The following is a 72,089-nucleotide window of genomic DNA, read 5'->3' on the forward strand; positions in this document are numbered from 1 at the left end:
TGGTATATATCCGGGTAAATACATAAGTCTGTGTTTTTGCTTCTTTTTGCCATCTTCCTCTATTTCTTTATAAACTACATACCTGTTTGAAAACATTGTAACATTGTGAGCTTTATAGTGTGTGTAGTTGTAGTGCATATAACAATTATAACACACAGGGCAGGGAAGATGCAGACCTACCCAGTAGTTAGATTTCCATATTTTACATAAAAATGTACATTGTGGCACTGAACTCGAGCTCAGAAAAATTAAGGATGTGTATTGTAATACTTAGAGTAAGCACCAAAAAAAAAATGCAAAGAAATATAACTGAAAAACCAACAAGAAAATTAACATGGGATTTTAAAAATTATTCAAATATTTTTAGAAGTAAAATAACACAAAGGAACAAAAAACAAAGGAGATAAGTATTCTCCTCCTTTGTCTACCATCTCATCTCTCTCATTGTAGCTAGGAAAGTTTCTCACTTTTAAGGGCAAATGTGATTAGATTTGGCCCACCCAAATAACCCAAGATAATCTCTTGATCTCAAGGTCCTTAACCTTAACCACATCAGCCAAGTCCCTTTTGCAGTACAAAATAACATCTTCACAGGTGCTGAGGATTAGAACATGGACTTCTTAGGTGGCTACAGTGCCCTGTAACCTTGAAATATTCATGTCCACCTGATGTGCAAAATACATTCACCTCATCCCAAGATCCCCCGAAGTCTGAACCCATTACAGCATCAACTAAAATCTAATATCTCATCTAAATCTCATTCACTTAAAAACCCCAAATATCATCATCTTAACTATCTAAATTACATATGAATGGGGCTCTGGGTGTAATCCACCCTAGGACAAAATTCCTTTCCCTATTTGGATCTTTGAAGCTAAAGAATAATTATCTGCTCCCAAAATATGGTGGTACGAAAGGCATAGGATAACAGCTCTGGAATTCCAGTTCGAAAGGGTATTGGAATTGGAAGGAAAAAGGAGTCAATTGTCCCAAGAAATGCAGAAATCTAACAAGGCAAAGTCCATTTGGTTTGAATACCTGGGAATAATCCTTTTTGGCACTAGGCTTTCCCCTCTGGATTTGAGCCTCTACTCTCAGAGCAATTCCTCCATTTTCAGGCAAAGTAACATTCATTTGTAGCTGAGTAGTTTTATCAGTCTGTTTCCAGGCTATGGAATTTCAGGGTCAGACAGCCTTCTTTCATTTTGTATTTTCTCTCCTTTTCACTTCAATCTAGCAGTGTTTCTGCTGGTATAAAATTCTCAAAAACCTTATGGATCTCCTGTGTATGTCACAGGGATTCAATCCATTAGAAAAGAGCCTTGTCCACAGCTTTTCCTAGATAATCCCATCTCTGTTTAGGCTTTTGCTAAAGTGGTGGGGACAAAACACTTAAGCTTCTAGAATGCTCTCTTGTTTGAGGGAATTTGTGAGTCAATCCTTAATCTCTTCAGAGAAAGTTTTAAATGATGGAATACTCTGAACTTTTGATCTTTCTGAGTTATTAGCACATAGCTGTACAGCCACAACCTCAGCTTTTTCATTAGAGAATGGTTTTCTGACAGTGAATCTCTTAATTTTGGCATTTTTTACAATCTAGACAGGCTGAGACCTTCCAAAATTATCAAGTCATAGTTCCATTTTGTTTAACAGTTCTTCTCTTGGCTTCTCTCCTTTCAGATTTTACTCTAAGCAGCAAGAAGAGACCAGACCACACATTCCACATTTTGCTTAAAAATCTCCTCAGCTAAATTCCAATTTCATTTTTTACAAGTTCTGCTTTCCATATAACTCTAGGACACAATTATACTAGTTTTCTATCACAATATAATAAAGATCTTTCCTTCAGTTTCAAATAATATGTTTCTCCTAATGCCAGCACCTTTAAAATCCATATTTCTGCTAACAGTCTTTTCAAGATAGTCTAGGCTTTTTTTTATCTTTTTTTATGGTATAGTTTTTAATCTATTATATCTGTCAAACATGAATCTCAGCTAAATACAAACAAAAATAGTTTTTATGCTTAAAGGTGATCTAGCTATGTTAGGTTACAAATCTTGATTTATCAGAATTTTAAAACAAGAAACTGATGTTTCCCTTTTTCTTTGTTCCACTCTATGATGCATACTGAAAATATCTGTGCTCAGTTTTTTGAAGTAGACTCTTTGAGACCAAGGAGCATCGACAAAGAACACAAGATCATGAAATGCTGTCTCCTATTTCTTTCATTTGAGAATACACACTGAATTTAGGCTTTTTCTAACATGCTTCTCAAAATTCACCAGCCTCCACTCAATGCCCAATTTCAAAGCAAATCCCACTTCCACATTTTTAGTCTGCATTAAACAGCATCTTACTTTCAGGCACCAAAATCTGTATTAATTTATTGCAGTCATAACAAAAAAATTTTGTGGCTTAAACAACATGTTTATTGTCTTAGAGTTATTTAGGTCAGAAATTTGGCACAGGTCCCAATGAACTAAAATCAAGGTGTCAACAGGCTGATTTCCTTTCTGAGGTTTCTGGAAGAGAATCTGTTTCCTGATCATATGAGTTAGTGGTAGAAATCAGTTCCTTAAGGTTGTAAGATTGAGATTCTTGTTTTCCTTCTGGCTGTAAACTGAGGACAGTTCCCAGAACTAGATAGTACCAGCTTTTTGCTCCTTTTCTTCATCTTCAAACTCAACAGTAGCCAGTTAATTCTTTCTCATGTCACATCTCTCTGAACTTTCATCCATTGTGGTCCCTGATCTCTCTCTCCCTGATCTCTCTCTGATCACATTTGAGAGAGATTCTCTGCTTTAAAGAATTTATGAGATTAGAATAGCCCTACCCAAATAATCCAGAATAATCTCCTAGTTTCAATGTCTTTAATCCTAATCACATATTCAAAGTCACTTTTGCCATGCAAGGTAATAAACATAGTCACAGGTTCCGAGGATTATGGAGTGGATATCTTTGGGGACCGTTTTTCTGCTACTACACCAACCATTTACATAATTACCTTAATCATGAATGACCAAAACACTCCAATTAAAAGAAAAAGATTTCTGAATCAATATAAAACGAGAACCAAGTACACACTGACTCCATGAGACATACTTTAAACATGAAAACACAGATATTTTGAAAGTAAAGGAATGAAAAAGATGTACCATAAAAACCTTGGGAATAAGAAGGCTGGAGAGGCTATAATAATGTCAGATAAAATAGATTCCAAACCAAAAATATTACCAGAGTTAAAGAAAAATCCTTCATGAAGATAAAATGGTCAATTTGTCAAGAAGATATAGTAATTATAAACAGAACGTCAAATTACATGAAGCAAAAATTTACATAATTAATAAATAGACAATTACACAATGCCCATTGGAGATTTTAATCCCCCTCTCTCAGCCTTTGATAGAACTAGACAAAAAAATCAATATAGACATAGAATATCTGAACAGTACTATCAACCAATTAGACTTAGTTGATATTTAATAGGTCGCTATATCAAACAAGTGCAGAATACACATTCTTTTTAAGTGCAATGATACTTTTAGCAGGATAGACCATATTCTGGGCCATAAAACAGTCTCAATAAAATTTTTAAACATTTGTACAGATTATTTCTAACAAAAGGTAACAAAGGGAAAATGAGGAAAACAATGGCACATGAGTCAGCAAGAAGAGCTACCAATGTCTTCTTTTCAATCAGAGAGTTTTTTGTGTTTCCACAAGAAGCACTGCACTTTTTAGCACCAAGAACTCTGCAATGAAGAAAGCTACAGGTGGATGACGTGAGGTGGGAGTATGGAGGGAGCAATGTATCTTACAAGCTACTGGATAATTTTGAACACATGGATTTACTTCTCTATGTCAAATATTGAAACTAATAAACACTAAAATATTCTATAAATGATTTTTTTTTAGGGAAAATGCCTTAGAATTTTTGCCTTTTTAGCTGTAATCACTCAAATAAAATTTGGCTTCCTAAGGGCTACCCCAATTAGGATCTCTCTACATCCATAAATTATTAGAAAGAGCACCCAGACACCATCTGTAAATACCAAATCAAGAGCTATATATTCCCATGATTTTTGTGGCCAGTTGAAAAGTTTATTTGCAATAAAAGATTTTTTAATGTAAATGTTTCTCAGTAATGAAACATCTCGTCAAAAACTGGTAGCCTAAAATAAGATAGTGTAGGTGAGAACGTTTTGTAAACTGTATAGTCCTGTGGACATAAAAACGTTATATATTCTATTGATATAATAGCAATATGCCATGTGAGACTTTAATTTTATAAATTCAATTTTAATATGGGCTTCTCTTTTAACCTAATATAATAAACACCTAATAATTTCCCCTAAAAATAGAAGAAAACATTGCATTTCTGAAGACACATATATATTATATACTTTAGTGGTGCAATTTACTTACGAGGAAGTAGTAATTTGATATTCTATTTATGATATACTATCCTTTAGTGTTCAGGCTAGGTTTCTCTTCCTCCAAAAATCTTTCTTCACCTAACCCACTGTAATGGACGATGGGGTGCCCAAATATGTGGTCAAACATAATTCTGGTTGTGTCTTTGAGGGTGTTTCTGGATGAGATTAACATTTGAATGTGTAGAGTAGAGTAAAGGAGACTGCCATCCAGAATGTAAGTGGGCCTCACTCAACCAATTGAAGAAGATCTGAATCAAACAAAAGACTGAGTAAGAGGGAAGTTCTTTGGCCTGACTGATTGAGCTGAGACATTGGTCTTTGCCTGCCCTTGGACGGAACTTACCATTGGCTCTCCTGCATTCTAGCTTGCCAACTGCAGATCTGGGGACGACTGAGCCTCTATAACTGTGTGACCCAATTCCTTATAATAAATCAATCTCTTTCTTTCTCTTTCTCTGTATCTATATACATATATCTATTTATCTACATCTATCTATCTATCTATCTATCTATCTATCTATCTATCTATCTATCCATCATCTATCTGTCTGTCTATCTATCTATCTATCTATCTATCTATCTATCTATCTATCTAATCTCCTGTTGGTTCTGTTTCTCTGGAGAACCCTGACTAATACACTCACTATTTCTAGGGAAGCTTCATATATGAATTTATGCCCTTGGCTCCCTCTACATTTCTCTATAGAGCATATTATATTATAATTGTCTCTCAGTTTTAAGTTCTGAGAAAGCAGGAATAATGCCTTTCTTCCACATCCTTTATCCAGAGTCCTTAGGATGGTACCTGACACCTACTATACACTGAATAATACATATTGAATAAATGAAAGAATAGATCAAGTTTCCAATCAGAGAAATATCTAGGTTGCTTTCATCATGTAAGCGATTTTTTAATGTATTTTAGTTGCAATTGGCCCGTAGCTAAGTTAAACCTAGGTAGACATTACTGAATGTGATTCTTAAGTCATTAAACCCTTCAGTCTATGTACGTAACAAATTACTGTTTTCTGTTTGCCTGTTCAGTTTATAAATTTCTGAAGGAAAATGGCCTTTTGATACCTATTACTCCTGAAAAAACTAGACATTTCAACAGATTTGGGCATTTCCATTCCCAGTTTGGATTAAAAGCAATCGGGGCCCAAGTATGGAGCAGAAACATCACCTGAAAGGGAAATACTCCTCTTTCCCTTTTGCTGGACCACTTGTTCCGAGTGAGACAATCATCTTCCTATAACAGTTAAAGGCAGAGATGGCTATAGGTAAATAATTATCGTGGTTGAAAATTCCTGATCTTAAATAATTCCAATTAGATCACTTTTATAAGAGATTCATGCATTGCCCTAGAGAAAGTAATGAGGCTTAAGTTAGGAAATGTTTTGGCATGCAGACATACATCAAGATTTTTTCTTTTGTTGGGGTATGTATATTAAGAACAGAATGGAGTTTTTAAAAAGTAGGTCAACGATGGTTAAAATTACTCTGTTTTCTTCTCTATTCTTTCTGTAAAAAAACAACACTTAAAGCCAAATGTCTAGGTTTTGTACACATCAATACAAAATACAAACAAGAAATAGACAGAACACAGAAACCACTATCGATCCCTCTTTATACAAAAGGAGTTATTTTCTGTGGTATTGGCTTTAAAAAGTGATGTTCCCTCCTCTCCCTCCTCTTCAATAAAGAAGTCAACAATTCATTGTGTGTGAGCTGGAGCTCCAAGGAATTATTGAGAAAGAACTAAAAAAAAAAGCATTATACCAGAGAGAGAAACAATTTCAAGTCAGACTTATCTATTCTCTTGGTTTCAGGCACATGCATCTTTTACTGTGTGTGGAAGAATGAGGGCGACTACAAGCCTGTGTTGATGGTGCCTTGTACCCAACCACATTACTAGAATCCGTTTTCTATAGAAATTGCCCAGTGTTCCATTCCTTTTATTTTCTACATTGTAGTACCATAAACACCTGGTTTAAACTGACACATAATGCCATTTTAGTAAGACTCTGGAGAGCCATTCATTTAAGTACATGTTATAGCAAGGAGAACAGCCTGGCATCCATTATGCTAGCATACTCCTTCATGTAAACAATGACATATTCCTGTCGAAAGCTGATATTTATGATTCTAAAATGTCAACCAAAGTTGTAAGAGATAAGCTGTCCTTTTCTCCAAAGACTAGTACAATGTCTCCAACTTGCATATAAAAGAAGCATTGATACATTTTTTTTAAGTTACTTATGGTACACATTTACCACAATGTAATACAGTTTTTTAAAAAGCTCAATACTCACAACTAGTACTTTTTTCTATTTTCCTTCATTGTCCATTTTAAATAGAGGCAGTTTTAAAGTTAGCTTTCTTCCCTTAATACAATATCATAAACATTTTACTCCACCGTTACATGCTTTTCTTAATGTTCCATTGCAAACGTGCATAATTATCATAATCATTCCAGCTATGTATGTTTTTTCTGTTATAAATTACATTTATGTATATAAGTTTTCATAATTTAAGTAAGAAGAAATTCTTAAGAATAGAATTTTTTAATGATCTTCTTTCTTGAATGTAAAAAATTGAATCAGTATCCCAATTTACTCCCTTCCTTTCTGGAATGGATAAGAATCTGAGCCTCATTTTACACAATTACAAAACGGGTTAACAACTCAGACTTGGGGTGACTGGCCCAGGTCTCAATTCTCTCTCCAATACCTGCACGATCTTTGAGAATTCACTTAATAATTCTTAGTCTGTTCTTAGTCTGTTCTTATAGTTCTTAGTCTGTTCATCTTAAAATGGGAAGAGTGACTTCTGGTTTCTGGTCTTGCGTGTAAGGAGTTTAGAAGTCGACACCTCACCCTAATAACAAGTGAAAAACTAAAGAAGCTGAAAAATCAACAACTCTTCTTAGATTCTTCAGAAAAGTGATGTCTCAGGGCAACTGCTGTTCCCAAAATTAGAGAGTCAGACAGGAGGATACAAAGAATCACCATTTACCAGAGCAGAAAACCACAAGCACGGTCGGAGCCAGGGCGGGGCTAGGAAAACCTGAACTATAATTGATGAATTGCTGGAAGCTCAGTGTGGACAACTCTGAGAACTAAAAACTCCCGAGGATGCCATCATTTTGGCAGGGCGAGGTTGGGCGCACTTGGGAGCTTTACCTTCAAGAGCTCAACTAGGTCCATATGGTAAATATCAGAGAAAAATCCCCTCAAGCTTCTGGCAGGAGAAGAGGAGAAGGAACAATTTTGAAATGCACCAGACCATTCTGTTCTTAACAAGGCCTGCCTTCAGGAGAAATTATTTTACCAGAGCCAAATCTGCTGGGGTTTTATCAGAGCCTAACCCACCTGGGGAAGAGAAGTACTCAACTCCATTTCCTCCTAGGCTTCCACGTGCGGGAAGGGAAGCACACAACTCCAGCCTCCACCAATCGTCTTGTACTGACTATAAGGGGAAAGAATCTGAGGAGCACTGGGGAAGTTCACAGTCCAGGGGCACAGGTTCACCAAAAGACAGACTCAATAATAGGACTACAGAATGCTTCCCCTCCCTTACACCTTACATTACTAAAGGCCTATTGACCACAGTTCTTTTTACCCAGTACATCATGTCTTCCTTTCAACAAAAAATTACAAGGCGTACTAAAAGGCAAAACACACAGTGTGAAGACACTGAACAAGCATCAGAACCAGAGTCATATATGGCAGAATATTGGAATCATCAGACCAGGGATTAAAAAAACACCTACGATTAATATGCTAAAGGCTTTGGTAAAGTAGACAACATGCAAGAACTAGGTGGATAATGTAAGCAGAGAGATGGAAAGCCGTGAAAAGACATGCATGTTACTAAGTGAAAGAAGTCAATCTGAAAAGGCTATATCCTGTACAATTCCAACTATGTGACATTCTGGAATAAGGCACAACTATGGAGACAGTAAAATTTTCAGTGTTTGCCGGGGGTTAGGGTTAGTGAACTGGAGTTTCACTGTCCTAAAAATCCTTTGTGTTTAGAGGATTTTTAGAGCAGTGAAAATACCCTGTTTAAAACTATAATAATAGATACATGTCATTATACACTTGTCAAAATCCATAGGGTGTACAATACAACAAATGAACCCTAGTGAAAACTATGGACTTTGGGTGATAATGATGTGTCAATGTAGGTTCACCTATTGTAACAAATGTACCATCTGGAGGGGGATGTTGATAACGCCCGAGGCTGTGCATGTGTTTGGGGGCAGGGGGTATATGGGAACTCTCTGCTCTGTACTTTCTGCTCAGTTTTGCTGTGAAGCTAAAACTTCTCTAAGAAATGAAGTTTATTAATTAGAAAAAGGTTGGGAATAGTAATCCTTATTTGCCCATACAGGCATATTAGAAAATGTGAGATCAATACAAATATAAATTATTATGTTGCTATATATTCAAGTTAATTGTAGTATTTGACAAATTAGTAGACATTTGGATAACATAAAAATAAAAAGAAATTCAAGACATAAGAGAATATTAATGCAACTGGATTTCATTTAAAATTAGCTAAAAATGAGATTATCGTTTGGTGATATGTGGTGATAGTCATAGAGCTGGTCTAGATGAAAAACAACTGGAGTTTTTATGAAATATTTATGAGTTTTGGAAAATTGAGTGCAACTAGAAAAAGATGTCAATAGAGAAATAGCTCACCAATCTTTAAATTGTGTTTTTGGCTACCCTCGGGCAAGTGTTTCGGGAACCTTGAGATCCCAGGTTTTTCTTTATGGATTCTGAATATCTCTAGCAGAACCGAGAAATCAGAAGCATTTTAGACAACTAAACGGTTGTAGTCTTTATTCTCAGGGTAGATGTCCCTTAATTACGCCCAACTTCCCCTTTCTTCTCTAGTTTGAAATGCGACCAGTTTCCAACACTTAAAATACGTATACAGTTCTATTTGCTCTAAGGCTATGCTAAACACAATGTTTCTTCAGTGAAGGCTTCTACTGGATCATCTTTTTTTTCACTTTTAATTGTTTAATTCTATTATTTCAGATGATTTCCACCTTGAGAATTAGCGATTAATGAACAATCATTTGGAATACGTTTTATGATATTTAAACATCCTACAGATACGACATGGTATTTGTATCAATGTACATTTCCACATGAAGTTTGTGTTTCTATTTTATTTCCAGAAATAACTGCTTATTTCAATTAAAATAAATTGACTCCATGACAGGTGGCCAAATGAGGTATTTCTAGAAACTTGAGGTGAGGGAGGAAGGGAGGTTGGGTGATAAGCACTTAATGGTCTGAAAATACTGCTTTGGTGGAATAAAAGCTATTTAACTTTGGTTTTTACTCTGGTAAACAATGCTAATTGAGTTCCCACTGTTAAAAGATAAACTGAACCATATCAAATATTTTAAGAGTTTATTTGAGCAAAAATCTATTTGAATTGAGCAGTACCAGACCAGAAGTGGTTGGGAGCGCTCCACCTACAAGAGCTGGGAAGAGACTTATATAGAGAAAAGGTGGAGAGAAAGCATGGATATTATTCATTGGCTGTAGCTTAAAGCCACGTTGGCTGTTTGTGATCAGTTGTCCTTAGATTTCCGTTTCTTAACCTTGAGACATTTTTAGGCTTAGCTTTTGATTTGCTTAAGGCCTCCGGGGCATTAGAGCTGCCTCAGTCTAACGGCCTCCTTGTTTCATTAATTTAGCAAACATATTATCAAAGTCATGTCAGATTGTTGGTTATATTCAATTTTAGGTTTTAAGTCTGGAGAATCAAGAGATAATTTTAGAGTTTAACAGAATCTCTCTTTTGTTTGCACGTAATCTGAAATTTAAAAAATCAGTGAAAAAATGAAAAGGAGTCTCTGAAATACAGAGTTGTATTTGTGACAACATACCATATGAATAAAAAGTGATTGTCAATTTTGGTTGAAAGAGTATGTAATGTTAGGATTTTGTGTCAAACAAAAGGCCATGTACATGAAATCAGAGAAGACTGCTTCTCTATTGGTTCTTTATTTCTCTGTTTAGGTAATCATACTTATGACTACCAAAGAGTTCTGGAGACTGAAATGAAGGCCATAGTGGGTTGTATGATATGCGCCCTTATGAATTCTGAGATGCTAACCGGGGTTCTGGAGCCCTATTTTCATGAGTACCTCATTGGCTTCCTGGGAACAAAGAAAGTAGATTTGGTGTCCAATATTCAGGCCCCACAGGACATCAGAGAAAGAAGAAATGACTGTGGGGAGGTTAGGTAAAATCACGTCCCGAGGTTGGGAGTAGCGTGGGGATTTTTTAGCCTGTTTTTGTCCTGAGACATGAGCCTTGGGATCAATAAGGAAAATATGCAGCATTGGGGTGTAGCCTTTAATTCTCTTTGAACTTATTTCTAGACAACTCTTTTTAACACTTAATAAGCTTGACTATAAAACTGAAACTTCAGACTGCAAATTGGAAACCTAAAGAGCTGGAAGGGCTGAAAGGGAAAAAAAGTTATCTCCCCACTTTGTGGCAGTAGCTCTACCCAAGGAATAAGGAGAGCGAGGTGGGGTAATAATCACATATTGAGAGCGGCAGGAGAACAGGATGATGGGCGCCTTGGATCCTGAGCCTGGGAAGCATGCGGAGGGGGAGAGCTAGAGCCAGTGGCCCTGTTATAATACTAAGGGGAGGGCCCAGAAGAAACAGCACCGTCCTAGGCAAAAACCAAGAAAACCAAACAAAACAGGCACTAGAAAACTATCAAACATTTGTTGAATTGAATTGCAATAAGCAGTTAGTATGATCACTATGAGGTTTAGAATTGGTTTTTTAACTTTAGATCAGGAATATTTAAGGATTTATTGTTACAAGTGCCTTGATTTATCCTTTACCTTTAGAAATAGACATTTAATACTTCAACAGGTCTAAAGCTTGTTAAGGATTAACAGAGCCTCAGCTGGTTGACCCCAGGTGTCCTCTTCTCAGTTAATAATGCCCTCAAATCATCCCAGAGGAATCCAGCTTATAGTCTCATAGCATAAGGGGAGAGAATTATCCATTCTACATAATATACTAATAAACCTCCTCAAACATATCATCTTTGCAATCCCTCTCCTCCCACCTGAAGGATGAAGAGGCTGAGGGTGTGAAGGGAAGTCGTTATTGTTTTGGAGAGGCCACTGTGACTGTTAAACCAGCAAAGATTTCCTTACATAATAATCACCCAAAGGCACAACGTTATGATCATATTATAGGCCTCATTTTGAAAATTCGTTAAAAAGAGACAAATATTTGAATATTATTCTTAGATGGTTTCTCACTAACCTGCATGGGGAATTTACAATTTTGAATTTTAATGTATCTACCCTGAAATTTCAGCAAATATTTTTCCCCAAGGACTGTTGACAAAAACCCCACCATTTCTACTAATACCTTCCACTTCTTACCAAGTTAACATTTATGATAAACCGTATCACATGCTGTATGCTTGGGATCATTTTGTTTTGATTTGTTTTGTTTGGTGAGGAAGATTGTCCCTGAGCTAACATCTGTGCCAGTCTTCCTCTATTTCGCATGTGGGATGCTGCCACATGACTGGATGAGCGGTATGTAGGTCCACTCCTGGGGTGAGAACCCTGGAGGCCTGGGCCGCTGAAGTGAGTGTGCAAACTTAACCACTACACCACTGCGCCGACCCCCTTGGGACTGTTTTTAACAAATCAATTTCCATTATAATATTCTCTAAATACAGGAATCCAAAGTGTTGCTGGCAAAGGTAGTCTGCTGATCATTAAAATTCGAAAGGGGCCTAAAGAGAAATGTCACCAGCTCATCAACATTTGAAGCTTTCTGTTTCTTCCACCCAGATTTACTTATTACACAAGACCAAAGGATTGGGTAGAAAGAGGAAAGTTTTATCTCAAGTTGCCAAAGTATGCATCATTTAGAAAGGCTCTGTAGACTTGAGCATATGAGGAGGTGAGGTAGGGAGGGTTGGGAGTGTGATGCTCTTTAAAACCAACTGTTTTATCTTTATTGCTACAAAGAGATAAAATAGGCTCTTGTCAGAGGGACGAGTCACCAGGAAGAGTTAAGTTGCAGACCTCTCACTTCAAGAAAACTCATCTAATCAGGGTTGCAACAAACCAGTCAAATCAGGTCTGAGGCTTGCCACACAGAGAGGATCTTCAAAGGCTTGCCTTCAACCACTGGGAATCCTCAGATCGTTTGCTCCCTGAGTGATGTCCCTGGCATCGATATTATGTCCTCTGTTCCTGCTGGGTGCCACACACAGCCCTGCAGTCCTGTGGTAACAACAGAAAAACAGACTCTCTGGAACAACCTCTTCATTCAACAAAGCAGAATCAAAATGCATATAAAACAGGCTTTTAACCTTTTTGTTTCAGCTTTATTGACATATAATTGACGTATAATACTGTGCAAGTTTAAAGTGTACAACCTGTTGATGTGACACATTTATATACTGTAAAATGATTACCACCATAACCTTAGCTAACACCTCCATTACGTCGCATGATTAACACTTGTTTTTGTGGTGAGAACATTTGAGATCTACTCTATTAGCAGCTTTCAAGTATATAAAACAGTATTATTAACTGTAGTCACAATGCTATACTACATTAGATCCCAGAACTTATTTATCTTATAGCTGGAAGTTTGTACTCTTTGACGGACATCTCCCCATTTCCCCCACCGCCCAGCCCCTGGTAACCACCATTCTAGTCTCTGTTTCTGTGAGTTCAGCTTTTTTAGATTCCATGTATAAGTGATATTATATGGTATTTGTCTTTCTCCTTCTGACTTATTTCACTTAGCATAAGGCCCTCAAGTACCATCCATGTTGTCACAAATGGTAGGATGTCTTTCTTACGGCTGAATAATATTCCATTGTATATATGTGCCACATCTTCTTTATCAATTCATCCATTGATGGGCACTTAGGTTGTTTCCCTATTGTGGCTGTTGTGAATAATGCTGCAGTGAATATGGGAGTGTAGATCTCTGTTCGATATCTTGTTTTCATTTCCTTTGGATATATCCCAGAAGTGGGATTGCTGGGTCATATGGTAGTTCTATTTTTAATTTGGGGGGTAACTTCCATACTGTTTTCATAGCAGCTGCACCAATTTACATTCCCATTAACAGCACACAAGGGTTCCCTTTTCTCTATGTCCTTGCCAACACTTATGTCTTATCTTTTTGATGATAGCCATTCTAACAGGTGTGAGTGTGAGGTGATATCTCATTGTGGTTTTGATTTGTATTTCCCTGATGATTGGTGATGTTGAGCACATTTTCATGTGCCTGTTGGCCATTTGCACATCTTCCTTGGAAAAATGACTATTCAGTTCCTTTGTTCATTTCTTAGTCAGATTTTTTTAATCAGATATATGATTTGCAAATATTTTCACCCATTCTGTAAGTTGTCTTTCATTTTGTTGATGGTGTTCTTTGCTTTTCAGAAACTCTTTAGTTTGATGTAGTCCTCCTTGTTTATTTTTTCTTTTATTGCCTTTGTTTTTGGTATCAAATCTAAAAAATCATTGCCAAAAGCAACATCAAGGAGCTTACCACCTATGTTTTCTTCTAGGAGTTTTACAGTTTCAGGTCTTATGTTTAAGTCTTTAATCCATTTTAAGTTGATTTTTATATGTGGCATAAGATAGGGGTCCAGTTTCATTCTTTCTCATATGGCTGTCCAGTTTTCCCACCACCATTTATTGAAGAGACTATCCTTTCCTCATTGTATGTTGTTGACTCCTTTGTCATAAATTAATTGACCATAAATGTGTGGGTTTATTTCTGGGCTCTGTATGCTCTTTCATTGATCTATGTGTTTGTTTTTATGCCAATATCATACAATTTTGATTGTTATAATTTTGTAATATAGTTTGAAATCAGGAAGCATGATATCTCCAGTTTTATTCTTCTTTCTCAAGATTGCTTTGGCTATTTGAGGTCTTTTGTGGTTCCATATAAATTTTAGTTTTTTTGTTTTCTATTTCTGTGAAAAATGCCACTGGAATTTTGATAGAGATTTTATTGAGTCTATATATCACTTTAGATCACGTGGACATTTTAACAGTATTTATTCTTCCAATCGATGAACACGAAATATCTTTCCATTTACTTGTGTCTTCTTGAATTTCTTTCATCAACGTCTTATAGTTTTCAGTGTACAGACCTTTCACCTTCTTGGTTACATTTATTCTAAATATTTCAGTCTTTTTGCTGCTGTATTAAATGGGATTATTTTATTAATTTCTCTTTCTGATAGCTTGTTGTTAGTGTATACAAATTCAACTTATTTTTGTATATTGATTTTTATCCTGCAACTTTACTGAATTCATTTAATAGTTCCAACAGTTGCTTTCTGATTTGGATTCCTTTTATTTATTTTTCCTGTCTAATTTCTCTGGCTAGGACTTTCAGTATTACGTTGAATAAAGATGACAAGAGTGGGCATCCTTGTCTTGTTCCTGATCTTAGAGGAAAAGCTTTTAGCTTTACACTATTGAGTATGATGTTAGCTGTAGGCTTGTCATATGACCTTTATTATGTTGAGGTATGTTCCTTCTATACCCACTTTGTTGAGAGTTTTTATCATGAATAGATGTTGAATATTGTCAAATACTTTTTCTGTATCTATTGAGATGATCATATGATTTTATCCTTCATTGTGTGAATGTGATGTATCACATCGATTGATCTGAAGATGTTGAACCATCCTTGCATCCCTGGAATAAATCCCATTTGATTGTGGTGTATGATCCTGTTAATGTACTGTTGAATTCAGTTTGCTGATATTTGTTGAAGATTTTTGTGTCTATGTTCATCAGCGATATTGCCTGTAATTTTCTTTTCTTGTTGTGTTCTCATCTGGTTAAGTTGTGTATTTAAGATCTTTCTTTTCTCTTAATATAAATGTTTACTGCACATTTTTAGCTTTGGAAGGGACCTTACAGATTATGTTTCAACTTCTTTCTAATAGGACACCTGCTACTTGATCATCCAGTGATGGGGAGCTTAAGAACTTGAAAGGAAACAAATTGTGATTTTGAATAATTACTAAATCTAAGAATGTGCTCCCTGATATTGAAATGAAGTTTCCTTCTATACTTCCATACATTGGTCTATGTTTTAAGGTTACCAATTATAAAGCACTTCTGTTACTACTTTTATAAGAGCTTTCTTCTACTATTTTAGGACAGCTCTCAGATCCCTACTAAGTATTTTCAATTCCAGGATTAACATCCTGATTCCTTTAGAGATTTCTTACATAACATGGCAAGGTCCATTTTGTATTCTAGCTACCATTCTCAAAATTTTCTACAGCTTTATCACAGTGCATTTTAAAACATGGTAATGAGATCTAAACATAATACACTACATGTGATCTGTCCAAGACAGTACAGTGGTCTAAGTATGGTCTTTCTTCTTTCTTAGTGTAGATTAAGATTTCATGAGTGTTTTTGGCAACTCGTAACACATGTTGGCTTATATGGAGTTTCAATGAACTAAAGTCCTTACTTCTTTTTCCAAGTGAACTGTTTAATTGACATGTATCGCAGAATTGAAGAGTATTGCAGAATTTTGGATTTATCCTTATGAAATTTTACCTTGTTAGTTTTGCCTTGATCATGAGTCTTATGATCCTGGATGATTCTTTATCATCTATGTATTTATATGGGAATAAAACAGGGTGAAGTAGTGAATCTTTTGTTCTCCCTTTAGAAAATGACCGATAGGTTGTTAATCATTTTTACACAAGATTATTCAACTGTCTACAAATGTATGTAACTGCATATGTTGTTCTAGCTTATCTTTAGGGGAAAATTCTCCAAATGGCTGTTGAAAAGATTGTCATGTCTTTAGTGAATCCATTCTGCTTCCTGGTGAGTACCAGCTTCCTTTGTTAAATATTAGTGTCATGTATTTAAAATTCTACTCTAAATATTTTCAGGTATGTATGTTATATTTCTGGAATCTTTAGTTAGAATTCAAATTTATCGCTAAGAAAATTAATGTTTTATCTTTTTCAAGGCCAACAAAATAAATTAAATAAATATCTTTCATCAAACTCTCATTAATGGCAAATTCCTCTCCATATCCTGGAATATAATTCGGCATAAGTTACACAAAGCTTCTAGATCTTGAATCTTTATATAGGAGTTTAAATTTGACTGGGTTCACTTAGAATGTGTGTGATCTTGCTTAAATGACATATTCTTGGAGCCTTGGTTTGTGAGGATGTGATAAATATGAAAGCACTGGGAGCAATATCCACTGACCTTCAATTTAAAAACCTGTTTACAATATATAATATACCCATATTCACACTTCTTCTTAAATTCTCCCAGATAATTAATTTTATGGATACTGCTGGTTAGCATATTTCTTCCATCTTCCAGTCCATGTACTCTTGGGAATATCTACTAATAGCCACTCAATTACAATATTTAATTAAAGGAAAACACTATCTAAATTGCAAAAAATTAACAGCACCCTCTACACAAAGACTCAAAATTCCTGGAAAAACTCAATAAACTTTACTGCAACCAATAATTTATACCTTTTCTCATGAAATTAAGTGAGCCTTGTTATACCTTTACTTCTTTGTTTACTCTCTCAGCATTTCCTAGAATTTTACCGCTTGTGCTAAACCCAGGAATTTGCTTTTGAATTCACCTCAGGTGAAGCCAGTTCTTTTCTCTTTTGGCATTGGCCTCAGATCATTGTTTTCTTAAATTGTCATCCCTTCCCTTGCCAAAGATCACCCATTTCTGCTTACTATCTATGCCAATTCCACACCTGCAATATTTTACGCAGACAAAAGTCCTTTCTAAATCACCAGAGAGAGTGGCCTTAACTTCTTTCAATGGCAACTGCCATCATCTTTCTGATATTCCCATATCCTTTTCTATTGGGAGCAGAAGAAATCAGTTCTTTAACAGACCTCTCTAGAGTTCAGTTACAAATCCATCTAACTGCCCACCATTTTAGACTTTAGTACTGTGTTTTGGTAGAGTTTCAACAGAAGGAAGCACAGCTGATGCTAAGATTGCTGAAGCTTTGGACAATGTAGCTATAAGTAATTCTTCCAAGAATGTTCTTTGTTACAAGGGTAACACCTCATGTCATTCTCTCCCAAGCCACCAGTTTCACAACTTTGGCAAATATCTTTCCCTTCCCTTTTGACATCTCCAGGCGCTCAATTGCAACACATAGAAGGCCGTGTTTTGAAGGACAAAAAGCCATATTCAGCCCACAATTTTGGCTTCCTTTCCCTAACGTTTTTCCTCAGAATTGTGCAATCTTTGGGTTGTTCCAGAAAATACAAAAGTGATCATCGTCAGTATAGGACTCTGTCCAACATGCTTCAAGATTTTGAATCACAATCTTGCTCTTATTTGAGTTTTGCATGCAACCTCTGCCAGGCTAGAAAGATGTAGTTAGTGAAGCAATGCCTTCTTATTTGACATCAGAAAGAAGAAAAGTTGTTTTGTTATTTTCCCCAAAGCGAAAATTCTGTAAATTAGTTGATTGAACTAGGGATTATTGGTATTACGAAGGACACCATAAAATGTGTGTCTTTGATATAAGCCTAAATCTTTTTAATAAAATATTATTTCAGCTGATTGAACTAGGGATTATTGGTTATATGAAGGGCACAATAATGTTGTGAATCTGTTACAAGCCTAAATCTTTTTTAATAAAATGTTTGGACCATTATGTTTTCACATTTGCTTTTGAATAGGTAATGACTACCAATCATGCTCTTTTATGATAAATTTTCAGTATGATCACTAAAAGCCCTTGCATTAAAATGTGAGAATGAGTGGGAGTGATCTGTACCTTTGACTATTATTATCATTAGCATTAGATGATTCCTCTTAATACTTTTCCCTTGAGTGGCTATTAAAAAATTATAATTTTTCAAATGGACCTTTAAAAAATCACAGAAAAAAGAAATGAGGTGTACAAAGGTGGAAACTACTCATGCAGGAAGTGCTTTTCCTGCCTGGAGAGCTCTATAATTTTCTGGGAAATATTGCCATAAAACACTTGATATTTTTAGAATATTTTCACCATCAAAAATCTGCTACATTTTAACGCCTCCTCTCTCTTCTATTATTGCAAAAAGAAAATCCTAAGCTTCATGTGTTTTGAATAAATGACTGCCTTCACCATCCCTTCTCCTACCTCCCGTTTGCCAAGCTTGATATTCCTTTGGTCTTTCTTTGGTTCCTTCTGGAGCGTGAAGTGGTGCCTGGCATTATCAAACATGTGCAGCAGGGCCATTAAGTCTTAGATACTGAATGGTGCTAAGCCAGCTGATGACACTGGTCAAGAAACCACATATAGTTGATCCTGGCTTTTGAATTCCATTAGGACATTCTAAATTTATATCTTTCCTGTGTATACGAAAAAAAATTTTTTTTAAAAAGACAATCAGACTTCAAAATAGTGGGCCTTATAAACACAGAAAATCAGGGTCATTATGACCATTACAAATTTCATTTTTTATAAAGGTGATAACAAGGTCAGAAGCAAACAGGGACTTTCTGATTCTGAGAATGGAAACCCATCTGGCAGGAGACAAGGCCTCTAGGGACAGCGTATGGAGATCAAAACAGTGAGAGTGGAATTTTCCCGAGGTTTACTTCTATAAATAATTAACTGCATGTCATTTTATAAATAAATATTTCCCTCTGGGAATTACAGCATCATTAGGAATTTCTGAGCACTAATTCTTTTGGCATCTATTCCCCATTCTCATTTTTAGCGTCTTTCTGTCTGCTTGTCTTTTGAGAAGAAATCTCCTATTTTCTGAAGGAAACAGAGGAATTGCATAATAGTCAAAACTGATGTGCATTATTAAGAGCAAAATGGGATTACTGTAAGGGGATGCATGACAAAAGGCCAGGGAAAAATAGTTTTTTACCATTAAAAATCTATAAACCTCCAGGGTTGCAATTCGTAAGGAGTCCCACTATCTATTTCTCATCTTGGGCCTTCATTCCATTTCTCTTTTCTTGGTAGAAGAATGTCACTGAACCCCTGGAGGGGGCTCACATTAGTCATATTCCCTTCATTTTTCAAATTAGTTCCTCTTATTTTTAACATTTGGGAGAAGACCATTGGGAGTTAACCTACAACTCAACTATCAAGAAGTTAAAGAAGACAGGTATTAAAATCTCTTATTTCTCAAGTCACGACAGCCCTCTTTCTCGTCTCAATATGATTCAACACGAAAGGAAAAAAAGATAAAAGATTGTTAGATACCTATTTCCATAAACAAGGCACTTGGCTAGTGCTAGTGAAAACAAAATAAGCAGGAAGACTATATTTTTAGGGGAGCAAGTCATCTAAAATAGGTAATAGTGATACAGTCACACGCGAGCAGTAGATTTCTGCCTATCAGTACTTTGTAACTGATATATACCAAATATAAATCAGTTTCATAACTTCATTAGGGGAGCTTTTTGTAAAGGAAATTGTGGGTAAATTCTTTCACAATGTGAGTAATCACCTCTTCATCAATCTGGAAGTCAGAATTTGGCAGGTCATATTTTATATCTTAAATCAAGGAATTACCCACATTATAAAAGAGCAACATTTCTCTGAAGAGCCCTCTTAGCTGGTGCTGGGGACCTAGTTTGGGAGGTGACGTAGATTGGTGGAAAGCAGTGTTTAATGGGACAGTTAACTTTTGTCCTTCCAGATCCACGATCTATACTTCCACACCCTGGTCTGCACAGGGAGGCTAGCCCCATGGACTTATCAAAGTCTTCCTGATCCCCTCGCTTCTTGTTGATGCTGATAGGAGATCAGCAGGTGGGAGGAGAGAAGGATACTTACTTTGTCAGGTCCCTCCGTCTCCTACCCTTGCTGTGTGTTTTCTGAGTGTGACCTCTATCACAGGTCCCAGTTCTTGTCAGGCTACACTCCTTCACAGCTGCCCTGGTGGGGATGCCCCTTCAGTCCTAGGTGATAATAACTCTGTATTGTTACTCATCCCTGAGTACTGTCTATCCATTGTTGGTTTCCTCAAAACTCTGCCTTTGCCAAACATCCTTTATTAAACTCATCAACTATTTGAGTGGACTTCCTTGGTTCTTAACCACATAGAAAGTTTTGTGGTGTAGTAAATAGTAGATTAATTTTCAGTAGAGACTATATACAGAGACTTTTCTTTCTAAAAAGCATTCTGCATCTCTCCTAAGCACCCCTGTCCTCTCAGTTTTATTGGACTGCAGGGGAAAATGTACCTGCTTGAGCTAAAGACTACTGACCCCTTTGTATAAACCAAGGCATCATAGGGAAGTTAAAGAGCTGTCTTCCCTGAGATTTTCTCAGAGCTTCAAGAATAAGAAGGAGAGACAGAGCTGCATCATTATATTGCCATTCTCAGGTTTAAAAGATAGGTAAAAATATGCTCTGATTGGTAATAAGACCAAAAAGGAGGAATGGACACATCAATAATAGACCCCAAAACGTCAGACACATGGACGAGAAATGGACACTAGAGAGAACTGTTACATGGCTTCATTATTTATAGATTATTACACATTCTTAATTTCATTCATTCATTTATTTGTTCATTCATATATTCATTCAACAAATAGCTGAGGGATTAACTGTGTTCTGGGTACAGTGATAGGTCTTAGGAACATAATTGTGAACAAGGTAGAGTCTTGGCCCTCAAGGAGCTTGGTGAAGACAAACCACGGACTGATACCAGAACATACTACACCCTCTTTATGGATTGTTAGTGATCATTCTCAATCAATGTGTGGAAAGGAAAAACACTTTAGTTATTCATTGCTACATAAAGGTACCTGAATATGGTGACCTCAACAACATTATTGACAAATTTTGGTGCCTCCCTTACCAAATTTGGTCAGAATGCATTACATGTTTAAGGGCACACTCACATTTATAGTAGTGTCTATCCTTTGTGTAGAGGCTGAGTTGGGCACATTTCCTCTTTGTTTCAACAATACTGAGCACTGAGTACACAGGCACTTCTATAGGGGATGTGCGGAGTTATCCATTTCGGTGCTCACTCTCCAAGTGTTTCCAGTGTTTCAATCTAGCCAGGCAAGAAATTTTATCTAAGTCAAAAACCGCTAGTTATTCTTTATTATTTAAAATGCAGAAAAATATGTCCTTCCGTTACAAAAGGTAAATGAAACTGGAAACAGATGTAGCCTCCCTGGTTTCCCAGCACAAACACCAGATGTGACTGAGTTTGAAATGTAGTGTTGTGAACAGTTCTCTCTTTCCTCCGTGTGCCTCAGACCAGCATCAGCACTGATTGTCCTGAAAAAATGCCCTGTTTCCCAGAAACAAGAAGACTATACAATAGCTGGGCTTGAAGATATTATAGACTCTTGCTAGATCCAAAATAATAATGATAGAAAAGTAGATAAAAAATATTTACAGGGTTGCAACATTTCTGATGTGTCTTTTTCAACTCTAGCAATTTGTATAGCTACTTTTTAGTATAGCTACTTTCTACTGTCTAAACACCTATTTAATGTCTATTGTGAGATGCTAGCTGCTGGTAGAGGAGGTAAGATTAAAACTGCATATTGGTGCAAAAAGTTCACTTTATCCTTTGAAGTTTTGTTGTTTTGGCCATGAAGGGTAGAAGTGCTTTTTTTTTTGCTGAGGAAGATTCTCCCTGAGCTAAGATCTCTTGCCAATTTTCTTCTTTTTTAGCTTGAGGAAGATTAGCCTTGAGCTAATATCTGTGCCAATCTTCCTCTATTTTTTATATGTGGGTGGCTGTCACAGCATAGCTGACAAATGGTGTAGGTCTGCACCCATGATCAGAACCTGCAAACCTGGGCCGCCAAAGCCGAGTGAGCTGAACTTAACCATTACACCGCGGGGCTGGCTCCTAAAATTGCCTTTTTGCTTAAATCAATCAAATACCTTACACATATTGGCTGCTGTGTTTTTAAAATACATATTTTAAGGAACTTAAGAGGGATTTTTCTGCACTTTTTTGGTATATAATCAGATGATATTGAATTTCTTAACTTGCCAATTTAACCATCCATGCTGCTCTCAGGGTTAAAAGTGAAAGTGGGAGTGACATCAGCAACATGGCAGAGTGAGCTGTTCCCTTTATCTCTCCCCCTTCAAACTACAACTAAGTGGACATTCATTGATCAGCAGAGGGTAGCCACATACCACAACAGGATGCCTAAGAGACCCATAGAGCTATACATCTGAGGGTGAATGGACTACCCCTGGGGAGGTAGTGGAGATAGGTGAGCATTCTCTGGCCCCCCAGCAGCCCTAAGCATGTATGTGACTGCTCTCCAGGCTGGAGCACCCATAGCACTGCTGTGGCCCCAAGAGCGGGAGCACGTCTTGGCGGGACTGTGAGCCCCTGCATGATCCCTTTCCCATCCAGTAGGAGAATCTACAGTGCCATCACAGGCCCCAGAGAATGGCTCAGGCTTGGACCCTGTGGAGAGGCCCCGCCCACCAAGCACAATGACTGGTGCGACTTAGGAGGAGACGACGGCAGATCTGTACACCTGGGTGAATGAGTTCCTGGCTGCCATGAATGCTCATAGTACCACTGTGGCCCCGAAGGGGCAAGTGCATCTCAGTGGGACTGTGGGAGCAGGTGGTGGCAACCTTGAGCCCCCACTTGATTGCTTTCCCACTTGGTGGGAGATCCCACAGGGCTGCTGTGGTCCCAAGGAGTGGCCCAGGCTCAGACAGACACAGCTGACAGGGATTGCAGTGGGCTCAGAATACACAGCTCCTGCCCCCACCCCCTCAGTAGGGGCAGGTGGAACCCGCATCTAGATACTATCACTATGCGCCAGCACAAATCCACTCCATCAAGTGGGATAAAGAAATATATTAATACTCCAGACCAGAAGGAAAAAGACAAACACTGAGAAATCAATCCTGAAGGCACAGAAATCTATAATCTAAATGGCAGGGAATTCAAAATAGCTAGCATAAAAAAACTGAATGAGTTACAAGAGACCTCAAAAAGACAGTTCAATGAGATCAGGAATAAAATTAATGAACAGAGGGAATTCTTCATAAGAGAGATCAAAACTGTAAAGAAAAAACAATCAGAAATGTTGGAGATGAAAAACACAATGAATGAGATAAAGAAAAATCTGGAATTCTTAAGTAAGAGAGCTGATATTATGGAGGACAGAATCAGCAATTTAGAGCCTAGAGATATAGAAATGCTTCAGATAGAGGAGGAGAGAGAACGAAGACTGAAAAGAAATGAAGAAATTCTCCAAGAAATATCTAACTCAATTAGGAAATGCAACATAAGGATTATAGGTATTCCAGAGGGAGAAGTGAGGGAGAAAGGAACAGAGAGCTTGTTCAAAGAAATAACAGCTGAGAACTTCCCAAACCTGGAGAAGGAGCTAGAATTACAAGTAAAAGAAGCTAATAGAACTCCTAATTGCATCAATGTAAAAAGACCTTCTCCCAGGCATATATTAGTAAAACTGGCAAAAGTCAATGACAAAGAAAAAATATTAAGGGCAGCAAGGCAGGAGAAAATAACCTACAAAGGAACCCCTATCAGGCTTTTAGTGGCTTTCTTGGCAGAAACCTTACAGGCTAGAAGAGAGTGGAATGATATATTCAAAATTCTGAAAGACAAAAACCTTCAGTCTGGAATACTCTATCCAGTGAAAATATCCTTCAGGTATGATGGAGAAATAAAAGCTTTCCCAGATAAACAAAAGCTAGGCAGTTCATTGCCAGAAGATGTCCCACCCCCAAAAGAAATGATCAAGAAGGCCCTCATACCTGAAAAAAAAAGAATGAAAGTGGGTAGCAAAATTCAAACAAGGTAGATGTGAGAGTCAGGCCTAAAGAAGCAATTAGAAAATAGTTATTCCTTACTGGTTGCTTTTTACACACCATGTCTTCCATCCAAAATTACTTGCTTTCTTGCCACTGTACCTTTGTTATGGCATCAACTGCATGCATGAATCAAATCTAGGCTTCAAGAACCAGTTCAATGTTTTCTTAAGTAATTAATACTTTTTACATTATGTTATGTCTCCTTGTGTTCTTTTTTTTCCTCTCACAATAACCTATGAATTTCCTGAGGACAGGATATTTCTCTGGTTCACCTTTGTATCCACAAAAACATGTAACCAAATATATAACAGTGTGTAACATGGTGGATGCTCAAGTGAGTTTGGCTGCATTAATGAATGGATGGATATGTTCTAGGCTGCAGTTTAGATTCTTCTGATTTATTTCACAAAAGATTGTATTATCACTTTAAGTAGATAAATACTTTAAAAATGTAATTAACATTTCATTAAGAGGCTGGCCTGGTGGTGTAGTGGTTGAGCTGGTGTGCTCCACTTTGGCGGCCAAGGGTTCACAGGTTCAGATCCTAGACACAGACCTACACATCACTCATCAAGCCGTGCTGTGGTGGCATCCCATATACAAATTAGAGGAAGATTGGCACAGGATGTTAGCCCAGGGGCAATCTTCCTCAAGCAAAACGAGGAAAACTGGCAACAGATGTTAGCTCAGGGCCAATCTTCCTCGCCAAAAAAAAATATAAAAAAGAGATAAAAAATAAAAATGTCATTAAATTCCTAAAACAAAGAATATAACTCGATATTATTGATAAGAAAAATTGGCAGAGACAATAAAAAATTTTCCAAAGAGGAGAACACCCTCAATCTCCTAATCCATCCCCAACCTCCTAAAGTATTTAAGGAGAGTATATGAGAAATTAAATCTGAGCTGATATTTCAATGTTTACTCCATAGGTTATCTAAGCTCCTTTCATTTTTTACTTCCTTTAGGTACTCTACTTTTTACCACTTAATGATTAGGTGACACAAATCAGATATTCCTTTCTCTTGTCAGAAGCTTTCATGAAATATTTAATAAATAAAAGAATAAAAATGCCAAATAACATAATAAACAGGGATTTAATTTGTCTCTACTCTTTGTAGTATAGATCTACAAGTCACAGAAGAAGATAATTAGTTTTTTGGTCTGAAAAAAGATCCACACAGCTGGAAGAAATGTAAAAATTGTGCTTCTAAAATAGCTCAGGATTTGAAAACCGTGAGACTTATAACCGAATATTATTACCTTGGTCAAGTCATTTACCTTCTCTGCGCTTCTCCTCTCAACTGTAAACTCGTGTTGGATAAGTAACTTCCAAGGTTTTGTCTAACTCTAACACTCTTATTTCCATTTTTAGTCCTGAAATGAAAAGAAATGACTAAAAAACTCCCCTGTCTATAGATCTTTCCACACGTTATTTCATACTCACGAAACATCCCTTAGAGTGCCCAAGGCTTGATAGAGAAGGAAATTATGGCTCAGAAAGGGTTATTGAATCATTTACCGAAGGTCACGTATCCAGTTAACGAGACTCAAAAATAGAACACTTATAAAAACACAGCCTCCTTGTCCAGTGCTTCTTCTGTGTTAACAGTCTGCTTCTCCAAAAGCCACGCTGCACACACATATAGGCTTACACAAACACACAGACTCCCTATCTTTCTTTATGTACAGAGTGATCTTGTATTGATATCGACATTGTAAGCACACAGCTGTCTGGATCAATTACTTTTTACCTTTCAGAAAGCTGGAGGAATTTCAATTATTGGTTTTATGCCAATGTATAGTCCAAAACCTAACACACGAGGACAATTGTTTGAAGAGCTGTGATCTGTCTAAGGCAGTGCATCTTCCCTTCTCCAGACTCCTTATACTCCCTACACGTAGCCTCCACCACAGCAGTAAGGTGGACTCAAAGTTGACTTGATTGCATTGTAAAATATAGGTGAAAATAATTTTTGCACCTATTGTTGCATGGAGACAAATTTACAATAAAAGGTGTCATAATTCTCTCTAAGATTTTTCTATTTACAATTTCCTATACAACTTGGAGCTGATTCTTGGTTTGTAATTTTTAGCAATTTTTTTTTTTTACTCTACAGATATGTAAACAATCACTCTTGCTACTGTACTAGAAAATTGCAATAAAGAAATTAAGTTTCAATATAAATATTTGGGTATAGTATTGATGCTTATAATCTTCCTGAAATCAAGAGTTTTATTATTTGCTTATTCCCCATACCTGGGTAATGAAATTGGCCTTTTTGGTTTTTGAAACGACTTTCCACAAACAGCACATATCCTCTTCAATTGCTAATTATTCCATTTCTTTCTTTACAACCTATTTTCTCATACCAGCCTTCAGTTTGTATCTGTGCCACACTTTAGGCCTTCCTATCTATAGTAAGCTGTTAATTGTGCAGCAAAATATCTGCCACAGCACCTAGCACAGTGCTCAACATGTGGTAGGTTATTGGTAAATGCTGCTGATTGTTTAGAAGTACTAAATACCCTTACAAAGTGGAACGACAACTGACCTACTTCAAAGTGTGATTAAAACGTTTAGCATTACAAGGTCTGTTGAAAATACAAAATGCAACCCAATTCTGAAAATATAAAATGCAACCCAATTCCTTATTATTAAAAGGTAGTCATTCTAGGGCCGGCCCGGTGGCGCAAGCGGTTAAGTGCGCGCGCTCCGCTGCGGCGGCCCGGGGTTCGCTGGTTCGGATCCCGGGCGCGCACCGACGCACTGCTTGGTAAGCCATGCTGTGGCGGCGTCCCATATAAAGTGGAGGAAGATGGGCACAGATGTTAGCCCAGGGCCGTCTTCCCCAGCAAAAAAAAAAGAGGAGGATTGGCGGATGTTAGCTCAGGGCTGATCTCCTCACAAAAAAAAAAAAAAAAAAAAAAAAAAAAAAAAAAGGTAGTCATTCTAAACCATCTTTTTTTTTTTTTTTTGGTGAGGAAGAACAACCCTGAGCTAACATCTGATGCCAATCCTCCTCTTTTTTTTTTTTTTTGCTGAGGAAGATTGGCCCTAAGCTAACATCCATACCCATCTTCCTCTACTTTATATGGGACGCTGCCACAGCATGGCTTGACAAGCAGTACATTAGTGCACGCCTGGGATCTGAACCGGTGAACCTCGGGTCGCCAAAGTGGAGCATGCGCATTTAACCACCGCGCCACCAGGCTGGTCCCTCTAAACCATGTTTCAAATGTCATGGTAAATTTTATGCTGTAATTTCTGACCACACAAAACTGCCTTTAAAAAAAAAATGACATACAAGAAGCACTCATTTTCTGCTTGATAATTATCTCATCTTTCTTTACTATCTCTTTATGCTCATCCCTAATTTGTATCATTGACAGGATAAGTCTCCTTGTGTGTATGATGATCATTCCAATATATTAAAACTCAACTCTTTCATTTAACAGAGGCTTCAAAGTTACACCAATTCATACATTTTTTTTATTATTTACTACAGTTTTGTTCTCTAATATCTATAAATTTTTCTCAGTGTTAAATTTGCTTTGTCCTCTAAGTCATTAGTGAATATCTTGAATAATATTAATCTGGGTAACAATTCTTTTTATAATTTCCTCCACAATTCAGACACAAGTATTACTTCATGGAGTGTGACTATGCGTTCATTTGGTACAGACACCCTCCAGATTCAGGGGCTCACTTATTCCCAGTTGTAGATCTTCACTGTGCTGAGAACTCTCTAACTCACAGCCTTGTTTTATTGCTTGCTGTTCCTCTCACAGCAACTACCATCTGTAGTTCATTCTGCCTTCCTTCTTAAAAGAAAATTTATACAGCATTAAAAAGAGGCATTAAAGGCAGATAAGCACCTAATGGAGTCTTTCAGAAAATAAAAGAAAATTTTCAAAATAGAGTCACTTTCATACGCTGTTGGTGGGAATGTAACTTGCTACATTTTTTTCCAAATGCAATGTGACAGTGCACATCAGGAAACCCTTTTTACAAAGTGTTTGGGGTTTTGTTTTTATTTATTTTCTTAACAAAAGAGTAGATAGTTGAATAGCCAACAAGAAATACTGCATAGAATTAATAAATCGAGGAGTTTCCTGCTTGATGGGACATATAGATGCTAATTCCAGGTCTAAGAATCAGCGTCTATTGGGTCATTCAGTCTTCCTTTACTTGTGTCCCCAAGGTGGTTAACTCTACTACAATAGAGGATTTATTTGTATTTAATATCCATCCCCAAAGAATTTAACCCTCTTGAAAGCAGCATTTTTCACTGTTGAGAATGGGGGAATAAATGGAGAAACAAATTTATTTGGAAAAGTCTATACAAATATCTATTGACTATAATTTAGTTAATATTTCTTTGTGTATTTAGATCAGTTACCCACCGTTTGAACCTGGCAACTGAAATTGTGACCATTCAGATCTGCTATAAGTGAGAAGCTTACTAGTATTATAGGTCAAGGTTAGCCACCTAATTTTGTGGATTCCAGACTGCTCTTATTGGACTCTGGAAGCAGTCGATCGCAAAGATCAAAATTTGAATAAAGCACTCAGGATGATATCTTTCTCATTGATCTGTTCAAGGACCACTTACAATGGCGGGCTCTGATCACTGCTCACGTGTTCATCTTTGTCATCCCTACAAGCGCAGTGCTTTGTGACCAGTGGCATGATTTCACATATAATTTTCTTTTTTTAAAGAAACTCTTTTTATTTTTTAATTTCCCAAATGACACAGATTCATGTATTAAAATATTTGCCCAATGGGGCCGGCCCGGTGGTGCAAGCGGTTGGGTGCGCGCGCTCCGCTGCGGCGGCCCGGGGTTCGCTGGTTCGGATCCCAGGCGCGCACCGACGCACTGCTTGGCAAGCCATGCTGTGGCGGCGTCCCATATAAAGTGGAGGAAGATGGGCACAGATGTTAGCCCAGGGCCGTCTTCCTCAGCAAAAAAAGAGGAGGATTGGCGGATGTTAGCTCAGGGCTGATCTCCTCACAAAAAAAAAAAAAAAAAAAAATATTTGCCCAATAACTGTTTCTTGTTTCATTAAGTGCTAAAAACGATTTATCAGATCAATCTTTTACACGTAAATTAAATAGACTTTAGGCTAAGTTATTCCACTACATATGACAAACCAGCAGCAAAATTTAACCATGATGAAATGACTGTTTCAAGTTTATATTGACCTTCTCTCAGTGTTTGGATGTTAACTGATATTGGTTACCAAAGTCGCATGAACTCAACATAGAAGACTAATCAGTACTGCTACTTAAGAACCTTCACTTATCAGTGGCATCATGCTAACCAGTTGATAATTTCCAGAAGTGCTGCTTCTGGATTAGCACTTCGTCACCCACCTTTTAATTTTTTTCCTTAGTTGTTTAATACACCTTTAAAATGAGATGAATATACATCTTCCTGCCATGGGGAAAGACTGGTATTCTTTTATACCCAGAGGTTATATTTTCCTCATTCAACTTACTATGAATATTATTTTGGTTGCTAAAAAGGAGAGAGAAGATGGGCTTGGTCATAACATTTAATGGCTGTGTTCCTAATTATGGTTTCAAATTAATTATATGAAGTTCAATTTATAGTTTTTGATAAATAACCTTCAAATATAACAAACAATAATCCCCTTCTGTCTCAGAAACAGTAGTGTATGCTTTGCCATAAGTCTATTTAATGTAGTTGAATATGTTGTTTTTTGGCCATTGGAACCTTCTAACTATCTTATTTTAAATTATTGCATCCTTCTGTATTTTATGAATCAGTGTAAGCTGCCTTAAATTATTATTTAAACAAAATAAGATAAAGAGAAAACATAATTTCATTTTCATTTCCATATGCCTGTAATGTAACAATTAACAATTGAAGAGGATATGTGCTCTTTGTTGAAAGTCATTTCGAAAACCAAAAAGGCCAATTTCATTAGGTTAGGTAAACAGAGGGATCACTCAGGCAGTATGTAAAAGTAGGTGAATCCAAGGATACCTCATATCAGTAACAGAAAGTGTTTAGAATCAGAGCTACCCCATTGCTGCTTCGTTTCCTCCCAGTAGAGAGACTCCAAACTCCCCTTCCCTTCCCCACACAGATATGTAAATGACCCAGAATACTCTTTGGAAATTGAATAAGGAAGGAAGGAAGGTCTAGTTTGGCTAAAAGTTGTGTCTTTTCTTTCATACATTCCGCCACAAACTGTAGAGAAAAATATTGTCATATTTTAGGGATTAGCAACCATAACTTCTTTAAAATAAAGAAATTAAACTATTGAACCAAACTCTAAATTAACCATTTCTATTTTATTGGTTTTGAATAAGTATTACTCTAGATCAGTACAGTCCAATAGAAATATTTGTGATGATGGAAATCTGCACTGTCCAATATGGTAGCAACTAGCCACATGTGCCCACTGAGCATTTGAAACGTGGTTAGTCCAACTGAGGAGATGAATTTTTAATCTTATTAGATTTAAACTTAAATAGCACATGGGGTAGTGGCTACTATCTTGGACAGCACAGCTTTATGCTGTAAATACTTTGAAGGCAAGGTCTTTGTAAATGACTTCATCTCCCACTGAGTCTGGCACAAGTTGGAGCTCATAATAAATACTTACAAGCTTGTTAACTGACCCTGAAAAGATTTAGTGATCATAAAAACAGAAAGTATGTAGCTACCAAGAAAAAGTCACAGTAAATTTAAATGGCTCTCAACTTGATTGCTTAGGAAAATAGAATATATTCCAGTCACTATATCCATTGACATAGCATAAGATATTTTTAACTCACTGAAAAGTTGATGAAGAAGACCACAAGGTTTTCTCCTTGCGATCCATAAGCTGTGGTTTATCCTCGACTTTCCAGGGCGTGAGACCAAAAGTAGAGCCAGAATCAACCTCTATGGATTCTCTACTTGTGGCCTGGAATTCTGAGTTCTATTTTGCCACAGTGTCACTATACATGTCACAACGGTGAGTTTCTCATCTCTCCTAAGGCTCAGATCATTTGTTATCTATGAATTCCTAATAGCATTTTAGTACAAAGGGTGTACTGCAAGACATCTTACAAGATTTTTTAGGTGACTCAAAAAAAAGAAGACATTTTGGCTTCTACTATGAGCATAGATTTTCCTATATTTGAGTGAAAAGATAAGGTGTTATTTTGAAAAGGAAAACAAGCAAAGCATAGCTATATTTTAAAGCTTCCTTCTATTCACTGGGAACTGCACACTGGCCCAAGGATCCTCACCATCACACCACTGCAGAAACTGTAAAAAATTACACTTTATTTCTCCCCTGGACAACCTAGGTCCTTCACTTGCAATCATGAAAGACTGCTAACAGTATTAAGTATAAAAATGCACTATCAGTAAATGAGGTGACATGGTTAAAACTGAACAATGAAGTCTGCATCCTATGTCCTATACATTAGCTTTCCACTTAGTTTGACTTTCGTTATTTTTCAAATTCTTTTAAAGAGTTTCTGCGTAGGTGACATTTTCATTTTTCTATAAAAGCATAGGGAGGATTTAGGATTGGAGAAATTAAGTCCTATTTACACACTAGCGAAGCAATATGCTCGGTGGTGCCAAGTATTAGGAATCTCTACCAAGTAGAGAGCAGGCCTCAAGTCCTCAGATTATAGGGCTCACTAAGGTAGGGTTTAATTGGGCCAAATTCGGTGGCCTAATGAATGACTATTTGTAAAATACAAGCTCAGAACTTGTGAAAAAAGTGCACTGGTGGGTTCAAAACTTGGAAATTAAGCATGTTAACATTAGGAGGTGGAATGTTTAAAGTTCCCTAGGAAATGGGTAGGAAGAAGCTGTAGGGGAGAGTATATAGTCTATCCTCTAATTGTGTATTCTGTATTTGCAAATTCACCTACTCGGCTACAATTTGTTTGTAACCTCAAAATCGATACTTGTGGTGCTTTCACAGTCACTGTGTTCATGTGCAGAGCTGTGAAAAATATGGGGACCCTCTTGCTCACGTTCCCAGTCGCGGCCACAAGGTGATGTTCTGTCTTCCTGTTTCAACTCGCATACTGTAAAATGTCCTCTTCACGGTCTATTTGGTACCCATTTTTCTGCTTTTTGTTGGTGATTTCACTCTTTAAAATGCCTGCATTTGTCGTGCAGAAGTGCTGTCTAGTGTTCCTAAGTGCAAGAAGGCTGTGATGTGCCTTATGGAGAAAATACATGGGATAGATAACCTTTGCTCAGGCATGAACGAGAGCACTGTTGACCAGGAGTTCAGTTGCAATGTTAATGAATAAACAGTATATATTAAATAAGTTATCTTTAAACAAAAATACACATGAGTCAAGGTTATATATTGATTGGTTGATGAAAATGTTGTGACCAGAGTCTCATAGGAACTTAAGCCTGTATTTCCCCTATGAGCAACGGTTCAGAATTTGCTAAGTCAATGTTCACAGTGACTTTATAGAACGTAACGACTAAGAATAATGAGAATCAGCTGTATATTTTGGAGGAGTGGGGAATATTAGAGATATTTAATTACTGTTTTTAGGGCATATTCCTTAAGTCCATAATGGGCTCTATGTTCTCAGCTAAGCATTAGGATCGGGGAGAACTGAAAGCTTCTAAGACATGTTTTCTTGACTTAGGTCAGTTGATTAGCTTCAGTGAGTCCCCAGATAGCCTGAAATGAAAGACTATATTGTGTATATATGCAGATGTGTGCATTTTTCTGGGGGTACAATCCAGAATTTCCAGCAGATTTTCAAAAATGTCCATAACTCAAAAAAAATTAAGAATTACTGCTCTGTGATGTGAGCGTGAGGCTGCAACTGAGGCACTACAGAGCTTCAGCTGAGTTGGAGCTTGGACTTTGTTTGATGGTGACTGGCAAGGATGTGACTCTGGGTGTAGTGGGAGATGGAGCTAGAATGGTTTATCGAGCTCTCAAAGAAAGAACATCACAAACTCTTTTACATCTGATGGCACATAAGGACTGCTCAGTCATGAAAGAAAAGCCTTGAGAAGACAGGCTCTTAAACCCTTTATGAACTTGGGGACTTTGACTCTTCAGGTATATGTCCAGTTTACAGAAATTGGAGAGTCAGAAAGGTCTTGGCATAAGAAAGTATATGTACAAATTTTTAGTTTATAGTTGGATATCTGTGTGTTTTAATTTATATTTAAGTCTGAATTCAAAGAAAAAAATATCTTAGTTTAGGAATTGATATTCTACAGAAGCGTTTGGTGGCTGTGACTAGTTGTTCTGTGCCAACATACTGGCCCTTGGTCTACCTTCTCCCATCTTTGGTCTTCTGGTAAAGAGTACTTTTCATGATAGATGTATCCCTAGGAGTGTGGAATACCAGAAGGCCTATGATTAAAGGTGTGGTGAAGATGTTAGACAATCAGATCACAAATGGATGAAATGCTTGTAGGTGCCCATAGAGGAAGTCAAGTCATATGGCTTTCTAGATCTCAGAAAGACTTGACCCTGGAGCTGAAGGAAAGGCCCTTCTCTTTACTAACTGGACATTCTCTAGCTACCCTCTTTATTTGTTCCTATCTCATCTCTCTACCGTTGAATAAGTAACAAATAATTCACGCTCTTTACCTAGCAACTTCCTTGGACACGTCAAATGCATTAATCCTTTTGGACTAGTAGGTTCTATTTAGCAGACTACTGTCTTAGAATCTCAAATAATAACTTGCATTTGTAGAAATCTTTGTACTCTTAAAGCATGTTCATATATTAGACTAAATTTATCCTGTGCAGGAAAAGTAGTTATACCCTACAATAAATAGTGTTGTGATTAAGAGCACTGGCTCTGGGATTTACTCAACTGTTTGCCACACCAAAAAAACAGAATAATAATTCTCACCTCATACAGTGATTGAGAGAATTAAATGAGATAATGTAACAAGAAGACCACTTAACCTAGTGTCTACAAATAGAGCTTGATATACGTTAACTGGCAATTTACTATTATTACGCTACTCACTCAATGCTTTTTTGACTTTTAGTTATACATTTGTGGAAACTGAGATTCAGCAATGTTAAACTACCTACTCCAAATCACAAAACTAATTGGAGATGAATTTAGGACAAGAACCCATGACCCTGACTTACATGATGGTGGCCTTTTGTGTGAATCACTATCAAATATACACTTGTCTTAATTTGAGCGCTTGCTCCCTGAATTTTGATAGTCCTGGTATGCTTTAATAAAATGTAGACCTTGACAGAGCCTCAGGGGAGCCAGCATCCTGTTAATTGAGGCTGGAGTTGTTTTGAAACCAATTGGTCTTCTTTTTATTGCCAAATATATCTGTAGATCATTAACTCTCTGAAAAAGACCATTGTTATGGAAAAGTTTAAAAACTCATTCCTCCCTCAGGCTAAAAATGAGAACTGTGGAACCATATCAGGCAATTACATCATTTATTCTTAATTTATTGACTTGCTCCGTAGGCATAACTCTCATGCTTATAAATCAGAAAACTTCTCGTAAGGTAGGAGAGTCCATGATGTTTGATACATAACTGGGTCTAATAATTGTTATGCAACCATAATGATTGCTGAGCATTGGTGCAACTGGTTAGCAAGTGGGTTGTTTACATGTAAAGTTAAACATGACATTACATTTTCAAATACACTTCACCATTGTTAATGAATTCAGACGTTCTTCCAGTGACATTAGCATCATCCTCATTTTTACACGTGGACAAACAGAATAAATAACTAGCCCAAGGTCACACTGTATATTACTGGATAATTAGGAATAAAAGCCAGAGTTACTAGCTCTCATTTCAGAGTGCAGGCAATTTCCCCCATTGCTTCAATCATTATGGTAGAAAAGGAAATAAATCTCATTAAAGCAAATTATTTTTGGCTTTTTTCCTTTCATAAAGTGTGAGATTATAGCCTTAAAACTAAACCTGCTCCTTAAGATATGGTTTCCCAGAGGCATTAAGGTTACAGGAAATATGAGATAGGAGAGTTGTGGAGAGTTGTAGACAGGATCATCCTTGTTCACTGCCCGACATTTGGCCCCCACATTAATTGCCAGTAACATTCCCCAGTCATCGGGACAGCCAAAGACAACAGGGCTCCCCGTGTCCCCCCTTATTCTGTAGGGTCCCTTTGGAGAACTGCCAATTTAAATGCCCTGGAGGGTGAAGCAAAAGAACCTACAGCCACTGATTTTTGGTAAGTACCCTTCTCTAACAGCTCTTACCATTAAGTTCCCCTCTTCCTACTAGCTTTTGTATATTTTCAGTGTTTTATCTGACCAGCTTCTTTACACATGAATTTTTAGAAGCTTATAAGGTAAATCATATTACAGTCAAAAGAAAGTGTTCTTCTGCTTTCCTGAGACCTGGACCTAACATCCATTTATAATGAAAGGTGGCAGAAAATGCCACTCCAAAACATGCCACTTTGGCACAAGGATTATTTTGAGCTAAAGGCAATTGAGATGAAGCAGATACAAAAAAAGCTCTCTGCCCTCCCCCTATTTACCTAAAAGCAGGACATAGATTTGTAAAGATGTCTCACCTCCCCTCTCTAACAGGAAAAACAGAAGTTACTCACCAAAAGGAAGACAACTCTAGACCCTTATCAGCCCAGAAAGGGCACCACAGAAATACACATAACAAACCTTGTTAAAACTAGCCCTTGCCTACTGTTTATTTCCCCATGTATCTGCCTTCTTACAATTTGCCTGTCATTAGAAGCTCAAAGTCCTTTTCCTTTGCCTTGTCAGTTCTCTACAGATGTATTGTTCTTTTGTCAAGATTCTGTATAAACCCAAGTTTTAACCAACTCTTTGAGTTACTCATCTCTGAGTGTTCCCATGTGTATGCCTGAAGCACATGTTATAAATTTCTGTTTGTTTTTCTCTTGTTAATCTGTCTTTTGTTAGTCTAATTTATAGCACCCCAGCCAATGAACTTAAGATGGATAGAGAGAAAACACATCTTCCTCCCTACAACGCTAAAGCACTAAATGCTAGTAAATTGGACAAAATGACTTCAGTGGTTAAGCTGTTTTCCTTCCTCACTTGCTTTAATCTATAGCTGTCTCTTGAGTTCCTTTAGCTTTTTCATAATGCAAATATCTTACATTTAAGGTCATAGTCACTAACAATGCATATGGATAATTCTCAAATGTTTATGAAATTGGACCTTCAATATAAAAAATGAGACAAGAAACAGAAGAGCAAAGCCAGTAAGGACAAAAGAGAGGCTTTAAAAAAATACAGATAATGCAGGAGATTATCATACTCAAAGCTAACAACCCATGAGAACTCTGAGACGACAACTAATGTCATTTGTGGCGACTATACACTGGCAAAGCACGGAGCTGTTCCTAAACCAGGAGACTTCATTGAGGCCCTGCAAATGTGAAGAAATGCTTTAAAAGCAAACATCAAGTCAGAATCTCAAAATTTTTCGAGTGTACCTCTTCTCTTTGTGCCCCTAATTCCTTCTCTTGAAATTAAATGAAAAATAGATCTTCTTTTGGAAATAAATATTTTTAATATTCCCTTAGGAAGAAGCAATTTGTCTTAGTAGAAGAGTTCCAATTAAGGAATAAAAGTGAGTTTTCATTTAGTTTCTTTGGGCCTTAGATTCTTCATGTGTAAAATGGGGATATTATTTTCATGAAGATATAATAAGATGATGCATAAAAAGATTTAATACAGACTTGATACGTAGTAAAAACTCAGCAAACCTGATTTTATATAAATATATTAATATATATTTATATGTTCTTAACAGATATTAACTATATATAGTTGGTGTATATAGTTAAATTAATCTGGTGATAATGATGACACAATTCTGCCCTATGGCAAGATTTTTTTCAATGAGTTGTCATTCACTTATATTAAATTTTTTCAAAGTTTAGAGAAATAGCTACAATAATGAATGGCAGAGTCAATATTTGAAATTAGTTCACTAGACTTAAAAGATGGGTTAAAATCAGTGAGATGTGTTTTGACAGAAATAAATGGGAAGGCCAGTATGTCAATTTGAATGATTAATGGGGCAGTCAAAAAAATCTAAGAGTTTTAATTCCACAAAACTCAATATTGAGGTGCAGCAGTTAGGGAGTAAACATAATCTTGGGATGAGTTTATCAGAATTTACTTTACAGGCAAGTTGCCCATTTTGGAAGTTGTTCTCTGTGCTTGTCATATCATACCGTGAAATTGCATTCTAGTCTGGGCTCTACGTTTCGGTGGTAACATCAAAAAATGAAATAAAATACTTTACAAAATAGAGTGACCTTTATCAAATGAGAAACAGCCAGATGAACTGACATGATTTAGCCTAAAGAAAAGATAATTTAGGGAGATCATGCTTTGTTGTCTTCAAATGTTTGAAGGATACAACATGAAAAGATGAGTTTATTGGCTACCCACTACGTTCCTAATAGCTTCTAGTTGTAAAAAACATATCAGAAAATGTTTTTAAAATACTCAGAAGTTATAACGTTTAAACATAAAGAAAAGGAGCCTTAGAGAGGCTAAATGACTTATAAACAGAAGTCTACAAACTTTTTCTGTAAAGGGTCAGATATCCAGTATTTTACACTTTTGAACTATGTGGTCTCAGTTGCAATACTCAACTCTCCTTGTTGTGTGAAAACAGCAATAGGCAATACATAAGTAAATAGGTATGGCTATGTCCCAATAAAATTTTAGTTGTAAAAATAGGTTCTGGCTGTAGTTTGTGAACCCCTGACAGGGATCTAATCACATGTATATAAAATGGTAGAGCTAGAGTTGTAAGAATCAGAATCTTCGGTTCTACGGAGTAACAATTAACAAGAGTTAAAAGTGTAAGCCTCCAACTCAGGATATTTTCAACAGAATCTGACCACTTGTTGGGGTTTTTTATTTATTCATTCATTTACTCCAAAAATATTGAGTGTCTCAGGAATTCTAGCAGATTTCTGGTTGTATCTCGTTGGCTGGAACTGTGTCACATGGCCATATTTAACTCCAAGAGACCCTGGAAAAGCAAATATTTATCACATCAAATCCAAGTTCTCTTATCAAGGACGAGTTAGAAATAATATTGAGTAGGAAAGTAACAATATGTGACATATTGAAAAGTAATAAGTGATAGAAATATACATGAAATCAAAAGGTGGGAAAACTTATCAATATTGTACTGGATCTCAGGGAAGAGCATCAGAGAGGGTGGAAATTGCTTTGAAAGAGATTCATGCATTGATGAAAATATTCAAAATAAGACAGTAAAAGATTTTTTAAAAATCTTATATTTCATGATTTGGAGGATCAGCAAAATGACGAAACATCTGGAACAGCTTATATGCTCAATTTAATCTTTTCTTAAAGTCTTTCCTGAAAGTTATCCAATGAGACTGGTCTACTGACAATGTTTAAACATTTCAAAGATCACATTTAGCCAAGAATAAGCAGAAATATAGTAATATTTCATATTTAATTTTGCAATTTGGAAAAAATGCTTTTCTGGCAAAAGATGATAGATTAAACACACATTCAAGTGTGCTTCCTCTTGACACCATAATAAAGTGACAGGTCAAGGGATTTTATTTTAAATGGCATACACCCACCAAGAATAAAGGAAGAGGAAAGCAGAGCACTATGCAGTCAGCTGCTAGGTACCTGTTTGGCATGCTGGCTGAGTCCTTGCTGATCACTCAAGCATCTTTTCTGATTGGTTGGCTCCTGCAATATACCAATTATTAAATATTTTTATATCATTTCTGTGGTAGCAATGAAATTTTGGAACTAGAAAGCTGAAAGAAGAGTTCTAATTGATTGAGTAGCTCTGAAAAAGCTCGATTCTAAGCTGGCAGCGAGGAAGAAAGGGAAGCAACATGATTTATGTCGCAGAACCTCTAATAGGTTCAGGAACTGGCATTGCCTACTAACTCTAGAGTGGGGGTGCATGTGGGATAAAGACAAGAGGATCTGTGGAGGGTGCTTAAGAAACAGTGAGACCCACTGATCCCCAGCACACTCTGTACAGCTGAACAATCACCTCTCCCCAACTGTTACGGACTGAAGTGTCTCCCCCCAAATTCATATGTTGAAGTCCTAACGCCCAATGTGACTAAATTTGGAGATAGGGCCTATAAGGAAGTAATTAAGGTTAAATGAGGTCATAAGGGTGGGGTCCTAATCCAATAGGACTGATGTCCTTATGAAAAAAGGAAGAGACACCAGGAGTGCATGCACAGAGGAAAGGCCACATAAGGATGCAGTGAGAAGCCAGCTGTCTGCAAGTCAGGGAGAGGGGCCTCAGGAGAAACCAACCTTACAGGCAACTTGATCTTGGACTTCCAACCTCCAGAACCATAAGAAACCAAGTTCCTGTTGTGTAAGCCTCCTGGTCTGTGGTATTTTGTTACGGCAGCCTGAGCAGACTAATACATTAACCAAGGCAGAAGACTGTAACTTTATTATCTGGGAAGTGTAGAATGGAGAATCTTTGGATTGGAGAAGAGCAGCCACGGTTGAGGCTGCTTGTAGGTTATGGGGAGTCAATGTTTACATAATAAATGTTGAGAATCCCTTAGCCTTCTTTACCCACTCAGTTTCCAGAATGCTAGCAGGCAGACATATATCTGGAATATTCTTTTCTGGGAAATTTTATCAGACCCAGAGAAAGATCTAGAACACTAAAATTCAGAGTATCCCAATAAGTCAGTCCAGTCAGATCTTCCTGCCATGAAGTCTGCAATAGAAAAACTATGCCTGTGTGTTTCCAAAAAACCTTTTAGTCTACCACTTATAATATGATCAAACAGAGAATAAAATGAACAAGCAATGTGGAGGAAGCAGGTATTATACAGATTGAAGGAAACTTTTCAATAAGCATTGTTACTATACTCAGAGTTAAGAAAAAATATTGCATCCATGAAAAAATAATGAAATGCTACATAAAACAAACAAGTAGAGAATAATTGTTTTTAAAAATTAAAAACAGTAGAAATAGAAACTTTAGAAAAAGTTTTGAAAGACAAAGTGAAGAAATTCTCACAGAAAGTAGAGTAAAACAAAACATATTATTTTTAAAACCCTAAGACAGAAGTTTTTAAAAAGTAAATATAAGAAACTTAGAGGACTAGTTTAGATCTAACATCTGACTAATAGAAAATCCAGAAAGAAAGAACAAAAAAACTGGAAAGTAGGAAATCATTAATTCAAAAAAATTTCCTGGAAATGCAGGATATGAGTTCCTCAAGTACGCCCAGCGCAATAGCTGAAAATCAACTGACACAAAGGCGTTTAATTGTAGAATTTTAGGACTTCAGGGATAAGGAGAAGATTGTAAAATCTTCCATGATTGGAAATTAGAAAGGATTTTGGTCTCTTAAAGTTACATCGAAGATAGAGGACAATGGAGAAATGCCTTCTAAATTTGGAGGAAAATGATTTTGAATCAATAACACCATACCCAGTGAAACTAGGGGTCAAGTATGAGGGCAGACTCAAGACATTTTCAGATGAGTAACCTCTCCAACAGTTCATTTTCCCTGCTGTCTTTCTCACAAAGCCCCCGGAGAAGCTGTTTCATTCTAATGAGAGAGTCAATCAAGAAAGAGGAAAGCGTGAGATGCTAGAACGGGAACTCCAACTCAGGAAGGAGAGAAAGGCCTATCTCTTGGTTGAGCCTGGAGGTAGATCTCAGGACCACGGCGTTTCCAAGGCCTAGAGCACAACCAATGCAGTTGGAGCCGATCAGAAGCCTCCGAAGCCTTGTCTCCGAGAAGAACTTGATACAATCCTGATAAATTTGGAACAACTCAGGGAGAGTTAGGACATAGAAAACCAAGTCAATAAAAAATTAGTACCCTTAATGCCAACAAGGTATACAGAAGGTTATTCAAGAAAGGAAAAATAATCCTAGTATAAAATATAGCCCAGTCAACATCTACAAAAATATAATAATGTGAATGCTGAATATTGATCTAACTAAAATCATAATTCTCAAGTATGGCGAAATTTGTGCAATAGGGAGGGTTAGAGAGCGGGAAAAATTCTAAATCCACATTTCCCATTGTGGGAAATGAACTACTTACTGTTTAACATTTTTTTTTAACGCACCAATGGGACAATGTTATTTGACAGTATGGAGGTAAATAAACAGAAACAGGTGAACTCTGGGGTGTGGGAAATGTCAGAAGACTCAGGGAGGACAGGGGACAGACTCCCGGTTCATTGTTCTTACGGAAATGTTTGACTCATTAAACCATGTGTATATATATTTTTGTTGACTGTAAAAACTTAATTACAAACTTAGGGACAGCTAATGCTGGTTATGTTTTATTAGAATATTTTCACTTGAGTTTGCCTGAGTTACATTCTGTCTTATTATTGCAAACACTACAAGTAAATTAATCTTGATATTTGCCACATATATTTGAGGAATGTCTTCTTTTACTTATAATTAGATGCTTTACTCTTCATAGAATATATGGTCAAAAGTTATGTATGGTCTAGCCAGCATAGGATTGCACTGCATTTTAAAAAACTTTTACCTCACTAAACTCTCATCATTCCAAAGGCCAGAGAAGATAAATCTGAGGCATCTGTATCTTTGTAGGACCTCAGGAGGTGCTGATGTTTCACGCAACAGAGAAGGTCAGCCACCCTCATTTGCAGTGCAGAGAAATGAGCAGTAAGTGACCTTGGGATTCTATTTCCCACCTCACCAAAAAATTTGACTTCAAACGATATTTACCAAACTTGAGGAGACTTGCTGGCATTTTACTCACTTCTAATAAATATATACAATCTTGATCTGCAGTTTTCCTACAGGACTTCTGTTGCTCCTTGTTTATTTGAAGATCTGGTTCACATTTTCCTCTCTTGATTTTAAATCTCATTTGAAAATCTTTTCTTCTCACCTCATTATCAGTTTCTTTTTTTTTCTTCACTTGCTTTGTTATTTCTAAATGCTTCACTGAGATTTTGACAGTTAGTTTGTAGGAGAAATGATTTGCTGTTTCAGTAAATTCCTTGCTGGAATTTAGAGTACAGAAAAAATTACAGAACTATTAAAAGGCAATGTTATACACGTTATTGGTGTAGGAAAGTTGAAGCAAAAGCCTTGCCTGTTCTCTTCGTTGCTTCCCTTTCCTCCACCCTCTAGTATATATTTCCTGGTCTTACCTAGGCATCGCAACTCGTTACATTCTACTAATCATCATTACTTTTTTTCTGATTAGGAGTTGACTTACTGCCTCTACTTTACCATGAAAGGAGAAACAATAAAGCAAACACTATAAAAGGTCAATGAATTTAAGAGACCAACAGGAAATGACAGCCTTTTAAAAGAGTTCGAGCTTATTATCTTGACGTCAATATACTTAAAGAATTTCCAAGCTGTTCTGGCTTTTTCTATCCCTCTACACACATATACACAGAGCCACGCACAAAGCCACTTCCTTAAATATTACCACACAGACCACTGGGTAAACGCCCATTTTTCTCTTGGGCAGTCTATGTAGACATACTATATTTGATGCAAGCCAGAAGTTCTAACGTTACATTTGAATTCCAACATAGGAAAAAAAAGCAACTAGGTCTTGCCAGGGCCTATGTCACCCTGATAACAAGATTTTCACTATCAGTTTACCCAAAAGATAACACTAACCAAGTTGCTGTTTAGACAATTAAGAATGCATTTTCAGCAGAACGTTGAGTAAACTCAGTGGTTCAGGCATGTTTAACAAGAAAGACAGGGGCTGGCCCTGGGACATAGCGTTAAGTGCCTGCGCTCCGCTTCAGCGGCCCAGGGTTCCCCAGTTTGGATCCCGGGTGCGCACCAACGCACCCATGCTGTGGCGGCGTCCCATATAAAGTAGAGGAATATGGGCACAGATGATAGCACAGGGCCAATCTTCCCCCCCGACACACACACACAAAAAAAACCCAAGAAGGGCGTAATAGGTATTTGCTACTTTTTGCATTTCTAATAGTGTCCTCATCTCCTACTGCTTTTCCCCAGCGTATAGTCTGGCAGCAGAGAAGTCAGCCTGCTAGTCCCTCAACAAAGAAGCAGAAGTGCCAGCCCCTTCCTCTCACCACCTTAGTCAGCCAAGTGGAGGGCAAAGGACTGAAGCTCTGCCAATTGAACTGTATTGAGATACACTCTGGATCTTCAGCAAGTTTGGGAAGAGAAAAGGACGGGTCGAAGTTTCCTCTTCGCAGCTGCGGTGGCCTGATCAGACTGTTCCCGTGACCAGCCCAGGCCTGCAGTTGATTTCTCAGTCCTCTGAAGCTTTCTTGGCTCTTGCAGTCATTCTAGCCTAGTTCTGTAGCCTCTCCACGTCTGCTATGCATCCTTACTGTCTTTCCAGTAAACCTCATTTGCTTAGGTTAGTGGGCATCAGTTTCTGTTATTCTCAGTCAAAAACTCAGTGATACAAAGAACACTTTGCAAGAAGCCTGACTAAGAAAAAAGTTACCATGTACTATTTCTTGTTGTACAAACTGCCCTTTGAGTGCCCTGCAAAAAAATGTTATGCTGATATTAATCTTCAGAAGGAGAAAGTAACAATGCTATCCTTTTGATGGGTGGAAAGAATAAAATTGGAAGTAAATCACCTTTTTCTTAGGCTGGGCCCAGTTTTGCTCTACCTTTGTAATGATGCCACCTCTCATTCATTTGTTGAGATCTTCATTAATGGTTATTTGTGTTCCACTCAGGACAGAAAATGAACTTATGTGCTTGCATTCAAACTGCACTGTTCTTAGAAGTAAGTATCATGCAGACTCTCGTGACACCTGGTCCAGCGGAGTTCAGTCACGGCATAGGAGCACTGCTGAAAGGGAAGCTGCGGGCTTCTCATTCCTGTATCTGCTCTAGCTGTGAGGGTGCGGACGGGCCGTTTTTCCTTTTGGGCCTCAATGTCCATATTTCCAAATGAATTCTGGCATTTTATGATTCTACAATTTCAAAAACAAGGTTATTTCAATAAATACAAACATCTGTAACTGCAGATTATATATGACAGTGGCATCCTTATATCACTCTTTGCGTTCAGAATTTTGGTTAATTTTATGTTAGTTTAACATTAGATCTGTGAGGGTGGGGAAAACCTATTCCACATGCCTAGGTAATTAATAGGTAATCACACAATTTTAGGTGAATGGACATAACAATCCTGAATTGAATAACAATAATTTAATAATAATGATCATAATAACAGCACCAAACTACAATTTTTGAATTAATGGCCCAGCTAGAAGAAGTTGCATAATATGAATAAATATTTTAAGAGTAGTTGTAATATGCGACTTCTATAAAATTCGATTAACCTGGCTGTACAAGCTAAGGAATCTGTTCTAATTGTTAAAAATTAACACATTTGGGGGCGGAGTCCAGATGGCAGCGTAAGCAGACTCGGAACTCACCTCCTCCCGTGGACACAGCCAATTTACAACTACTCGTGGAAAAATTACCCCTAAGACAGAACTGAAAACTGGATGAGAGGAACTCCTGCAACAACGGACAATCCTAACTGAGGTGGAAGAGGCAGAGACTCCCTTCCGGAGAGGAAAAACGCCGCCTTCACGAGCCGCCAGCTTCACGGCCGCCGGGAGCAGCTCACAGGTACGCAGCCTCCCTGGAGGCTCGGGGCCCTGAGCCGGGAGCGCCCCCGCTGTGGGCATTTTGTGGACCCAGCACAATCGAGACCAGCGGCATAATATCTGACTGTGCCTGCTACTAAAGCACTGGGGAGCACCCCCAGAAAACCCGGTTCCCAAAGAAACTAAAACTGGCTCTTAAAGGGCCCGTGCGCAAACTCACCCGTTTCAGAAAGCATCCTAAAATCACCAGAAAGAAAGGTGCACAGTGCTTTGGTGACAAGAGACTCACCTAATAGGCCCTGAGTGCATCTTGGTGAGGGGTGAGACCTCTCCAGGGACTGGGATATTGGCGGCGGCCATTGTTGTGGCCTGGTGTGAGCGTGCTGACACAGACACCATTGGAGTTCTCCCTGAGGCCTGCTAGCCCAGGGTCTGCCCCACCCGCTAGAGCACCGATTTAATCCAGCTCAGCCAGGGCAGGCAGCCCACCCTAGAGACTGGCCCCACCCAACAACAAGCCCTCGGGCAACTTGTGGGCCTGCATAGATTGGTGACTGGATTCTCTGCAGCCTGGCAACTGAGCCGACTTGAGCGGCACAGGGTGTGCACAAGGAGCGGGTGGAGAGTGTGGGGCCGTGGCAGAGTGTGTGGGGCTCCTGCTGTGGAGAGACTGGGTCCGCTTGGGGAGGTCGGGGCGATCACACGGGGCAGTACTGTGTTGACTGTGTGTGTGGACCTGTGGGCGGCAGGGCTTCTCAGCCGCAGAAGACTTGTGCTTCTCAAAGACCGACATAGGAGGTTTGCTCCACCTTCCAAAACCTGAAACAATTGGGTGCTCCTGTGCCTGAGGCCAGCCCCACCCAGCTGCAATCCTCAGAGAGCTGACAAGAGACCTAATAGGCTAGAGGCTTACAGCAATTGTAAGGCCCTGAGCCTAACAACCTGCCACGGTGGGGGCCTACTCACTTAAAAGAAATACTGCAACACAAATGTGGTATTAGAACTTGCACCCAACTGTGCAGGGGCTCCCCACACCTGATAAAGAGACTGAAGGGCCCACAACAACTACAAGCAGCTGAGCATTACAACAGCTGGCCAGGAGCATAACTCAGCCTCCCTGGGCGCCTACGGGGAAAGCAAACAGGCCACAGCAGAAGGATACACGTAGCCCACATAGGGGTCACCCCTGGAACATTGAGAACTGAGGGAAGCACACTGGAAGCCTCCTAAGCCATCACTTACATAAGGTCACCTATCCAAGAGCAGGAGACGTAGCTCACCTACCTAATATGTAGACACAAGCACAGGGAAAGAGGCAAAATGAAGAGGCAAAAGAATACATTCCAAGTAAGGGAACAGGACAAAACCCCAGAAAAGGAACTAAGTGAAACAGAAATGAGCAACCTACCCGACAGAGAGTTCAAACTAAGAGTGTTAAGGATGCTCACTGATCTGGGGAGAAGAATAGACGAACTCAGTGAGAATGTCAACAAAGAAATGGAAGATATAAAAAAGAACCAATCAGAAATGAAGAATACAATACTGGAAATGAAAAATTCATTAGAGGGACTCAAAAGCAGAGTAGAGGATACAGAAGAACGGATCTGTGAGCTGGACGAAAGACTAGAAGAAATTACCCGAGGTGAACAGGTAAAAGAGAAAAGAATTAAAAAGAGTGAGGACAGTCTAAGGGACCTCTGGGACAACATCAAGCGCACTAACATCCGTGTTATAGGTGTCCCGGAAGGAGAAGAACGAGACAAGGTGTCAGAGAATCTATTTCAAGAAATAATAGATGAAAACTTCCCTAACCTAAGGAAGGGAACAGACATCCAGGTACAGGAAGCACAGAGAGCCCCAAACAAGATAAACCCAAAGAGGCCCACACCAAGACACATCATAATCAAAATGTCCAGAATTAAAGACAAAGACAGAATCCTAATAGCCGCAAGAGAATGTCAAGTTACGTACAAAGGAAACCCCATAAGGCTATCAGCTGACTTCTCAGCAGAAACCTTACAGGCTAGAAGAGAATGGCACGATATATTTAAAGTGCTAAAAGGAAAAAACTTACAGCCAAGAATACTCTACCCAGCAAGGTTATCATTCAAAATGGAAGGAGAGATCAAAATTTTCCCAGACAAGCAAAAATTAAAGGAGTTTGTCACCAAGAAACCAGTGCTACAAGAAATGTTAAAGGGACTGATTTAAGGGGAAAAGAAAAGACCACAAATAGGAAAAATTATCTATTTCCATGATTAGAACGTAATGGATACATATGCACAACAAAGAGGTTAGATATGATATCAAAAACATGAGGGAGGAGGGGAGTTAAAGAGTACAGCTTTCAGACAGAGGTCAAACTAAAGTGACCATCAATTCTGTATAGAAGAAGAAAGGAACAGAGAAGGACTACTAAAACACTGAGAAAAAAAAAAAAAGTTAAAAAATGGCAGTAAGTACATACTTATCAATAGCTACTTTAAATGTCAATGGACTAAATGCTCCAAATAAAGGCATAGGGTGACTAACTGGATAAAAAAACAAGACCCATATATATGCTGCATACAAGAGACACACTTCAGACCTAAAGACACTCACAAACTGAAAGTGAAGGGATGGAAAAAGATACTCCACACAAATGGCAATGAAAAGAAAGCTGGGGTAGCAGTACTCATATCAGACAAAATAGACTTTAAAACAAAAACTGTAAAAAGAGACAAAGAAGGGCATTACATAATGATCAAGGGAACAATCCAACAAGAGGATATAACACTTGTAAATATCTACGCACCCAATGTAGGTGCACCTAAATATATAAAGCAATTATTAACAGACATAAAAACAGAAATAGACAGTAACACAATAATAGTAGGGGACTTTAACACTCCACTTACACCAACGGATAGATCATCCAAACAGAAGATCAATAAGGAAACATTGGCCTTAAACGACACACTACAACAGATGGACCTAGTAGATATATACAGAGCATTCCATCCAAAAACCGAAGAATACACGTTCTTTTCAAAGGCACATGGAACATTCTCCAGGATTGATCACATGTTAGGCCACAAAACAAGTCTCCATAAATTTAAGAAGATTGAAATAATACCAAGCATCTTTTCCGACCACAACGGTATGAAACTAGAAATCAACTATAGGAAGAAAATCAGAAAAGCCACAAATACGTGGAGATTAAACAAAATGCTACTGAACAACGACTGGGTTAATGAAGAAATCAAAGAAGAAATCAAAAAATACCTGGAGACAAATGAAAATGAAAATATGACATGCCAGAATTTATGGGATACAGCAAAAGCGGTTCTAAGAGGGAAGTTTATAGCGATACAGGCCTATCTCAACAAACAAGAAAAATCTCAAATAAACAATCTAACAATGCACCTGAAGGAACTGGAAAAAGAAGAACAAACAAAGCCCAAAATCAGTAGAAGAAGGGAAATAATAAAAATCAGAGCAGAAATAAATGAAATAGAGACCAAAAAAACAATAGAAAAAATTAATAAAACCAAGAGCTGGTTCTTTGAAAAGATCAACAAAATTGACAAACCTTTAGCTAGACTCACCAAGAAAAAAAGAGAGAAGGCACAAATAAGTAAAATCAGAAATGAAAGAGAAGAGGTTACAACAGACACCTCAGAAATACAAAAGATTATAAGAGAATACTATGAAAAGCTATATGCCAACCAATTCGACAATCTGGAAGAAATGGATAAATTCTTAGAATCATACAACCTTCCAAAACTGGATCAAGAAGAAGTAGAGAATTTGAATAGGCCAATCACCAGTAAGGAGATCGAAACAGTAATCACAAACCTCCCCAAAAATAAAAGTCCAGGACCAGACAGCTTCCCTGGTGAATTCTACCAAACATTCAAAGAAGACTTAATACCTATCCTTCTCAAACTCTTCCAAAAAATTGAGGAGGCGGAGAAGCTCCCTAACTCATTCTACGAAGTTGACATTACCCTGATACCAAAACCAGACAAGGACAACACAAAAAAAAGAAAATTACAGGCCAATATCACTGATGAACATCTATGCAAAAATCCTCAATAAAATACTAGCAAATTGCAAACAACAATACGTTAAAAAGATTATACACCACGATCAAGTGGGATTTATCCCAGGGATGCAGGGATGGTTTAACATTCGCAAATCAATCAACGAAATACACCACATTAATAAAATGAAGAATAAAAATCACATGATCATCTCAATAGATGCAGAGAAAGCATTTGACAAGATACAGCATCCATTTATGATAAAAACTCTGAATAAAATGGGTATAGAAGGAAAGTACCTCAACATAATAAAGACCATATATGAGAAACCCACAGCTAATATCATCCTCAATGGTGAAAAACTGAAAGCCATCCCTCTAAGAACAGGAACAAGACAAGGATGCCCACTGTCACCACTCCTATTTAACATAGTACTGGAAGTCCTAGCCAGAGCAATCAGGCAAGAGAAAGAAATAAAAGGGATCGAAATTGGAAAGGAAGAAGTAAAACTGTCACTATTTGCAGATGACATGATTTTATATATAGAAAACCCTAAAGAATCCACCAGAAAACTTTTAGAAGTAATAAACGAATATGGTAAAGTTGCAGGATACAAAATCAACATACAAAAATCAGTTGCATTTCTGTACACTAACAACGAAGTAGCAGAAAGAGAAATTAAGAATACCATCCCATTTACAATTGCAACAAAAAGAATAAAATACCTAGGAATAAACTTAACCAAAGAGGTGAAAGATCTGTACACTGAAAACTATAAAACATTTCTGAAAGAAATTGAAGAAGACACAAAGAAATGGAAAGATATTCCGTGCTCTTGGATTGGAAGGATTAACATAGTTAAGATGTCCATACTTCCTAAAGCCATCTATAGATTCAATGCAATCCCTATCAAAGTTCCAACAACATTTTTCACAGAAATAGAACAAAGAATCCTAAAATTTATATGGAACAACAAAAGACCCCGAATAGCTAAAGGAATCCTGAGAAAAAAGAACAAAGCTGGAGGTATCACACTCCCTGATTTCAAAATATACTACAAAGCTATAGTAACCAAAACAGCATGGTACTGGCACAAAAACAGACACACAGATCAATGGAATAGAACCGAAAGCCCAGAAATAAACCCACACATCTATGGACAGCTAATCTTTGACAAAGGAGCCAAGAACATACAATGGGGAAAAGAAAGTCTCTTCAACAAATGGTGTTGGGAAAACTGGATAGCCATGTGCAAAAAAATGAAAGTAGACCGTTACCTTACACCATACACAAAAATTAACTCCAAATGGATTAAAGACTTGAATGTAAGACCTGAAACTGTGAAACTTCTAGAAGAAAACATAGGCAGTACGCTCTTCAACATCAGTCTTAGCAACATCTTCTCAAACACAACGTCTGACCGGGCAAGAGAAACAATAGAAAAAATAAACAAATGGGGCCACATCAAACTAAAAAGCTTCTGCACAGCAAAGGAAACCATCAACAAAACAAAAAGACAACCTAACAATTGGGAGAAGATATTTGCAAACCATACATCTGATAAGGGCTTAATCTCCAAAATATGTAAAGAACTCATGCATCTTACCAACAAAAAAACTACCAACCCAATTAAAAAATGGGCAAAAGACCTGAACAGACATTTCTCCAAAGAAGATATACAGATGGCCAACAGACACATGAAAAGATGTTCAAAATCACTAACTATCAGGGAAATGCAAATCAAAACTACAATGAGATATCACCTCATGCCCGTCAGAATGGCTATAATTAACAAGACAGGAAACAACATGTGTTGGAGAGGATGTGGTGAGAAGGGAACTCTCATACACTGCTGGTGGGAGTGCAAACTGGTGCAGCCACTATGGAAACCAGTATGGAGATTCCTCAAAAAATCAAGGATAGAACTACCATATGATCCAGCTATCCCACTGCTGGGTATTTATCCAAAGAACTTGAAAACACCAATTTGTAAAGGTACATGCACCCCTGTGTTCATTGCAGCATTATTCACAATAGCCAAGACTTGGAAGCAACCTAAGTGCCCATCAAGGGACGAATGGATAAAGAAGCTGTGGTATATATACACAATGGAATACTACTCAGCCATAAGAAACGATGAAATCCAGCCATTTGTGACATCATGGATGGACATTGAGGGTATAATGCAAAGTGAAATAAGTCAGAGGGAGAAGGTCAAATACCGTATGATTTCCTTCATTAAGTAGTAGATAATAACAACAATAAAAAAACACATAGAGACAGAGATTGGATTGGTGGTTACCAGAGGGGAAGGGGGGAGGGAGGAGGGTGAAAGGGATAATTCGGCACATGTGTGTGATGATGGGTTGTAATTAGTCTTTTGGTGGTGAACATGATGTAATCTATGCAGAAATAGAAGTACAATGATGTACACCTGAAATTTTTACAATGTTATAAACCAATGTTACTGCAATAAACAAAAAATAAAAAAATAAATAAAAAATAAATAAAAATTAACACATTTCAGTGTAAGCATTTTCTTAAATTTGATTTGTATGATTGTGAAAGTGATTTTTGTACACGTTGGGAATAGTCAAGTGGTTCTGCAATTTTTATTAAGAAAAACAGCAATGCCCAGACCCATCCTCTCATTTTCATTTTCTTAGAAGCAATCTTCTTTCAACTGCTCTAGGTTTGTAGCTGTGACTTTTGATATTTTTCCTCCACTGGTGTAAGAAGGATAACAATATTGCTATTTCTCAATCTTTCCCTTTTAGATAGTATCTACTGACTTCCCACAGTGGAGGATGAAGATTTAGCTCTCTTTCATTCACTAGGCCCCAGAGATAAACATACCTACGTCCCGTCACCTCTATCTCCCCACTAAAATTATTGAGGATACCTTACTACATTTACGTAAACACTATTCACAGAGAAGCTGTGTATAAACCATGACGACTTTTACTTCTTTAAGCACCTTTTTTGTTTTCTCTGTGGCTAATAATTGTCTTACTTTGTTGTTGGCTTTATTTTCTATGCACTAATCACTGAAAAATGCCCAAACTCTCCCAGTTACATCAGATATTCTATCATTTTTATTTTCTTAGAGATATTCTTTCTGGAATCTTCTGAACTGCTCTATTCTTGCCCTTGCTATCCAATGACTTGCTACATTCCTGGTATATGCCATCATCTCCATCTTGGAAATACTCTTTGCCTCTTTCTTAAAGGAAAGAAAATCTCATTTTTTGGATTCCGTGTCCTCCTTTTTCTGCATTACTCCCTCATTTTAGTACAGCATTCCTTCAGAAGTTTCCTAAGAAAGGATGCATGGGAAGTAAATTATTTGAAGCTCTGAATGTCTGAAAACATCTATCCTTACCCTTGATTTGTCGGTTTGTCTAGGAAGAGATAACGAGAGTCAAAATCTTCACTTCTGAGTCCCCGTTATGTCTTCACTGTCTTTCAGCTTCCAGCACTGCTCTTGAGAAGTCCAAAGCCATCCTGTTTTCTGCTCCTTTGTATGTGGCCTATTTTATCTTTCTGGAAGTTTTAGAATCTTCTGTTTAACCCGTAGTTCTGAATTTCCACTCTGAAGTAGATCCATCGCATTCAGTCAAGGGACACTTCATTGTCAGTTTCAATCTTGGAATTCACGTCTTTCAGTTCAGAGGAATTTTCTTGGTTATTTGTTTAACGATTCCCTTTGCTCTGTTTCTTCTGTTCTTTCTGCATGGAACTGCTATCATTCAAATGTTGTTCCTTTTGGACTGGTTCCTGAATTTTCTTAGCTTTTTTCCCAGCCAGTTCTCATCTCTTGTTCCCTTTGCTCCACTTTCTGGGGGATTTCCTTGATTTTATCTTTCAACTGTTGCACTGAGATTTTCTTTTTTGACATCATATTTTTAATTTTTAAGTAGTTTCATATTCTCTAGGCAAACACATTATACACATTTCTATTCTTGTTTCATGAATGCAATATCTCTTTTTATTTTTCTGGGATTATAAATACACATATATTTGAAGTTTTCCTCTCCTTCCATAATGTTTCCTCCTAGTGCTTCTCCCTTGTTTGTATATTTTTGTATTTTGGTTTTATCATTCATGTTGCAGGCTTGAATGAAGTGTCTATTGATCCTTCGTTGACTGTTCATGCATTAAGCGGGGCACAAAAAGTTATTTAGAAGCTACAGGTTTGTTGAATTTAAGCTTCACTGTAGTGATGTGGTTGTAATCTTTTGTTGGTTTTATCTTTTCTTTAGCTCTGGTTGGATTACCTAGAGAAGCAAAGTTTTGTCTAGAGTTACAAGTCTGGCTGCCAGCCTTCTGGAAACTGAATGGGGAAAGATACATGGTCAGTTTCAATGTTGCATATATAGTCTTGGGATCCCCTGCTTGGGGTACAGGTCCCCTCCCAGTATTTTGCCTAACGAGACATCAGGGACTTTCCATTTTACTCTCACCAGAGAATAAGCCTCCTCTCTTCTGCTGAGGGATCTGGGCTTCTAACTGCTTCTCACACGGATTTTTATCAAATCCTCATTTGTTTCAGCCTGACCTCTACCCTCACCTTCCAATATTTATGCTGTTGTCATTTGTTAACTGTTCAGGGATTCTGATGTACAATTATATTGTTTCTTGGCTTTCCCCACTGCTTGATGAGGTTTCAGCATATTTGGGTCTTCTGTCAATTACGGTTTGTTCCTGTACATTCCATATTCCAGAAAGCTATTCCTAATCTGCTTTTGTTTTGTACTTTTTATCTTTCTGAGTTTATGTTTTAAAAGCCTTTTACTGTTATTTTCTATTTTGTGAATTAACAGAAGTAAATGAATATGGACAATCCGTCCTGTTTAACTAGAAGTTTGAGCATTATATTTTTTATTTCAATATAACTTTATAATTATACAGATAGATAATATTTGTGAAACTTCTTAAATTACCACTGTTGAGCTCTGAGGTTCCACAGAACGAAGTGTACAACTGTTGGCCTCTTTAAAAGGAAATGGGCTTTGGAGTCATGCACTTTTGGATATTAATCTTGTCCGGTTGTTGGTTGTTTTCTAGAAGGAGAGAAAATAAGAGTTAATTGTGTAGCCATTTCTAATTCCTTTCACCAGCTTTTTCCCACCTTTGCAGTGGAGTCAATCCCCAAACCCCTTTGTTTTACTGAACTACAAAATAAATAAAAATTAATAAATTACCATAATTAATTAAAAATTATTTATTTATTTATAATTTTTACAACTTTTCAGCAGCATAGGTATCACCTCTATTTTACATATGAAGAAACTGAGTCTCTGAAATAATTTTCTCAGGTTTTTTAAATAGAGTAATCTAAATAAAACTAATATGTTGGAACATTTCTGTGTAAGAACACAAACACACATGTATCTATCATTGATATATAAAATATTCTATAATAAGAAATTGATAAACAGGCCTATCAGTAGCTTTCCATGTATTGGCAAAATTTTTTTAAAAAGTGAGAACTTGTGAGGATCTTTAGGGAAAAGAGAGATGTTTAAAAGGAATATTTAAGAAGTTTGTATAATGTAACGTGCTTCCTTGTCTTCCAACAAAATTTACATTAGCCATAAATACTTATTGGTTAGATTTAATGTTTTTAATAAAACAATGAGAAAGATTATATTCAATATTAGAATATATCAATTATTTCACAGTTCACTATTTTGAAAAATTTGTCCATTTACTGCCAATCTCAGTTTATTCATATGTAAAATGAGGATGATACCTACCCTGTTGAATTGTTTAAAGGATTACAAATAAAAACTAAATAATACTAAAAAAATACTAGGTGCATAATAGACTCCTCAAAACTTCTACCTGTTGTTAATGAGTATAAATTCAAAACCATATACAAATTTGGGAGAAGCTGAATTCACTACATGTCTACTCTCTTGTTTTGCCAAGACACTAATTCCGGCAAAATACAGTGAGTCTTAAGAAGAAGCCCTACCATTCTAACTTTAATCCCTTTCCTTTCTCTTGCCAGGTATAACCAAAAGGAGGACTCATTTTCAGAGTGCTTCATTAGTAAGAAGTGAACCAATGTTTAAATTTGTTTTAACAAATTTGTGTGTCTGTAGCATCCCAGATCATGACTAACAGATAGTAGATTCCCTACAAATATTTACTGAGTGAATGGATGAACTAAAAATATTCCTAAAATTAAACGACTGTTTTTTCTAGCTATACTTTCAATTTACATTATCATTCTTTCCTAACTTGTCTTTAAATCTATAGCTTATATTAAGGCCAGAGTAGGCAAGTGTTTTCTTTAAAGGGTCAGGTATTAAATATTTTAGACTTTGTAGGCCGTATGGTCTTTGTTGAAGCTACTAACCTGTGCCATTGTAAACAAAAGCAGCCATAGGTAGGACATAAGTAAATGCACACGGCTGCGTTCCAATAAAACTTTAATTATAAACACTAAAATGTGAAACTTACATAATTTTCATGTGTCACAAAGCATTATTCATTTTTTGATTTTTTTTCAATCATTTAAAAATTCAAAAATAATTTTTAGCTCACAAACTCTTCAAAAGCAGGAGGTGGGTCAGATTTGGTAAACAGATTGTAGTTTGCCACCCCTTTATTAAGGTATGGTTCTTTTTTACAATCATATAGAGAAAATCAGATGAGTAATTTCTTCTAGTTGTCAGCATAGCCATATAGCAAATATAAGATATTTTTATTAGAAATTACAGTAGGATTTCTTTTTACACTATTTTCAGTAAGACTAGCATGGTAAATTTGAAATCCACTTTGCTCGGGTATCATGGTTTCCATGTTATGACAATGATGTTTATTTTGCTCGTCTTTCAAAGTTCTCACTGTCTTCAGAAGAAAACAAGCAAGCAAGCAATTATTATTTCAATTCTTTCACCTTACTCAAAATCTTAATCATCTTTGACTCTTCTCTCTCCTTGTATCTTTCTTCCATCCTTCAAAGCCAATCAATTCCCAAATCTTGTCAGTTTTTCTTTTCTTGAAGTCCTAAATGTCTTCTTTTCTAGCCCCATTCACAGCCTAGTTCAGGACCTCATCAACGGTTATATTTTGTGGAATAAACATTTTTATATACTCTATTTCTCTCCTGTCAATCACCTGTTGCCATAATCCTCTGAACTGTGAAAATGATACAAATAGGGACTCTCATTAGAAAAAGTGCCACATGGTCTTTTTCCTTACAAGTACAGGCATAGGGCATTTGTCAAAACTACAAGACAACTGGCTTAGAAATAAATACAAAGAAAATAGTTTTCAATGTCATAGGTCATGACAGAAAACAAATTGTATGGCTAGGTTGCATTTAACCCGAACCATTTATTCACAGAGTTTGCAACTGAGCAATTGAAAAAGAGAAAGATCAAGTGGTAGGCAAAAAATGACTAACTTCGGGGATCAGAAGGAATCTTTCAATCATCTCTCTCTGTTTTTAGACTTAACTGCATGAGTTTTCCTATGTGAAAGTCTTCTGATTGGATTCTGAATATCAGACATTGATAAGCAGGCACCAGGATATCACTTTTGAAGTTTCTGTGACTAAGATTTCTTGAACTTCACCAAAATTAGTAAATATTATTAGATATGAATTCAAGGGAAACCAGTAACTTTTTCAGGTCCCATTTCAGAACACCATCCTCTTACTTTTCAACTTTCTGTTCAGAAACATAAATGTAAACCTCCTTATGAAGCACCTTTAGATCTAGGGAATAGATGACACAGGAGAGCTTCAGATGACTCTGATACAATGAACTCTCAGAATAGTCCAGACATCCTGTGTGCTCTAGACACATCCTCTCAGAGCAAGTTAAATATTCAAGGCAAGTGACTATATTTTGAAATTTCCCTGCCTCTAAACAATAGTTTGTTTGATCTTTCCCTGACAAGGTTCTCAGCTCAAGAATTTTTCACTGTCAACCTTGATTCTCATCTCTGGACCTTCTAGACTTTGTATTCATAGATAGATGATTTTTTCTGGCTAGGGATCTTGATTTTATACAGTGGATTGTTGTTTGGTTTTCTCTTTTGCCTCTGGAAAAAAATCTGCCCCAGAGCCAGTCCAAATAACTTAATCTTCCTCACCTCTTTTGAGCCACTTCAAGCCCAGACCTATAGTTCTTAATCACTCCCTAAAACTCCAAGGAAAGAGACATTCTACCATAGAATAACAACTTTATAGGAACCACGTGTTTGATTTTAATTGCTATCCATTTGCTTGATAATTGCCAAGTGAGAAGCTGAGAGGAAAAGCTAGAAACCTGCGTGACACTATTAATTTTTTTGATGGTATGAATAAAGTCTTTGAGAGCTTATTTTTCAAATTCCCGGATAACTCAATTCTAGGTGATCTGACTAACTTGAAAGGTGACAGAATCAATATTCAAAATAAACGGTTGTCTTTGAATGGATAGGTATGGAGGTTATTTTTATTTCTTTGCCTGGATGTATAATATTTTCTAGATATATTTTTTTAAATAAGAAAAGCTATTTTAAAATATGCAAAAAGGATCAGAACAGATTTGAATATGGGGCTAAGCACAACAAAACGATATCCAATAAAAAGATATAAAAAGCACTGCATTTATGTTTTATTTAAAAAAAATCTGTTACAAAAATACAAAATAATGGAGACGTAGCTTGTCAGCCATGAGGGACAAACTTATCAGCTGTTAGTATGTGGGGAAAGATCGGGATCTTATAGGTGCACAAGCTGACTTGATAACAACGGAAAATTGATGCTCATAGGCTGAATTAACAGAAATAAAGTCTAAATAAAAGAAGCGATAAGACTTAATGAAAGAAGACACTCTAATATTTCTATGCTAAGATATATTTGAATATAAATATGAATATAGGTTGAACTTCATTCACGATAAGAGAAATTCAAATCAAGTTTACATCAAAATGTATTTCATCTTTCAGATGACCAAGGTCAAAGAGTCTGATATCGTAATGTATCAGTGAAGGAATGGGGGAAACACTCATATATTTTTTATAAGTTTAAATTTGTGATATTTTTGGAGAGAACAATTTGACATTTACCAAATTTTACATATACCTACCCACTGTGGTGAACTGTGCTGGTATTCTAAATATTTGCCTCTCCTCCCTATGGAGAGATAATCATAAGTCCACACACACTGATGTCAGGCTTGACCACGTGACTTTCACAGTGAACTATGAATAGAAATGACATGCATTATTTCCAAGCAGAAGCTTTAAGAGCTCTCATATGTTTAACTGTGTCCTCTTTTCCTTCTACCAAAAACCTAGTATGTCCTGGAAAGACATTGCTCCTTCAGCCTAGGTCCTAGGTCCTAGAATGTGGAAAAGAGCCAAAGCATCCTGCAATGGAGATGTAACATGAGTGAAAAGTAAACCATTCTTGTTGTAAGCTACTAAGAATTTGACATCGTTTGTTCTTAGGGCATAATTTAGTCTAAGCTGACTGACGTAGCGTTTTATTCAGTGGTTCCACTTCTTGTAAACCCACAGCTGACTGATACAAGGATACAAAAATTCTCACCCCTTTGCATCACATATTTATTTAGCTTCTTCCCCTGCCCTATCCTGCTTTCTTTAATTCCTCAAGAGTTTATCCTGATAACTTTCATTTAGAGGGTCCATAAGACACTGTATTTAACAACATAATAAGAAATATAAGAAATACACTGTATGTGTGTGTGTGTGTGTGTGTGTGGAGGGGAATGAGCATCATTGAGGTCAGTGGTGGCTATCCTTCATAGGCTGGACCTTTTAAGAGGGCATGCTATTACAGATCTAAGTTTCTTAGCAGCAATGAGAATGGTAGAATCCTGGAATAACAGAGACCAGGTAACAGCAATCCTGCCCCGTGGCTTAGCGGTTAAGTGCGCACTCTGCTGCTGGCGGCCCGGTTTCGGATCCCGGGCACGCACCCACGCACCGCTTCTCTGGCCATGCTGAGGCCGAGTCCCACATGCAGCAACTAGAAGGATGTGCAACTATGACATGCAACTATCTACTGGGGCTTTGGGGGTAAAAATAAATAAAGTTTAAAAAACAACAACAAAAACAAAAGTCAAGTAAGCATAATTGCTGTAATGGGCAGCTCTGTCATTTTGGCAACCAGGAGGACCTGACTTGCAGAGATCTATTACAAACGGCTGATATAACATGCTGTTATAGGAGTAAGGCAGATGCATAGCCAACAAGGGTATTGCTTAATATATAATCAAAAGATGTTAAGATCAGATGAGCAGTCATAATCCCTTACTCATTTTCCATATCTGATTCGGGGCTTAGACTCAAAAATCCATTGATTGAAAGAGATACCAGTTTCCCATGAGAAAGGGCCTTACAACACCATGGAACAAATATATAGTAGTGAGTCCCCCAGTCTTTCCATAATCTATGCTGTTTACTTGAGTAATCATATACTAAAAATAAGGTAATGCCCAGCTATTTTGAGGACCTATTCAAATGATCTATTTCATAGTGAATGAGTTGTAGTAGTTTGCCTTTTTTGAGAAATTGATTTATTTCCTCTAGGTCGTCAAATTTATATACAGAGAGTTTTTATAGAATTCCCTTATTTTTCTTTGATGTCTGCAGGTCTGGTAGCAGTATGCCCTGTTTCATTCCTGATATTGGTAAATCCTGTCTTCCCTCTCTTTTTCTTTATTTGTCTTGCTAGAAGTTTATTATTTTCTTTTTTGATCTTTTCAAAGAACCAACTCTTTGCTTATTCATTTTTATACTGTTTTTAATTTCACTTATTTCTGCTCTTAATTTTATTATTTCCTCCTTCTCCTTGTTTTGAGTTTATTTTGCTCTTCATTTTTAGGATCTTGAGATGGGGGCTTAGAGTATTGATTTGAGATTTTTCCTCTTTCTAATTTATGTATTGCATACTATAAATTTCCTTCTTAGCAGTGTTTTAGTTGTGTCCTATAAATTTTGCATGTTGTATTTTCATTTTTATTCAGTTCAATGTATTATTTTGATTTTCCTTAAGATTTCTTCTTTGACCCATGGATTATTTAGAAGTGTGTTATTTAGTTTCCAGGTGTTTGAAAATTTTCCTGTTATCTGTCTGTTATTGATTGCTAGCTTGATTCCACTGTGGTCAGAGAACACATCTGTATGATTTCAAGTCTTTCACATTTCTTGAAGTTTCTTTTATGGGCCAGGACAAGGTCTATCTTAAGGTCTATGCTCCATGAGCACTTGAAAATAATATACATTGTAATGTTTTTGAATAGAATGTTCCATAAATATCAGTTAGATTCTGTTGATTCATGGTATTGTTGAGTTCTATATCTTTTCTGATTTTCTCTGTAGTTGTTTCATCAATTGTTGGGAGAGAGGTGTTAAAGTCTCCAATTATAATTGTGGATTTGCTTTTTTCTTCTTTCATTTCTAACAGTTTTGTTTCACATATTTGTAGCTCTTTTGTTTGGTGCAGGCATATTTAGGATTGCTATGTGTTCTTTTATCATTATATAACATCCCACTCTGCCTCTTATAATTGTCTTTGCTCTGAAGTCTATTTGATAATAATAATAATATTTTTGATTAATTTACCATCCATTTACTTTCAGCCTTCCTATACGGTTATATTTGAAATGAGTTTTTTGTAGAAAGCATATAATTGGGTTGTATTGTTAAATCTTGTTCGCCAATCTTTGTCTCTTAATTTACATTCAATGTAATTACTGATATGTTAGGGCTTAAGTCTGCTATTTTAGATTTCATGTTTTTTGTTTGTTCTCTATTTTTTGTTTCTCTGTTTCCTTTTATCTACCTTCCTGTGGGTTAGCTGAATATATTTTAGAATTCCATTTTGACTTGTCAATAATGTTTTTCAGAGTACCTCTTTGTATAGGATTTTTAGTGCATGTGCTAAGTATTACATTTTATATATAACTTACCACAGTTTACGGTGTCGTCACTTTTGTCATTTCTAGTGACGTATAGAAACCTTACCTTCTTTTATGCATTTTACTCTCCCTCATTTATGATATACTTCTCTTAAATATTTCTTCTATATACATTTAGAACCACATTAGATGGTGTTATAATTTGCTTCAATCATCAATTATAATTTAGAAAACTCAAGAGGAGAAGGACAGCCTATTATAATTACCCATATTTTTGCTTACTATGTTCCTTCTTTTTTCCTAATGTTTGAAGGTTCCTTCTTCTGTTGTTCCCATGCTGTTTAGAAAACTTCCTTTAGCCATTCTTTTAATGTAGGTCTGTTGGTGACAAGTTCCTTCAATTTTCCTTCATCTGAGAGACTACCCCTTTATTCCAGATGGATATTCTCACTTGATATAGCATCATGGGATGATATTTCTTTTCTTTTTGCACTTGAATAATATTGCAACACTTCCTTCTGGCCTCCATGGTATCTGATGAGAAATCTGATGTCATTGGAATTGATTTTCTCTTTTAGGTATGGTGCTGTTTCTGTCTGGCTGCTTTCACAATTTTTACTTTGTCTTTAGTTTTGAGAAGGTTAATTATAATACATCTTGGCATGGATTTGTTTGAGATTATCCTATTTGGTGTTTGCTCAGCTTTTTGAACTTGTGGGTTTATGTCTCCTGTCAAATTTGATAAATTTTCAGCCGTTATTTCCTTGAGTACTTTTTCAGCCCCACCATTTTTCTCCTCTCTCTTCAGGACTCTAATAAGACTCTGGTCTTATAATTTATGTTATAAAACTCTGGATCTTATTAATTTTATGTTATAAGACTCTGGATCTTATTTTAACCTTCTGTTTTAGCTGGATTTCTCTGGCACTGATCCAGCGTCTGCCTCTTTACTGCCAGGTAGAGGCAGAAGTCCAAGTTCTCCACTCGGTCCCCATTGCCCCCGAGGTGGGGGACCTCGTTACTGCTAATGGGTATGGATGTTTCAGCCTCCCAGGTACTTTTCATTGATAACATAGTGTGAGTGACCACATGACTGCTGGGTGATAGTGAAAGTCCTGACTCTTCACTAGGCTTCCTCCACCTCCACCCCAGAGAGGAAAGGGAAGAGCACCTCATTCCTGTTGCCTTAGGTGGAAGTCTGGGCTCACCCTGTGGTCTTCACTCACACTGATATAGGGACTGGCCTCACTACCACTGGTGAGGGACATGAAAGTCCCAGGTCCCTACTTAACTTTCTCTGACATGACCTGGGTGGGGGTGTGAGGATACCTCATTACATTATATACCTCAGGAAAAAATGGAGCCTAGGTTCCTCACTCAGGCTTTGCTGACATAGGTAGAAGTGGGGCCACAGTTTTTTCTGTGTTGTTTGGCTAGAGTAAAGCAGTTATTGTCTAAGAGTTTTCCCTTTTTTTAGTCTGCCATATTCCTGGTCTTTTGGCTAGAGAGAGTAGACTTTTGTTGGGTCTTTTCTGTCTGTACCCGTTGGTGTTGCTGGGTTGCCAGCCTCTTCAGCTCTGAATCTGGAATACATGGGCAAAAACAGAAAACCCAAGGAACTCACCATTGCGTCATTCCTTGGGTCCTGCGGTCAGCTGGTCAGCTTTTTTTCCTCTACTTTTCAGAGTCTTCTTTTATTTATTTTATATATAATGCCCAGAGTTTTTAGTTGTACTTAGTTGGAGGAACAGGGAAAAGTATATTGACTCCATTTTCCTGGAAGTGGAAGTCTTAGGACTTTAAAAAAAACTTCATTGTTTTAAGACTTAAATTTCTCCTATTCAATGAAAACCAAATTTCAAATTGTATTTCATTCTAGAAACAGAAATCTTCTCACTCCTTTCTATTCCCAGAGATTTAAAAATAAATCCTCTGGCCTTCTTTCATTCCTCAAACTGATATTTTCCTATTCTGACTTTAATAAATGCTTTCATCAAATGGCAGTTGATCAAATGGTTTGTGTGACCTGATAGGGTGACACAGAACCTCTTTTCAAACTGACAGAATATTCAAAGCCTTTCCTCTTTCCACCAGTAAAGCTGCTTTGTAAATGCCAGATTCTTTTAAAATTGTGTTGCTTGCAAGCGCATGTATTATTCATCTGACTGAGGTATCCCACTCTGTCAGGGGGAAAATTGCAAGAAATCTATCTCTGAGCTTGCCTTTGATGCTACGAGAAGATTCAGAATGAGTGGACTGGAAGATGATTGCATTTTTCCTTTACCTTCTGGTTAAACTGACAATATCTGCCTCATGCTTTATATTACCATATGACATGTCACCCAAGAGGATGACCCCAAGAGCTTGAGTCACTCCAAAAAAGAAAAAACAGTTGTGTGATCCAAGTGTCACTGAGGAGACACCAATTTTGACAAATGGCCACACACATTTCTTTAGCTCTGCACATGAGGCTTTCTGAATGGGACGTCAAGCAACATATTTCATAAAGTGGCAACAGCAGCAGAAGCTGAAAGACACCTAGATATGTTTCCAGTATACGATTGACAAGGCTGCCAGGTGGAGGTCTTCACTGAGATAGAATTACACAAAGGTAAGACTGGAAAAGACTTCAGAGGTCACTGAGGCATCGCCCCCTTCCTCCTCCTGCCCTTCTATAGGTGAGGAAACCACGCAGCTTCAGTGACTGGCCCAAGCTAACTATGGAGTGGCAAAACGCAGACTCGTGCCTAGACAGCTGACATTTGTCCAATATTCTTTTATACACCCCATATGGTTACCAACAATGACTTTTAAAATGCTAGCTGATTATTCTGGATTAGAGCAGAAAATTATCAATCTACCATAGAAGTGCAGTCTATGTGAGCTTTGGGAACCAATTCCCCTAAGAGTCAGGATTTTGATGACTAAGTCATTCAAAAACACCAGGGGCTGCAGGAAACAGGCTGTGATTCATGCAGTGGGTAGTGCTCTTCCTTGTGACCATCTGCTCCCAAGTTGGCTTTATGGTCAGCTGAAAAGTGAGCCAAAGCTGGGCCTCTGTGAGGTCCCCGCACATCACAGATACAGCACAAGTTGATTTGTCTCCCAGAGTAGGTCCTAGTTGGGCAATAGTTCCAGGACACCTTCCTGATTCCATTCTGAAGAATGACCTCTAGCTGGCCTATAGCCTCCTGAAAGCTTAAATTGGATGTGGTTTCCAACTTCTTTTGCTGTCCTAAATTATGTAGCTCTTCCACACAGCTGTTTAAAAAGTTGAGTTATAAGAGTACTAGTGGTTCATAAACAGCTGCCTATATGTTTAAATATAACCTACATACGTATGAAGATTTCAGTATGAGTTTATATAACCTAGATATGTTTTATAAAATATATTTGATAAAAAAGCCACTTTAGATTAGCGCTTCTGTTATCATTTGTTGTCCGAAAAAAAAAAAAAAGAGGAATGTGAAAAAATGCCATGTGAAAGCAAAAGACTAAATATTTTTCTAATAACCCTATTTTCTAAACCCCTAATCAGGGCACATGGTAAGAAAATATAATAATAAGTAAAACCTGGACTCTCAAAAGATCCAGATCTTATGATTGTCAGAGAGTTGAGGAAATTAAAATCTCACAGCAAAATCCATTAATTCCTCAAAGCCGTTAATTGCGGGAATTGCCAGAATTCTCTAAATTTTTACCTTGAGTACTTTTTGGTTCCTTATATCCAATACATCTTAGTTTTTGTAAATATCTAATAATCATTCAAACTTAATAGCATATAAAAAGCAATAAGTAAATATGGATTAACGAGTGAGAAAAGGAGGAGTTTATACAGTAGATAACACAGGGCCAGTGAGGAGTTTTAACATAAGGTCACTCTTTCTTCTGCACATTTTCTGGGCAGAGACATTGATAGCTTTTGTTCCTAACTGTGTTTTCAAGGGTGTTTGTGTGACAAACAGCCTTAGAAGATGGAGAAAGTATCTACTTCCAGGCAGAGGAAAGATTTGTTTGCTGTCTAGAATAATAAAGATAAAGTCTCTCTCCAGGGTAAAGATTGGGCAGGTTTACTAACAGATCTTTTGGAAGATTGAGATTTCCTTAACTTGAGATTCTTAAGATATATCTGTGTGCACAGCATCCACTTGGACATCACCCCACAGAACTCGGAGGGCAAGGAGAACTGATGAGAACATGTAAGAAATGTAATCAAGTCCTTTGTCTCTGACCCAGGAGTCTCATGTCATCTGCTAGCACCTATGGAACTATGTCAAGTTAACTTAGTAGCTTGGAAGCAGAGTAAAATCTCAGGCCCTTCACAGTTCTTGACAAAGGTGACATTATCAATGTTCAAATGTCTCGTTTCCACCATTCGTAAGTATGACATTTACCTTAGTGATTCAAACTGGGCATTTAAGGAATCCTAAGGAAGACCACGACTCGCCAAAGAAATGGGATTAAAAATTATGTGGGTGGTCTACCTCCTAGGCAATCACGGTAATATATTTTAACTGAAGACACTGTCCCATATTTCTCATTCTCATCACAGCAATATACAAATGTGAGAGTGCCACCATTGGTGGTCTTGAAAGGTAATGAGAGGGGCATTACCAGCTAAATACTGCCATAGGCACAACAATTATATCCTTTGCTTTCCCAAACTCTGGGTGATCTTTCAGTGGCTTACAGCACCCATTGACATTTCCTGTCCAGGACTGTAATTGTATGTTACCATCATGGTTCTTTTACCCTGAATGTTAAACTTTTCTAAATAGAGTTAGGAAGACATGTCAAAGCTTGGTGGCTTACAAGTTAAAACACCGAACCTAAATTCAAGAAAACTGAGTCCTCCCTTGTTGTCTTTGGCATCAGGAGATGTGGAACTTCTCTGTTCCATGGAATAATGGAGATTTGAGTGTAAGGGTAAATGCAAAGAGAGGACAATTGAATATTGTTGCATAATTGAAATGAATAAACTGCTTGGCAACTCAGAGGAAATGCTCGAACTGTGCTGTCAATACAGCAGCCACTAGTCACATATGGTTAGTAAGTGCTTGAAATGTGGCTATTCCAAATCGTGATGTACTCTAAGTATAAAAAATACACACTGGATTTTGAAGACTGAGTGCAAAACAAAATATAACACTCATTAATACATTTTATATTGATTACATGTTGAAATGATAATATTTTAGATACTTTGGATTAGATAAAATACAATATTAAAATTAATTGTAATCATTTTTTTATTTTTTTTTCATGGCTACTGGAAAATGTAAAGATTACTTATGAGATTTTTTTCCTATTCTATTCTACTTCTATTGGACAGCGCTATGCTAGACTATTCCTTGCCATCTCCCTTAGTGACGTGAACTGAGTGGGCCTAGAAGGAATCTTAGAGTTGATCCAGTGGTTATAAACTAAATGGTGCCAACTGTTATACAATAGATGAAAGAATTAAATCACTTGAAGGCGTTTAAATAGACTGCAAGTTTCTTGAGGGCAAAGGTCATGTATTGTCATAACCTTTTCTTTTCCTGAGTGGTATGATTAGTCTCTCAGTTAACTCAATAATTTTTGCCAGTTGAATGAGTTATAAGGAAATCCAGGGAAAAGAAAACCTGCAAGTGTCGTGGTTCAGCATATGCAGAGATTGTACATATTAATTCTGAAGAGGACGCCTGTGTATCACTTTCCTTAGCAGTCATTTATAGTCTTCATTTAAGAATGTGGCCTTCCAGTGCCATTTATCTTCCAGCAGGTCTCACTGCCTCTCTAGAGATCTAGGCTGGAAATGCTTATTTTTCTTACTAATATCTTCTTCTTTTAGAACACACAGAGCAGTCATGGGGGTTAATTAAAGTGGGAATCACTTGTGCACAGAAGAGTAGGTTAGTAGATACACAGGCCATAGAGTTTTCAAATTATCTTAAGATTGTGGCCTTAAAAAAGCCACAATATTTTGGCTCTTTTGTACGTGCAGAGACATAGAAAGTCCTAACAGAGAGGAGAAAGCCAGCAGAATCACCGTGGTGTCCTTGTGCTGTTTCCATATATTACTTCCTCTGCTGGTCGGAAGTGACACCAGTGAACAGGGAGAGATGTCCCCAGAATGTCAGGTGCATGGCCATTAGCACTCATACACGTTGCAGCAGAAACTAATGGCTGGTATCTGAGACCTACAGGGATAAAGGAACCAGTGGTATTCTATGACATATACAGCATACCTTGCGTGTTCCTTATTAGGTGCACTTAACACTGATGCTGGTGGATGAAGGATGATTGCCATATATCACTTACATTATAAATAATAATATGGTGCACTTACCCTGTGCGAAGTAATTTATATTTAAATTACAGAAACTTTGGAGAGGAGATGTTATCCTTGTTTTATGACTAAAAATAAACCAAGTTTGAGAGAGATTAAGTAACTTGCTTAATGCTCGTCAGTGGAAGAGTCAGAATTTGAACCCAAGTGTAGTCTAACTCCAAAACCCGTGCTCTTGCTATTAAACCAATGCCACCTCCGCTCCCATGTAACAAATGACATTATTGTAATGATGATGATAGAGGAAACACAAATAGTTTTAGCGGCTTTATCTGTACTACCTTCGTGTCTTTCCTGCCTTCCTCCATCTCCCCCTATCGCTTCCACCCTCCCTCACTTTTCCTGGTGTTCCCTCCTCTTCCTCTCATTCTTTGCTCTTTCTTGCTCTCCCTTTCCCTTCCTTCTCTCTCTAATAACTCTTCTCTTTTCTTAGTTCCATGCATTTTTCCTTTTCTCTTTTCCAGTTTTTACTACCTAAGCTGCAGTCCTGCAACTGCCCTCAGAGAACTTCGCTGTGTGATAAAGTCTGGCTACTAGAGAAATGCCAATGGCCATTGTAATAACTGAAGAGGCAGATAGAACCCCCAAAAGTCTTTAGACTGGAAGATAATTCTTCCACCAAAACATACAAATATTCCACTAGCTTAGAATCCTAGTAGAGCTGGAAGGGAACTTCATGCTTACCTAGACTGATACCCTCATTACATATCAGAAGAAACTCCAGCCAAGGGCAGCTAAGGGGCTGCCCACGGTGACCAAGTTTATTGGGGAAGCCAGAACCGGGATCCTGGAATTCTTATTTTAGTTTCTAGGAAGGTGCACGGAAAATTAAGTAGCAATGTGAAAATGCAAACCTATTGACTCTCACTGAGTGAGGCCTGAAAAGATGATGAAGTTCATTTCCTTGTTACTTAAAGTTGCTGAGAAGATAAATGAGATAATGCGTTAAAAGTGCTCAAAGCTCTTAGAGTGAGAGAGGACTGATTTAAACGTGAGGCAGTACTGATGGCCTGAATATTCAAGAACAACCTTTCATAGCCCTAAGCCAAGCCTGAAGAAAGGAATTGTTGGACTATAGACCATTTTATGCCGTTGAACTCAGGATGATGAGAAGACCTCTCTTTACATGTGATAAATGAGTATTGAATGGATGCCGAGGAGATGTCTGTTTTACCATTGTTTCTGCTCAACAAAAAAGCTTTTTCTAGGTGAGTACATAAGGTAGTGCCTGGAGCCCTGCAGATACAGCAGAGGGATTCCAATCTTTCTCTTCCTCTATCTGATTCCCCCGCTGACCCTAAAAGAAAGTTTATCGTTGCAGTCTAATCGGACTCACAGTTAGGCTCTTCTTTTTAATTCAGTGTGTACTGCAGTTGAGGGAGGTAGCTCATTTTAGAAGAAAGATGCCTGGACGAAGAGGCAGAACTGGATCCGACACCTGTTTGTAACTCTAAGTAGCCAAGTGATTTGTACAAAACGTAAAACCTTTTGCTTCTCCAACTTTCTCATCTGTCAAATGCAGAGAATATTGGCATCAATCTCCAAAAGTAAATATGAACTGAGATAACATATGGTAGTAGTTTTTTGCTCAGGATCTGGAGCATTGTGAGGCTCCATAAATATTAGCTATTATTATTATTTTTGTTTGGATAAAAGTTTGTCTTACGGTGTTAGGCTTTAGCCTGGCAGTATATCTGCCTCTTAAAAAGCAGCTTCAGAAAATGGTGTTCATCACTCAACAGATCAAAGCTCTGTCAACTGGAATTGTGTTTCAAAAGAACAGATTGATGCCTTACACTCAGACGTTTTTCCCCATCCCCAAACCAACAGGGTAAAATGTTTTACAGATTGGATGCTTGGCACAGAGCAGAATTCTGAAATAAAACTCCTATTGTTTTTCTTTCTTTTTTTCTTTTTTAAAGTATTTAAAGGGAATTGCAACCTTGGTTATTTTCTTCTACGGAGAGAAAAAAGCAGAGCACATCTGTTTGCAATCGTGGATTGAAAGGTCTAAAAATAAATATGCTTTAAAGAAAAGAAACAAAACTTCCTTGGCACTCCAAATCCAGTCGACACAGGGAAAATGTTTGTTCTAGAGACATTTGGCTTCTTTTGAAAAAGAAAAGAAGAGCAAATAATGTAGAATTATACAGTTCTAGTTAAGTGGTTCACCACACAAAAATGTGTTATTTTTACTCATCTGGTAAATAGTTCTAACCATGACGTAATGTCTTAACATTCACATTTCAATTCTGAATGTACCCTGCATCTGTCATTTTCTCTGACGAGAGATCGATGAGATATGAAAATGATTTCTTTACTCCCATAATCAGTAATTAGAAAGCAAAAAGCCAAAGTACAAGTAAAATATCTGTAGTTTGTGTTGGCCGTGACTTGAGGAAATTCAGTTGCCCACTATGGTGAAAAGTGCTTTATTTAGTTACATATTTTGGACTGCGTCGTCATATTTTTTTCACTTGATATAAAAAAATAAAAATCTTCCATTGTAAACCCGGCTTACAGATACTGCTGTGACCATTTCACAAAGAAGGGAACAATCCTGCCAAATGACTTACATGGCTGCTGTCTCTTGGGAAACCCAGATAAACTGAGATTAGGGAGGGGACAATGGCAGGGGAGCGATTAGGGTTGACAGGTAAAAAGGAGCTTAGAGGAACTGGAATGGGAAACAGATGGAGCAGATAAATATGGAAGGACTGCTGGGGTATCTTGAAAGACAAACAGTGGTTGCTCAGAAGCAGTTGAGCCAGAAAATCCTTGAAAATGAGCTACTGAAAGAGATTTGTTCAGGCAAAGAGAAGGAGCCCGGGAAAGAGAGAGTTGAGTTAGGGAGGATTTCTATAGGCGCGAATGCAGGCTTGCTTGTTACAACCCACCCTGAGAAAGGAAACTCACAGGAAGATAGCAAAGTGTCTAACCTCCTTGGTGAGCCCAGGGAGTAAAACTGACTATTCTATTTGAATCAAAAGTGTATCTTAAATGTTAAGTGGAAATTAAATCTGAATAATTGATTAACACGTTAAACAATTGAACACTTGAATGTAGTTTGAACCTGAGATTTTTACATCCTTGTTTAAATAAATACTATTCCCACTAGAAATGGTGTTTTTGGTAAAGTAATGTACAGCAGGAAATGCCAGGAAGATGAGTATGAAGACTGAGCCATTGGGTAGGGGACCTGGCCAGGTTAGACTTGATCCTTTCATTTCACCTGTCTAGAAATGGGTAAATGCATTACATGTAATACACATTGCATATATAAATATGCCCAAGTGGCTGAGATTATGGAGCCCTTCTCTTGTCTTAGTGTCCATTAGGCTGCCCCTGAGGAAATCTTATAAATAACTCTTGGCATTGCCTGATATTCCAAGCTTTTCTGCCTTCTCCCTCAATCAAAATGTACCGGTGTCACATTTCCGTGAGCTTCCAATAAGATAAACAAGATACTTAAAAACACTATTTGGAGAGGGTCAGTGCCTTCAAAGCCATGGATGAACGTGTATATTTTAACAGAGTCCTTCAGAAATATGAAAATCCTCAATAATGTTAGCAGAACCTGAAGCTGTCTCTAAAATATATCTTCTGTTATTTCTTCAGCTTTTAATATCACTGTGATTTGGACATCAAAATTACCAGTTCAAATAGTCACTCAAAGAGCTACCCATGTTTGCCGTCTCCACGTTCTCCCCTCTTCTCTACTCTGTCCCACTCTGGTCGGCTACCTCACTTCATCAAATCTGCCCTTTGAAGGTCACCTGGGCTCTCAGTTTTCACTCCTTTTGTTACTTGTCAAATCCTCAGCATTGACCACAATTTTGACATTTTAAAAATCTCTTTCTTTTGATTCTGGAAATCACTCTTTTTTTGTTTTACTTCCACCTCTTTGGCTCCATCTTTTCCATATCTTTCAGGGGATCTTCCTTTTGAACCTGATGGATGAGTACTTGAATTCTTCAGGACTCTGTATCACCATTTCTCGGCTCTCTCTACGTTTCCTCCCAGATGATCTCCAGCCACTGCCGTGACTTCATGTATGATTACAAATTTACATCTTCAACCCAGACCCCTCCTCAGAGTCTCTAACATAAATGGCCAATATTCAACTTAACATATCTACTTTAATTTGATGGTCTAACGATAGTCTCAGGATTTTCACTTTGATTCTCATCTTAGTAGATGGCACCAGCGTTTAGCCACCTGTTCATGCCAGAAACCTGAGTGGCAGCTTTGTGACCTCTTTCTTCCCCATATTCACTCAGTCACGGAGGCCGGTTAAGAATCCTCCAATATAGATCTTGAATCTGTCAATTGTTTTTTCCGTATCTGCTGCTGCTTCCCTAACCCAAGCTACCAACACTTCTCGTCCTGATTTCCTTCAAGAGTCCTTCAGGAGTTCACTATTTATCTGTCATCCGCTTCACTTTGTTCCAACTTCGTAAATCACATAAAAGAAAGGGAAGTTACATTACTTTGTCTCTATTCTAACAGGGTGCGGTGCCCTCGATTGTAGTCAATATTCTAATGGAAGCTTGTAGAGAAACACCTAAAAAGAGGTGTTTATGCCTCCTAAACAATGAAAAGGATAAAAAATTAAGTCAAACAGGAAACTGGTTGTAGAAGGAGCAAAGAGGTCTTGGCTAAGATGAGAGAAGATTTTCTAAGGAATTTTGAATATCTTCATTTTAATTTTTCTTTTTTCTTAATATCAACACTTGCAGGATATTTTCTAAAAAATGAGAATCTGATGAGTCCATATAAGGAGACGGATTAGAACTGACATAAGAAGAGCACATGGGATAGAATTACCCAGAACTTTTTTGTTTTACTTTAAGTAGGGGATGTTTTTCCTCCAAAATCAGAGATACTCACATTCTCCTT

Source organism: Diceros bicornis, chromosome 15, assembly GCF_020826845.1.
Source record: "Diceros bicornis minor isolate mBicDic1 chromosome 15, mDicBic1.mat.cur, whole genome shotgun sequence".
NCBI lineage: Eukaryota > Metazoa > Chordata > Mammalia > Perissodactyla > Rhinocerotidae > Diceros > Diceros bicornis.